The sequence below is a fragment of the Anastrepha ludens genome, chromosome 5, assembly GCF_028408465.1.
Source record: "Anastrepha ludens isolate Willacy chromosome 5, idAnaLude1.1, whole genome shotgun sequence".
Lineage (NCBI taxonomy): Eukaryota > Metazoa > Arthropoda > Insecta > Diptera > Tephritidae > Anastrepha > Anastrepha ludens.
The window spans coordinates 90,790,385-90,862,473 of record NC_071501.1 but is presented as its reverse complement, the minus strand read 5'-3'; the positions used below and the strand labels follow the sequence as shown (position 1 = coordinate 90,862,473).

At 35.8% G+C, this 72,089-nt stretch overlaps 2 protein-coding genes across 2 annotated transcripts; both read left to right on the top strand.

Annotated features, from left to right (window-relative positions):
- Positions 1-18,366: 18,366 nt before the first annotated feature.
- Positions 18,367-25,559, top strand: LOC128863410 (UDP-glycosyltransferase UGT5-like). Its single transcript, XM_054102544.1, has 4 exons — positions 18,367-18,616; positions 19,958-20,404; positions 24,457-24,614; positions 24,676-25,559. The coding sequence occupies exons 1-4, from the start codon at positions 18,367-18,369 to the stop codon at positions 25,402-25,404; spliced, it is 1,584 nt and encodes a 527-aa protein (XP_053958519.1). The 3' UTR covers positions 25,405-25,559.
- Positions 25,560-32,777: 7,218 nt separating this feature from the next.
- On the top strand, positions 32,778-45,123 carry LOC128863169 (UDP-glucosyltransferase 2-like). Its single transcript, XM_054102169.1, has 4 exons — positions 32,778-32,920; positions 42,949-43,195; positions 43,370-43,816; positions 43,892-45,123. Exons 2-4 carry the CDS (start codon positions 42,949-42,951, stop codon positions 44,833-44,835), a joined length of 1,638 nt encoding a protein of 545 aa, XP_053958144.1. The 5' UTR covers positions 32,778-32,920; the 3' UTR covers positions 44,836-45,123.
- The last annotated feature ends 26,966 nt before the right edge of the window (positions 45,124-72,089 follow it).

Below are 72,089 nucleotides of genomic sequence, written 5' to 3'. Positions count from 1 at the left end.
TTCGGAGGCTGCATAATACTGCAGGCCCCTCTTTTTGTTGAAACACTTCAAGACGCATTACACAAACACAATGAGGAGCTCCTGTCAAATACCTAATAAAGGGTTATCTATATTTAATTCGTTAAATATAAAATACGGAATGATATATAATATTATAAGTAATTACGTTCATCCAAATTCGCATTCCGGTATGGTTGGAAATGAAATCAAAGTAAAAATGTTAAGAAATATTTTTCGCCCAATAGAAATGGATGATGGTACCTATAGAATTCAACGATGATCACTCAGAACGAGACAGCTGTGCGTTTTGTTAAAGCGCAGCACATAAGATGGCTTGGTGAAGTTACCTGTATGTCTGCGGACGTGAGGGAAGCCAGGACAGGAAAGCCAATGCGCGTAAAGGCCAAAGGCAGACCGAGGAACAAATGGATAGACGCAGCTGAAAACGATCTCAAGGATTTGGGAATACGGAATTACGAAGCAAAAGCTCAATATCGACTGCTTTGGAGGGGCGTTGTGAATGAAGTTTTGAGCCACCCCGTGTTGTAATGCAGTGAGGGAAGAAAAAAAGTATGGTTGGAATTATTCCGGTGTCATTCGCATTCTCTACTAACTGTTTTTCTTTCATTCAGTGATATCCTAACAATTTTTGAATGAAATATTTTTAATACCTACGGAAAGTGGCTTTTATATTTACAATCAAAAAATTACATTTTTATAACGAATTATTATGAGCTCATTCTTCCTTGATTGTATATTTCTATAGCGATGGTAAATGTTTTTTTTGGTGTTATTTTTTGTTGTTTTTTATTTCTATTTTTTGATTTTTAATTATTATTTTTTAATTTTATTTTTTTATACGAGTCCTAAAGCTGCAGAAATAACCCTCATTAGGGACCAGCACCGTTTTACTACCACTGTCTCGTGTGATGATGTCTCTTATTTTTTTTTTGTTTGTTTCCAAGTCAGATCTATTTAGTGAGGTCCAAGTATAATAGCAAATCCTTTATCTCGATGTCTGAGATCTCCTTAATTTGCTGTAAGAAAGGCTTACCGAAGGAGCGAAGTCGTGCCCTATCTAGAAAAAGACTTTCCTTCGCCCTTTCCGCTTGACTGCTTCTGCAGATGAGATTGAAGGGGAGGTTGAGTCTGGCTGCATGCTCACCTACTTTCCAATGACCTGTAAGAGTTGCAGTGATGCGTCGTCCTTTGGATTTTGTATGACGTGTTTGTGTGTTTTTGTTGTAATACATGTAGTTAGTTGATTTCATCTTCTTTCGGCTAAAGCATGATAGTGTGAAGCAATGGATGCTTTTATTGTTTTCAGTGGGGTGGAGACTATCACCGCCGCTGCGACGTCTAGTGTCGAAACTTTTCTTGCTAGCTCATACGCTCTCTCATTACCCCGTATGTTCCTATGACCGGGAATCCCATATCAGAGTAATTTCAAGCCCATGACTAAGTAATTCTAGTTCCTCTCCACACTATAAGACCAGTTTGGATGAAATGGAGTTGGAGTCTAAGGCGTTTATAGCAACTTTCTTCTAGAGTTTTAGTGATTTGCATGCTTCTCTGATCGCTAAAAGTTCTGCCTGGAACACCCTGGCATAGTCTGGAAGACGAATTTACTGAAATGGGTTGAGTGGCACCGAATGGAGGCCAGCTTCCACACCACAGTTCATCTTAAAACCATCGGTATAGATTTCGATGTCGTATCTTCCAATCACCTTTCCTTTGCTCCATTCGGCTCTCGGTGGGAAACGTACCGTAAAGTCTTTCTTGAAGTTAAGATCGGGGACTGTGCAGTCTGATCTGGTTTTGATGTAGTCTGATCTAATGGTAGCAGGTGAGTTAGTACATTGAGCGCTTCAGTAGGCCTTGTGCTAAGCGCTCCTCTAGTTAAGATACACGCTGCTCTTTGTCTCTTGTTCAGCTTAGTTTTGTTGTATTTCTTTTCTGGTGCAGGCCACCAGACTATTGCCGCATAACTTAGTATTGGCCTTACAATGGACACCTTATATGGGTGACAGGCCACAGGAATATAGCAGGAAACTGCAAGGCGGATGAACTTGCTCGAACCGGTACAACGCTCGATCTCAAACCGGATAAGGCGCTGATTCCCATGCCTATAGCCACGTGTAAATTACTTATAGACAGGCAAACCATCAAAAAGGAAAATACAAGCTGGCAAAACCTCACAACATGCAAACTAAGCAGACAGACATGGCCGAAATGGAACAGCGGTCGATCGAAGAGCTTGTTAAAATTCAACAGAGAAGCTATAAGAAAAATGATAGTGGTATGAACTGGTTATTGCTTAATAGGCAGCCACGCTAGAAGGTTAGGACTCCCGTACTTCGATTTTTGTAGAAGCTGTCTTAATACAGAAGAAGAGGAAACAGTCAGACACCTTTTATATGAGTGTGAAAGCTTAGCTATAAGAAGGCTGCACACTCTTGATACAGCATTTTTAATCGATGTAGCGGACATAGCCCATCTAAAACTAACGAAGCTCTGCTCGTTTATTAAAGTTACCAGATGGTTTGAAAAGGCACATGTAGGGTAAGGATAAGCTCCAGTGGTATCACAATGGACCTGCGAAAGGCCAAAGTGTGTCTTTACGGCAACCACCCAACCACCTACCTACCTACCTACAATGGCTGTGTAGGACCAATTGGATAGTTTTGGTTGGATACCCCATTTTTTACCCAATATTCTCTTACACGTGTAAACTGCTATAGCTGTAGTAACTACCCACTAATTTTCAACTTGCGAATTACTAATTACCTAAGTCAACTAACATAGTTCCGTTCCCTATCTGTTTTCAATGTAAAGAAACGGACATTTCAATTTAACGTCGATGCTCTACGAAACCTCAACTGCCAACATTTGCAGCAGAGTATTACTAATTTCGGATAACAACGGAGCAAAAATTGTCAATTTCGATTGAGAGAAAAAAAACTTGAATTACGAAAATTGAAATCTTTGAAATCTTTTGCCTCAATTGACCATTTGGAACTAGCGCAGCTCTATTCTATGGCATACCAACAAAAATCTAATCTACGAATTTAGTGCCAATTTCCACTTAAAGTATTAAATATTTTATTGGCTAAATATTCTATTCCCAATCACTACTCAGCAACAGCGGATTATGAATTACGTCAATCCGCGATTTTTGGTTTTTGTGCGCTATTGGGCTGTCCATTTGGTTGGCCATTACTAATGTACTTTATTGTTAGAGGTCAAGCAGGCGACAAACCGGTATTTAATACAGTTTCAGTGATTAAAAATTACCAACTCTAAGCGGAAATGCTGATAGAAAAAATTGAATCGGGTGAGCAAAAAATTCGCAAATTTACTATTACTCCGCCGCTTATCATTTCGCAAATTATAAAGCATATGCAAAGGCGGAACATAAAATATTCCCTGTGCACGTTTTAGAATTATCAACTTTTATTGAACTATTTAAAATTTCTTGTGTAATTGTTGCTTAGTTTTGTTGGTGTTTAGCTTAAAAAGAGTGGCGAAATCGAGGATGGAGGGAGTGTTACTTGAGCTTAATTGGTTTATCTATTTGACTTATTTTGCCCATTTATTTATTCATTTTAGTAAGTCAAAAAATACAAAGTTTCTTACGACTACATAGAACTAAGAGTATCTATATAGAAGTAATTAACAAAATTAAAGCTTAGGAAACTAAATTAACAAATATATACTAGGTAATTATTTAGATTTCTTACAAAGAGAGAAAATTTTGAGGCGAGATAGTTAATGTCAGACAGCGTTCTAACGAGAGGCGCATTGGCACTATATAATGTCCTCCTAAAGCCAACATGAAAAATTTTGCAACGGCGAAAATTCCTGCAAGGAACATTAAAATGTATTCTTTCTAGAAGAAATGGGCAGTCAATTTGTCCATTAACGAGATCAAAGATAAAAGAAGCTGCCTGCAACGTACCTCTGTCGCTTAATGCACAGAGACTAATCAAACGACAGCGTGAGTCGTATGATGGTTTTGGGTCTGAGAAATTGAGTGAATGTAGCGCGAAACGCACAAAATTTTTTGAACCCTCTCCACTCGATTTATATGGATTGCATGATAAGGTTTCCAAATAAAAGAGGCATAATCTAATTGCATCAGTGAAGTGACGTCTAACAAAAGCGAGCATAGCAAGTGAATTGGAAATGGCATAATTTAGGTGCGCGATAAAATTAAGCTTAGAATCAAAGAATACCCCTAAATCTTTTATCACATCAGACGAAGCAAGATATGTATAATTGATATGATAAGAGGTATAGAAGGGGTTTTGAAGCTTAGAAAATGAGATTTTATGACATTTTTCAATATTAAGAAATAGACGATTCATAGGGTACCAGGAAAATAAATTATTCAGCTCGGACTGTAGGCCGGCTGAATCACTAGAATTTCTTATTTCAACGTACACTTTTAGATCATCAGCATAGAGAAGAAAATTAGCGAAGGAAAAGCACGAATAAATATCATTAAGAAACAAAACAAATAACAAAGGTCCTAAAATACTACCCTGAGGTACACCAGAGGTGGCAGTGTACTGTTTCAAAGAAACTCCATCGATAACTACAGTACAGCATTCAAAAAGTTTAGATACAGCAGATATTTTGGAAATTCGTCTATAATTTGCAATATCGCAAATTTTTATTACCGCTTTTGAAAATAGGCTTCCAATCATCGATAAATATTCCTTCAGCCAAAGGTTTGTTAAAAATTAGCTTTAGAGGTTGCACCAAAGAGCGACAAGTTTTTAATATTTAACAATCCCTCAATGACATCATCATCTGATACAACAAGTGTACCGAAGTCAACTGAAGAAGACACTTCCCCCAAGAAATTATGGCGAATGGCTGCCAAATGTTCTTCCTGAATATCTTCATCACACACAAAGATTGATGAAAAGAAATCGGCAAATAAATTCGCTGCCTCACTGACAGAGCAGGCAGTTACGTCCCTATAAAAAAGAGAATTAGGAATAGAAGAGGCCTTTTTAATCGATTTAATATATCGCCAAAAATTCTTCGGATTACTTTTTATATTAAGCTCAAATTTTTGAATGTATTCCTTATACAAAGATTTATTTAAAGTACGAAATTTATTCCTGTGAAGGATAAAAACTCATAATAGCGGGTTTCGTTAGTTAACTTGAACTGCTTCAAAAACTTATTTCTCAAATTGTTATGATGTTAAAGTTCTTTCGTGCACCACGGAAACTTATAATTTACAAGTTTAAAAATTTAATGGCTAGCTACGACTATTTCAAATGGAGGGTAGCGAATATATGTATGTAAGTAGGTATAGGTTTTAATTTGCAAGAAGATTGAAAATATAAATTTCTACAGGTTATGTCACCCTATTGAATCAGCATTACTGAATTTTCATAGTCTGAATCCCAATATAAAGCACTGATTCTGACATTTTGTGGTCTTTCAAATGACGCGCCTAGATGTTGTTTAAAATAAGAAAAGTAAAAATTTATATTTTTTTCAAGTTTCACTTTTTTTTATTTGAAATATGGCGCTTAACAATTGTATGTGAAAAAATGTATCAATTAAATGCTCACCGTGAGATTGTCTATAGGTGAAATCCGCCAAAGAGTTGATGCATGAATAACTGAATGATTCATTCAAGATTATCAAGTAGTAGTATTTTCGAGTTTATTTATTTTTATTATAAAAATGGCTTCAAACGAAACAAAAACATGATGTTTTAGCAAAGAGCTTACTTTTTAATTACCCTTACAAAAAAACGACTCGATTTAATGCGAACAAAACCTACAGCTACTGTGAGCGTCAAAATAAAGTGTGCAAAGCATTTTGTTATAATATAGATTTTATTTCAGTCTTTTATAACAAAACAATAAACAATATATTTTAATTTCATGTTTTTTAAATTAGTATTTGATTCTCTACTAATTACTAGAAAACAACAAAAAACTAAATTACAACAAGTTGCAAGACAAAAACAAGATTTAGTGCATATTTTACGCGTCAAAATAAAGTGTACAGGGATATATTTTACAAAAATAATACCGATTTAGTATTTTGTTGATTTCCCTTTTGCTTTGATAACGGAAGACAGTCTTCGGGGCATCGACTCAACTAGTTTTTTTGGTACGTCAGTTGAAATTTTATCCTACTCTTCCTTTATATATCCATATTGGTGATTGTCCTTTTCCGGATTTGGTGGTTTAAATTCTCCCACAAATGTTCAATAGGGTTTAAGTCCGGTGACTGTGAAGGATGATCCAATGTCTTAGGAGTACGATAAAGCAGCCATTCTTATTTTTGCTGTGTACTTGGGATCATTATCTTGTTGAAAGTTCCAAGATCCCTGCAAGTCTAATTTCTGCACACTGGTTAGTAAAATATTTTGTAAAATATTCAGATAATCTGTTCTGTTCATGGTACTTTCAATAAAAACCAAATTGCCAACTCCGCTTGCCGCCATACATCCCCACACCATCACCGAACCCCCTCCGTGGTTAACTGTGGTTATCAAATTTTGGTCGGCATACTCTTTATTTTTGGTTCTCCAGACTTTAACCGGTTTTTTCTGTCCAAATACTCGTACCTTGAACTTACTTTCATCGCTAAACAGGACATTATTCCAGAAAGAAACATCCCGATTTTCGTATTTTTTTGAATAATCAAGACGTTTTGTTTTTGATTAACTGTCGATATTAACGGCTTTTTTCGTGGGAGATTACCATGTAACCCATTTGCGTGCCACGCGCGACGTATTGTACTGGCACTTACGCTAGTATCTGATGCAGTTGAAACTTTTTGTGATATTTTGACCGCACTTTTAAAGGGATTTTTCTTCACATCACGCACTATAGACCTTACTTCAGTCTCATTTTAAAATTTTGGACGGCCTGCACGTGGGCGATTTTCTACTTTGCCGAACTTTTTGTATTTGTCAACTATTTTGTTCACAGTATTATGGCTTCTGTTGACAATAGAGCTAATTTCACGAAAGGTTTTACCTTCATTGCGAAGCTTTAATACCAGTTCTCTAACATCAGTCGAAGTTTGTTTACCCATTATTAAAAAAAATAAATAATAGAATTTAATTTACTCTAGACAAAAACTTTTCACTCTACCGATCGCAACCAATTAAAATACAATATGAAAAAAGTTTCAATGCATCGAAAAAGGAAGTAAACAAGCAAATATAACGGTATTTTTTACCGTATAACATCGCTAAAATGCTACTGATTTAGGCTGTACACTTTATTTTGACGCTCACAGTAACTATTTATTAACAGAAGCGGGAGAAAGAGAAGGCATCACGCTTAAAAATCTGGCGGTCGTTGACTTTAGGCGCATACGTACTTCTTCTTCAACAATTCATCCCCTTTATTTCACAGCTCCACCTCGTTAAGCTTAAACAGAGCAGTAAGATTTGGTTTGATGGTAACCAAATATTCATGCTTGAATTTTGTGCAACTACTTTGCGCTACAGTAGCAATATTTTTAACAGAACGTCCAGTTTTTAGTCTGCCCATCATTTTTCTATCCTCCACAGAACCAGTTTCTTGACATTGCTTCACCAATCTTTGAATTGTCGATTCATTTAGACGATTATTTCTGCACAAAAAATTTCAAAATTTCGCAATATGCTGCTCTTAGGTTTAAACGGTTGTCCACTGTGGGACACACTCAGGTTCATGACCCATTGAGATGCTGCTCTTAAAGACCGTTTATTTTCATAATAAATTTTAATAATTTGAACGATGATTCTATCGGGCATCTGTCTACTTGATAATAGTCCATCTAGGAATTGTTCACTACTAATAACTAGGCGTCACTTTTGAAAGACCCCTTACAAGCGCAATGTTTTAGCTGTTAAATGTGCGGTGAGACAAGGCTGCATTTTATAACTATTACTTTTCAATACTGTGTTGTTTAGGGCAAATAAGGCCATGAGCCTAACTGAAAGACTCGAAGATTTAGACTACGCTGATGAAATTTGACTTTCAAACAGCGACGCGGCAGACATGAAAAGGAAAATCGAGTTGGTGGTTAATTTTGCAATGAAAGTAGGACTGCGGATAAACAAAACTAAATCTCTCCGAGTTAACACCGAATGTAACGAGTACTTTTTCATCTTCCATCATTCATTAGAAATCGTTGACCGTTTTTGTTACTTTTGGCAAATATGGCAGCTCCTCGGCAATTGTCGTTAATCGGCTTGCAAAAGCTAGCAAAAGCCTTCGGCACTCTAGACCCAATGTGGAACTCACGCGTCATTTCACGCCGTACAAAATTAAAAATCTTCGAATCGAATATGAAATCAACACTTTTGTACGGATGCGAAACGTGAAATGCAGCATCAAATGACATACAGAAAGTACAACTTTTTGTCAATAAGTGCCTTAGCTAAATCATCAGAATCTTCGGGCCCAATACAATAACAAATGTCAAACTGTGGCACTTGACACTACAGCAACCGATCAATGCAGAAAGTGTAAAACGTGGAATTGGATTGGCCATAAGCTAGGCCAGCCACCCGACGAAATCGCTAGACGAGCCATTACAAGTAACTCACAAGGCAGCATACGTAGGAGAAGACCAACTCATGCCAGGAGAAGACAGCTGGAAATCGAAATGGGGAATATCCAGCTAAGTTGGAACGAATTCTTCAAACTCACGGAAACGACAGAACAGCTTGGAAAGAATTTTTTACGGTCCTTTGCTCCTTAACGGAAAGATAGGAACTTATATGTGATAGTAGGAGCTCTTCAACAATTCATTCGATTTTTCTTAATTTGGTTCGAAATCCCAAGGACCTTGTAATATTGAAAATTTAAAAGACAAGGTTATGCAGGATTCTAACGAAATAGAACCGAATTAGATAAGTAAAAACCCTAAATGAAACACTCATCTTTTAGGCGTCCGCAGTATCACAACAGGAAAGCAGTTGAAAGTCGGAAAAGTCCCTCTAAATATTTATAATGCTTGCCCAGCAGCAATACAGGCAATCAGCATCTTTTTCGGTCGCATCCGACAGCTTCGCATTGCAAGAAAGTGCATGCCTTTGAAATATTTTAGCAATGCACAACGTCGGTAGGAGCTCATCTGCCTACCTGTGGTTTGGCTTAAACAGGTGGGCCTCGAGTTAAATCAGAGAGAACTAAGCGAAAATTTTGACATTCCCACGGCAGTCGGTTCTACGTAACCGGAACGACCCGGATTTATATCCGGCCAAGGACTGTCACTTCAGCAGCATTCCCAGTATATGTATGGGGATTGTTTATGCTGCTACAACAACAACAACCTTCAAACTGCAGGTTGATTGGGAGCCAGACATCTTCTAGCGTTAACACATACAGTTCCTACTTTCTCACTTCTCCCATAGGTAATTATCTACTTTGAGGTATGCATACGGAAAAATTTAGCAAAAACAACAGCGAAAAGGGGAAACGATCGATGGTATTGGGACCAATATTAATAATCTGCTGGAGCGAATTGGTTTTTTTGTTTCATCGCTCAAAAGTTATTAACAGGAAATACTTCTATAATGTCATTAAACACACATGTGTAATCACATTTATTTTCCTATGTTCGTTATTTTGTACGTTTGCTACCAACTTTTGCTGAGCCTGGAAGTATGCTATACAAATGTATTATATTCTCTGGTGTCAATGTAAACGCAGCCATAACATTTTCTGTTAGGTGTAAAGTTAGAATTGCGGTATGTAATTGTATTTTATACAAAAACAATAAAAAATGAAAACATGATCTAACTCTTAACTTCTCACAGCACGTCAGAAAAAGTTAACGTACACTGCATGCATTCATTAAAAAAGTATAAAAAATGTATTTATATTTGGATTGAATAAAAAAAATTTGTACTTTATTTACAGGTTAGAGTTCAGTCATTTAGCACAAGATGATTTAAAAAGCATAAATTTAAATTCAGTTTCAAAGTAATAATAAAAACAAAAATCATATGAAAAATACTTCAGAAAAAGTTAACGTACACTGTACATAACTTTAAAATAAAAATTAGTAAATAAAATAATAAAACTTATTAATAGCTTGTAGGGTATCCCCTACGTCTTATAACTTCTGCTAAACGTTTTGGCATAGATTTGACCAACTTTGACGTTTCCTCTGACGTAATTTTGCCCCATTCTTCAGTAATTACGTCCTTCAGCATTGTTTTTGAGGTTATGTTATGCTGCCGAATCTTTCGTTCTAATAAATCCCAAAGATGCTCAATAGGATTGAGATCTGGTGATTGTGGAGGTGTATGCAATTGTTTGGGTACATTATACAGGAGCCAGAGCTTAACTATTTCTGCAGTGTGCTTAGGGTCGTTATCTTGTTGGAACACAAATCCGTTCTCTAAGCCTATTTTGGTAGCACTCTGCCTCAAGTTCGATTTCAGAATATCCAAATATCTGTACTTATCCATAGTTGATTCTATAAATTCAATATTACCCACTCCGTTATATGCCATACACCCCCATACCATTACGCCTCCGCCGCCGTGCTTAACAGTTGGAGCAAGATTCTGTCTGTCGAGAGCTGTTCCTTGTTTTCGCCATACCAGTTTTCGTCCCGTAATTCCAAATATGCAGAATTTGCTTTCGTCGGAAAATAATACGTTTTCCCAGAAATCTAGGGGCTTGCTGATGTGTTCTTTGGCGAAAGCAATACGTTTCTGTCTGTTTATTAATGACACAAACGGTTTCTTGCGTGCAACTCGGGCATGATAGCCACTTTTCTTTAGAATTTTACACACAGTATCACTGCAAATGGTTTTTTGAAACCTTTCCTCAACGTCTTTTGCAATTTTTGAAGCCGTAAGTTTTGGATTTTTTTGAACTTCATTAATAATATGGCGTTTTTCTCTATCATTAAGCGTACTAGGGCGTCCTGAACGCGGCTTGGAAGTTGTGGAGCCTGTCGATTTATAGTTTTTGATAACTCCTTGGACTGTAGAATGAGTCCTTCCTACAGTTTTTCCAATTTCGCGTAAAGATTTCCCTTCATTCCATAGTTTTATGATGATATCCCTTTCATCGGAGCTTGTTGCTTTTCTTTTTGGAGCCATTTTACAAAACTGCTGAATATTACACGCACTAGCTAGAAAATAGTTTAGATATACACCTTAAATGCTTTTTATTCAATTTTGTTTAAAACGTAATAGGGGAAGCCCCGTGCTTTGTGCTGTACGTTAACTTTTTCTGCGGTGGTAATGCCACATTTTTTAAATATTAATCGCTAAATCAAGAGTTGCCACAGTTTTTCTATTAAAATTACATTTGAATGATTACTCAATATTATGTGATGGTATTGAAATTAAAAAAAGTTTTGTTTATAAAGAATCTTATCATTCAGAGCCAAGAAAAGTCCGTACCGGGCCGTGTACGTTAACTTTCTCTGACGAGTGTATGTACATACAAGGCGAAGCCCAAAATAAACAAGACTGGCGTAATGAACATGTTTTTGATGGCGCCCTCTTTTTAATGAGTCGGTGTGTTGGAAGTTACACCCCTAGCTGATTTCCAGTGAAAGCTTGGTCATATTCGGTTCAGTGGGAGCGAAGTTATTGCGGCTAAAATGTCAATATGTTTGTGTCATCGGTGCAAAAATGAGTTTCGAACAAAGAGCTAATATGAAATTTTGTTTTAAAATCGGTAAAACGTTTACAGGTACCTGAACAATTTAATTAATGAAAAAAGTTTATGGCGATGATTGTCTGTCTCGTATCAGAGTTCATGAGTGGTTTACACGTTTCAGAGATGATTGTGAAGGGTCGCCCAAAATCAGTAATCACCGAAATATCCATCGAAATTGTTCGTGTATTTTTCAAAAATTAATCATCGTTGAAATTCATGGAATCGGAACTAAATATTTGCAAAACATCGATTTTTCGCATTTTAACTGATCATTTGGGCTTACGAAAGGTCTGCCCACGTTTCATTCCGCACAAGTTAACTGAGGACCAAAAATTGCTCAGACTTCAACATTCGAAAGACCTCATTAAAGAGGCGAGAACTTTCTGTACAACAGTGTAACAGATGATGAAAGTGGTGTTTCTAACATGAACCTGAAACTTAGCGTCAAAGTGCGAATGGAAGATCACAGACGAGGCACCACCCAAAACAATTTGGAGATAAAGATATCAAGTGGATGCTCATTTGTTTTTACGATTCCAAGGGAGTTGTCCACAAGGAGTTCGAGCCAACGGGCCAAACCGTCAATACAATTTTCTATCTTGTCGTTTTGAAGCGTTTGTTGCATCCCTTTCGTCGAATTCCGCTGGCGCTTATTGCATGATAATGCACCATCTAATCGACCTAATTTTTTTACTGGAAATCGCATTCTAACCATCAATTACTCACCGTATTCGCCTGATACGGCTTCCTGTGAATTCTACCTATTCGGAAAATTGCATTTCGCCATGAAAGAAAAACGTTTTGCGTCCGTAGAGGCCATCCAAAAGGGTTGTACCGCCATCCGGAAGAACGTTCCGCTCAATGTCCTGAAACACTCTTTCGAAAAGCTTTTAGATCACGGAAAACAGTATATCGAGACCAAAGGGACTATTTTGAAAAAATAAACTCGAAGTTATCAGAACAAAGCTCCAGTCGTTTCTATTTTAGCTCAGTCCATGGGTACCTTCCATCGGGCCAGACAGTCGACAAACAATATTATTTATCCGTTTTGAAGAGCGAGTTATGTTTCTATCTTTTAAAGGACAGAAAAAAAAAACAGTAAACTACTTTCTTTCACCACTGAATTACAACTGATTCTTTTATTAAAAGTGTTTAAAAATGAAACTTATAATTTAATTACAAAATTGCTTATTCTGCATTTAATACTAACTAAATCAATTTCTCAATAATGTTAATATTGCTTAATTAGCATTTTACAAGTTTTTGTTAATTCGGCAATCGGTAATATGATGCTTATAAATTTATTGTAAAATTGCTTATTCTGTATTTTAACATTTCTTATGAACTCAATTTAATTGCAATTTGCTTATTCTATATTTTAATAGTAATTCTTATGAACTCAAATTACAAATTGCTTATTCTATATTTTAACAATAATTCTTATGATTTTAATTTAGTTCATTGACTTAGTTATTATATTGTATATGTAACCTTGGCGCCAATTGGACACACCAAGTGAAGCCAAGTCCTTCTCCACCTGATCTTTCCAACGCAGAGGAGGCCTTCCTCTTCCTCTGCTACCACCAGCTGGTACCGCATCGAATACTTTCAAAGCCGGAGCGTTTGTATCCATTCGGACGACATGACCCAGCCAACGAAGCCGCTGGATCTTTATTCGCTGCGCTATGTCTATGTCGCCGTAAAGCTCATACAGCTCATCGTTCCATCGCCTGCGATATTCGCCGTTGCCAACGTGCAAAGGTCCAAAAATCTTACGCAGAATCTTTCTCTCAAACACTCCAAGCGTCGCTTCATCGGATGTTGTCACCGTCCATGCTTCTGCGCCATACGTTAGGACGGGCATGATGAGAGCCTTGTCGAGTGTTAGATTTGTTCGTCGATTCGTTTAAAATGTGCTTATTACTTGAGTCTGAAGTGGTAAAATCCAGTAGGGAGTGGTACAGTGCAGTTATAAGAGTTAATTTTGCTGGTGTAAATTAAGTTATCTCGCACGAGTTAAATAAATTAAAACAGCTGGTAGTTCAATGCAACTCAAGTCTTCATTCCATTGTATCAACTTAAGAACTAAATTCTCAACATTGTGCATTTTTTCTGTCTGAGAATATCACGTCACCTAACCGCGCAGTTTCATTGGCGTTACGCTAACCAACAATACTTTAAGGATAATACTATTTAATGAACTGTTAGTGGAAGAACTGTCATGGAAGTTTTCCACATACTCCTGTTCTTTATAGAGTTGATACAACTTATTCTCTTTAGGAACTTTCAATATCTCATTAATGAAGTTACGACCTGGAAAAACAATTCTATCTCTTTCAAACCTGGCTTTCAGATATTGTTTACTAATGGGTCGAAATTAGAAGATGGCGGGAATCAATGAGTCAAATATCCAAAAATTGATTCCAATAGGTCTCTGCCCAAAACTTTTCCAGGCAGAAAATAAGAAGAACCCACATTTATATGCTTTAAATAGTCAGGCGACTTTGAAACTTTAATCACCTGAAAAATGGTATATGACTGCCTGAACCTTTTTAACATGTTGAGGAACTTCATCGCGGTATTATTAAGTTGAGACCTTGGACATGAGGAAAATGAAATGGCTGATCACTCAGCTAAAAAAAGGGGATAAAATGCCATAAATTGGTCCTGAGCTCTTCTGTGGATTTACAAAAGGCCACATTAACGAATTCCTCAGAAAGTGAAAGGAGAAGAAATTCGTTGAACACTAGCGGAACTTCATCAGTCAGCGACAAGCGAAACAATTCCTAACGCCGGACAGAGGATTTTCTGATAAGCTACTTTCAGGAGACTAGACTTAAGGGGTTATACGCAGTTATGAAGCAAATAAAAGACGGGTTGTCAAGGATTTATCCTGAAGAAACTTCGGAATATTTTAATTTGAAAATTTCTGGCGGTTATAAAAGCATCCTTCAAGAACGTAACAAAATTATTTATTTATGAAAATGTTGATTATAGAGCGCGCTGCAGGCGATTTCTGGAACCTCCTTTAAAAAAAGACGATTTACGGTGTACATCGTAACTCAGGATTGGATTATCTGAAATCAAAAAACCAAACAAATTTTGTTAATATATTAGATTATCTAGTAATTAATCGTTCGGCTAATCAAAATAGTGAATTTTCACAAAATGGCAGCTTTTAAAAGAAATGATTTCGATTTTTACGTTAAAATTTGGCCGTAAATTGATTATAAAATGGAAAATAAATATCAGATTTACAAAAGGAACGATTAATTACTAGAAAATGTATCTTTAAAGATTGAGTTAAAACGATTGACCGATCAAACAAGCCGTTTTCGAGATATCGTGTACACCGACTTGAAAAATGCCGTTTTGAAAAAAAACACGTTTAAAGTTTCAATACCTACCTTAAAACGTGCCGAGGCATCTCTACATATTTAGGTATAACTCCGAAAGTATTGCTTAGATCTACTTCAAATTTCGTGCGTATACTTTTGAATATATGTACATTACAAAAATGCAATAAAAAAAAATCGATTTTTTTGAAAGTCATAACTGCGTATAACCCCTTAAGACTTTTAACTGGTTACTTTACAGGCCACTTGAGCTTGAGATTTCACTCAAACAATCATCTGCCGATTCTGTGAAATGGACAGTGAAATTTTCAGAGCACATTCTTTGTGAATGTTCTGCACTAGGCGGAAAATGACTTCCTCATCTTGGTGGTATTGCCGTGCATTCATATAAATTGTGGAATAATAAACCCCAGGATGTGTTAAAATTTTTAAAAGGCCTTAAAAACTACATGGGGTACCACAGCTGGCTTTGCGGAATAAATCTCTTAGTCGCAGTAGCTTTAATAATAAAATTCCTTTTGTCGCCCTAAGATTTAAAATTTCAGTGAACAACTAACAGCTGGTTGTAGTAAAGCCACTGTCATAAAAATCAGCATGTTTCACACACGAAAAAAAATACTTATGAATGAAACTGCCGAGTAACAAGCAATAAAGCGAAGAGGCCTGTGTAAATACCGCTGATATAAATTTATGAGTAGTGTTTGATACTCGTATCAAAAAGTTATGAAATAATATTATCTTAAATTTATCAAGTGGAGAGCGACATTTGAGCACAAATTGAGAATCAGCTTTATCTCAAATAAAGAAAAATAATTATTGCTATAAAAAACGCCTTCTTTTTTAGTCCACAGTAATTCTCCTAAGAATAACTACTCAGAGATAAGCGCTCGACATCCAATCTAATAATTTAATTAAACGCACTATTGGTATTTTATGCCTATAGTCAAATACACATACACACATACACTCATATACAAGTGCGTAATTATCAAAAAATTGTATTTCACTAAAACTTCTAGGCGCGTTTCAAGTGCGTGAGTCCATTGAACCGTCACTTTTAGACCTTTAGGCGCGTAATCAGCTGAAATTTCTGCTACTTTACAACTAAAAAAAAGAGGTTGTCTGTAAAGTCGGTTTACTGACGATAGTTTAACGTGATAACGTCATAAGGAAATACTGATTGAATGGTTGCATTTTTCAAAAGAAAATTTTAATTTTATTTGTTTGATAGATATTTTGTATGGATATAGAGAATGAGTTAACATTAACATAACATAATATACTTTAACATAACATAACATAACATAACATAACATAACATAACATAACATAACATAACATAACATAACATAACGTAACATAACATAACATAACATAACATAACATAACATAACATAACATAGCATAACATAACATAACATAACATAACATAACATAACATAACATAACATAACATAACATAACATAACATAACATAACATAACATAACATAACATAACATAACATAACATAACATAACATAACATGCTGTTCAAGCAAGGTAACGACGCATGAGCAAGATAACGATGCATTTTTTGGTGCGTGCAGCCGGCTACATAGAATTATAAGACGTTATCACGTCAAAAAATATTAATAACATTAAAACAACAGGTATTATTAACAAACTTGGTTTTGTTTTAAATTCTTCAAGTACATCAAATTAATAATAATCAATAAGAAGACATATGCAAATACAAATACGCGAATTTATATTATATATGTACATATGCGCATATAGATACCTACATATATACGCTCACTTAAGTAGGAGAGAGCAAGATGTCGAACGTTGCCGTTCGTTTGCTTTGTTTGCTTTGTCGTTCGTTCCGCGCTTTCGCTTGCAGTTCATTCAGGGTAACGGCAATGAGCAAGGTAACGACACATGAGCAAGGTAACGGCAATGAGCAAGGTAACACTAATGAACAAGGTAACGACACATTTTTTCGTGCGTGCAGCCTGTTAAATCGAATTATAAAACGTTATCACGTCAATAAATATGAAAAAGGAGGCGCATTGATGTTTATATTTTTAAATAGCCACTTCAGAATATCGGTGGCCGAACATTTTGATTGATAAAAATAGGCTCATTAAATACTAATTTCTATTTTGTAGTCTTTCTGACGTGATGACGTCTTATAATTCGATTTAACAGGCTGCATGCACGAAAAAATGTGTCGTTACCTTGCTCATTAGTGTTACCTTGCTCATTGCCGTTACCTTGAATGAACTGCAAGCGAAAGCGCGGAACGAACAAAGCAAACGAACGGCAACGTTCGACATCTTGCTCTCTCCTACTTAAGTGAGCGTATATATGTATGTATATGCGTATATGTACATATATAAATTCACGTATTTGTATTTGCATATGCCTTCTTATTGATTATTATTAATTTGATTTACTTGAAGAATTTAAAATAAAACCAAGTTTGATAATAATACCTGTTGTTTTAATGTTATTATTATTAATTTTTTATTATATATGAAGGAAAAAATGTATGGTAATATTTACCATATACCTTATAAGATATGTTGTATACTAATATATGTATATAAACATGCATATACATTTACAATTACGCGCAATTTTCAAAAAGAACAAATCTATAATCTATATGTAAAGATGCATACAAGTCATATGGACATATCAAATATACGAGTCTATTCCGTACGCAAGCAAATGTAAGCTAATGTGCTTGAACTGCAAGCGAGAGCGCGGAACGAACGACAAAGAGCACAATCGGCCCCCGCGTTCGGCAACGTTCGACATCTGGCTCTGTCCTACTTGAGTGAGCATATATATGTATGTATATGTATGTATATGCGCATATGTAGGTATATAAATTCACATACTTGTATTTGCATATGCCTTCTTCCTGTGTGCATGGTAATGAACCATTTCTCTGTTGAGAATAAACGATGATAGGAAAAATAGGAAATGAAAGGGAGTGTTTCAAGTGTAATGTGTCTTGAAAAAGTCAAATCGATGATGGTGCCTCTTAGTGTTGTTGACTTATTAACGTCTGATGCACAATCGAAATTGAAGATATCTTTCATGAATTTGATAAATGTTTCGTAAGTTTTCACGTTTGTGTAAATGTAACTTGACCTATTCCATTGCAATTCCATTTGCCTCCTCCTCTATATCCATACAAAATATCTATCAAACAAATAAAATTAAAATTTTGTTTTGAAAATTGCAACCATTCCATCAATATTTTCTTATGACGTTGTCACGTTAAACTATCGTCAGTAAACCGACTTTACAGACAACCTCTTTTTTTTGAAAATCGGTTTATCTCTTTCAGATGCAACTCCACGCGTTACTGCTGCTTCTGCACTCATTACTTTCACTGCCATCCGCATGCGTGTCTTACAACATCTTGTTCATGTGCCCCTTTCCAGCGCCGAGCCATTGGATGTGGATGGAGCACTTTTTGCAAGAATTACTGCGTCGTGGGCATCAGGTTACCGCACTGACCAATCACTCAGTCAAGCAGCAGCATTCAAACTTAACGCAGATTATTATTGAGCCACACTTCAATTTAACGCATTATTGTAAGTAAATGGGGGATTTATAGTTCATGCACTAATGCACAAGGCGGCGTAAAATTATTGAAATATATTTCTATTAAAAAGAAAATTATTGAAATATTTTTATATTAAACTATTTTTTTATTATAAAAAAAATATTGAAATACTTGTTTATTAAAGAAAATTATTAAAATATTTTTTTTTTTTAACAAAAAATTATTGAAATATTTTTTTATTAAATAATTAATGTTTTTAGTAAAAATTTCCTGTTTACTCCTGTTTGAATTCTGCAGCGGTTTATTTTACAAGTGTCAAATATGATTGGCCACCAATCATAAATCTACCCAAAAAGGATGATTAATTTTGCGCCACCTTTTATGTACACTTACGCCACTTTTATATGCTACTAAATATAAACTGCATAAAATAAGTATAGCACAGAGACTTATTGACAACTTGTTTGCTTCTCATTTAATTTGAATAATTTTTTTTATGAAAATGTAATTGAGAAAAATTTAAGTCCAAATTTCAAACTTTTTACAAAATTAAAAAAAAAGTTTAATAAAATTATTTTTAATGGAAATATAATATAATTGATTCTCTTAACAAAATATTATATGCAAGCCAAAATTTCGAATTTTTTGCAATATTAAAAAAGGTCAACATTTGATTAATTTGTTTACGAAAATATAGTCAATTCTACTAAAAAAAATCATACAAATGCAAGTTTGAAACATTTCGCAAAATTTAAAAAAAATCAAAAGTCGAATAATTTTTTTATGAAAATAGAGTCGATTTTCCTAAAACAACATACAAAACTAAATTGCATCCTTTCTGCAAAATTAAAAAAAAAATTGCACGTGAATAATTTTTTTATGAAAAATTAGTTGATTTTATAAACAAAAAAACATAAAAATTATAATTTCAAACTTTTTGCGAAATGTGAAAAAAACAAATTAAGAAAAAACCGCAAAAATAGTCACACTTTTTAATAAACAATTTTAGGGTGTTGGGTGCTTTCTTCCATATAAAAAAAATGTTCGAGCATCAATCAGAGAAAATGCAATTGGAGCGATTTTTCAATCTCTTGGAACTCGCACAAAATTCAATGGGCTATAAAATTGTGTACACAAAATTTTTCTAAAAATTTTGATAAAAAATTTAAAATTTGAATGAATATTTTTTTTCTTAAATTTGCGCAAATTTCGAAACTTGGCATTAAATGCTACTTATATGAGAATTAACTATAACTTTAACAGAAAAAATATTAAAATTAAATAAAAAATTAACAAATTGTCAATAACTCCCGGTGTTATACTTATTTAACGCAGTGCATATCGTTCAATAATTCTTTCTATTTCCCAGATCCTAGAGCAGATATTTTTAAAATGCAATTCTCAAGTGAGTTTGAAAATTTAAAATTGTATTGGCACATCGGCTTATTAACCTCCGAACACGCGCTCGCCCAACCAAATGTTAAGGCATTGATCGCTAGCGAGCATATCACATTCGATCTTATCGTTTTGGAGCAGTTCTTCCATGAAAGTTTTCTGATGTTTGCGCATAAATTCAAATGTCCGGTGGTGACGCTCGGCACAATGGGCTATGCTGATAATATGGATCATGCCATGGGGCTGCTAACGCCTTGGTCGTTCGTGCCACACTTATTTCTCTCGCATACAGATCGCATGGACTTTCTCGCAAGAGCTTATAATACCTACCTCTCAGTTTATGATGCTGTGCTCAGGCGTTGGTATTACATGCCGAGAATGCAGAAAATGGCAGAGCAGCATTTCGAGGGATTCATTGAAGGTGAGAAGTGTTGGAGATGAATTATATAAAAACAAAACATAATAAGAGGGTAATTTTCTATGAATCTGTATTCGTTATACTATCGCCAAAAATGTGAGTGCATTTCTGTTGCGTGTAGATTACCACTCAAAACCGTCACCAAAATATTGACTACTTGTGCATACTGTTGTGCGTGAATACCAGTAACGATTTACTAGTCAATTTATTATTAAATGCCGCGAATCAAATTTACTACTAAATGCGCTTGTGCTAGTGAGATAACACACCGGGCGAAGTACTGAAAATATTGCAGTCGTTCACGTTTGAGTTCTAATAAGGCAAATCCGTGGACTGCACGCTGTTCACAGTAGTTGGAAGTCTCTCAGTCAGTGATGGTAAATGTAGGGAAAATTCCCTACATGTAGGGATTTTTGTCGAAAAATGTGGGTGTAGGGAAAAAGGACAGATTTTTTTAAATTCTGTAAATGTAGGGAATTTTCATGAAGGACAGAAAAAATTTTAAAACAGCGGGGTAAAATTAAAAAAGTTCATTTAAAATAAAAATCCGCAGTAAGATTTCATGCCAGACTTCTTTTCCTTATGGCAGCATACTTTTAAAAGCGTGAATACGGGAACATTGTCCTTTTTTTTCTTCGTTAACGCCAGCACGATTTTTTCTTTCCGCGAAAATTGTTAGTTGTCCCACGTTTTCTGGTGCTTTTCGCTTTGGAGTAAGGTTATTTTACAGAAATTAGCTCCTCCTCTTCGATTGACTCTTCGGAGGAACACCAAGAAAAACAATGTAAGTATCGGAAACAAAAGTTCAATAACAAGTGGATTGACGACCACAATTTTAGTGACTAGTTTGAAGTGGCGGCTAACGATCCATTCAAATGCAAATGCACTGCGTTCGACAAAGTTTTGAGCTGTGGCAAGTCTGATTTACAGAAGCACGCCGAAACAAAAATGCACCAAAAAATATGAAGGCAATTAAAAAGACATCTAAAATAAAAAGCTTTTTTTAGAAAAAGCGAGTAAACCAAATGGTTCCAGAAATTTCGAAATAAGACTTAGCATGTTCTTCGCTGAGCATAATGTTGCGCTGCAAGTGGTGGACCATTTAATCTCACTCTTAAAAGTAATCGTGCCCGATTCTGAAATAATAAAAAACTCTGAGCTCGGAAGAAAGAAGTGCACCAGCATAATAAAAAATGAATTGGCAAAAGAGGAAAAAGATAATATAATATAGTTAAAAAATTAAAAGTAAGCAAATTTTCCATAATGATCGATGAGAGCACAGACATCGGACTCAATAAGCATATGTGTCTCATGGTGAGATTTTTCGACGAGGAAAGCGAGCGGCTTGTGGTTAAACTGCTGGATCTAATTCCAATAAGAACTGATTGCACTGCAGGAGCTCTGTACCGAAAATCTTAAGCAAACAATTCAATTTTGACGTTGCAATTGCCTCATTATAGTGTAAACACAGGAGAAAAAAATGTAGGGAATTTGGTAGGGAAAATTTGGTGTCAGCGTAGGGAAAAGTAGGGAATTTTTTTGGGCTGTGTAGGGATTTTTCAAAAAACCATTTACCATAACTGCTCTCAGTCTACTTTGTAAGAAATTTCAATTTTTTTTTGCAAAATTTATTAGACCAAATTAAAACTCCATTGGACAACTTTTTTAAAACCTTCATTTGGGCACCCGGGTTTGGTCTTTTGTCGTCTTGTTCGAGGATCCTTTTTAAAAGGTTATATCCATAAATCCATAGCAAATAAAATTTTAGGGATCTTCCTGGAAGCTGAAATCGTTAACTATATTAGAAATATGTTAAATTCGCGTCCAAAGTCGAAAAAGTCTTGCCAGAAAAGTCTGTCGAGTGCCCAACAGAGGGTTAACTGCAGAAGTGAGTCCACTTGATCATTTCAACAGCCAAAGCCCCTTCGCATGGACTCTATTGATGTTCTTGCCAATTGTGATAACTTTGGTCTAAAAATTTAGCGCAACTCGATTTACTTAGACGTTTGAGAAGTTTTTTTTCACGGCATATCCATTTTTCCTGAGCATTTTCACTAATATCTTCAATTCGTGCACTCTGAGCAACTTCACCCATCTTTTGAGTGAACCAGCTCTGATGGGTAATTTTTCGGTTTAAGGAGCAACTAATTGTTGAGGGTGTGGAAATTATGATGGTTAACTGGCGACTGTATAGGGAAAGAAGCCTGATATGCTAATACTAATATACTAATCAATCCTTATGTGTATATAGTATTTATGTTTATATTATATTTCAGGTAATCCAAAAAAAATTTTATATTTTACAATTTTTTAAAATACAAACAAATTTTTTTTTGTCAAATTTTTAAAATAAAGTAAAATTAAATTTTTTTTTTTTTAATTTTTAACATAAAAAAAATTTTTGTTTGGAATATTTGTAAAATACAAATGAACAAAATTGCAAGATTTTTTAAATAAAAAAACAATTTTTCGAAAATTTTTAAAATTAAAATTTTTTTTGTGGAAAATTAAAAAAAAAATTTTGTGGAAAATTTAAAATTAAAAAAAAATGTTTTTTTGGAAGACTTTTTTGGAAATTTATTTTTTTTTTTTTTAATTTTTTTTGCAAATTGTGTTTTGTTATTTGTAAAAAAACCTCCTTTACGAATAAAATAAACTTGAGGAATTGGTTTTTAAATGCATTTGTATCCTCTTTAAAAATTTTTTTTGCAAACATTTTTTTTAAGTTATAAAAAACCGTCTTCAAAATGAACTTTTATAACAAAATTTTTTTCGGAAAAATTTTTATATATTTTTTCACAATTTGTTTGTGATTTGTGGACAACAAATTTTTAATTTATTTTTTGTGTGTGATTTATGAAAGAATTTTATGTATTTGTTCACAATTTTTTCTTTGTTTTTGTATGTGATTTGTGAAGAATATTTTATGTGTTTGTTACCACTTTTCTTGTTTTGGTTTTGTGATTTGTAAAAACAACCTACAGCTTTTTTGTTTTTGATTGGGATTTGCGAAATTTTTTTTTTATGTATTTGTTTAAAATTTGTTTTTTGACTAATTTTTATGTATTTTATCATAAAAATTTTTTTTAGTGTGTTTTTTTAGGTTTATTTATTAATTCTGTTTTTGTGATTTGTCAAAATGTTAAAAAGAACCAAAGATATTCTTCCATAAACAGTCATAAAAAAAGCTTCTATGTTTTTTTAGGTATTTTATCATACACGATTTTTTTCTAAAAATTTAATTTTTTTAAATTTTCTATTGAGATTGCAGTTGATATATTTGATAAAGTTTATTTAGAAATTTACAAGTCGATATTAATGCGGTCACAGTAACAAGAAGAAAAAGAATTAGAAACAGATGGTGAATAAGAAACAGATGATGAGCAATAACAGATGACACGCATAGTGTTGCCAGAAATAACTTGAACATTTTCTTTTTGTGATGTGTCAAAATATTCTAAAAAACTCCATACCAAAATTTTAACCTTAACAACATTTTTAGTTTTTTTTATTACCTTTTCAGTCTAATTCTTATTATACTCAAGCCTAGAAATAAACCCCATTTTTAGAAAAATTCAAAACCATATCAAAAATACATGCATCACTTGACATAAAATAGCTTGGATGGTAAAATCAGGACAGGTTAAAAAAGGATAAGGTTAGCCCTTCGACCTCAAGGTCTTTTGAGCCCATGACTTAGAAATTTATTTCCATAGGATATTTTATGTACGTAGGTCTTGGTTGAGAGTCCTATAATAGCTAAGGCTCATTTTGAAGTGTGCGCCCACTGCGTGATATTTCCACTAAAATTGTTAAATGATTTCTATCCTCATCTCACCAGCTTTTACAAAAATCGTTATTTGGGTCTGAACTGTTGGCCAGATCACTAATACTTCAGAATCCAGTTTGTAGTTCTGTTTAAAGCTGAATCTTCGATTTAGAGATTCTCAGTAAGCTCAGTGTATTTGCAACTAAATGACCTTTTATGAGCATAAAAGTTACCCCCAACGCATTAGCTGTCCTTCGTTAGAAATCAAATCACTTTCTCTTTGCAGGTGCTTTTCCACAAGTAAGCGAACTTGTACAAAATATTTCACTGATGCTGATCAACAGCCATCGTGGGGTGGACGCGCCTCGGCCCAGCATGCCCGGTCTAGTAAATGTTGGCGGCATACATATTAAGCCAGCTAAACCACTGCCTTCAGATTTACAGGTTAGACTTGCAAGAACATCGTAAATATTTCACTTAGCATATTATTCTGCTATCTTTCCAGGCTTATCTCGATAACTCACCGCATGGCGTCATCTACTTCTGCCTTGGCACGTACCTACAAAGCACCGATATACCAGCGGCGAAAATCGAGCTTCTCTTAAACGCTTTTGCCCAACTAAAACAGAATGTCTTGTGGAAATTCGAAAACTCCAGCATCGCACAGTTGCCACCAAATGTTAAAATTTATAAGTGGCTACCCCAAAATGATATTCTGGCACATCATAATTTGAAATTATTTATAACGCATGGCGGCATCTTCAGCACACAAGAGGGCATCTACTGGGGTGTGCCAATGCTGTGCATACCATTTTTTGGCGATCAACACCGTAATGCTATGAAAGTGGCTGGCGCGGGATATGCAGACGTTTTGAATTTCAATAAAATGACTAGTGAAGATTTGGTGCAGCAAATACAGTTGCTAATCAGTGATCCGAATTACAAACGCAGAGCATTGGAGGCATCGCGCCTGTTTAGAGATAATCCAATGGATCCCTTGCAAGAGGCTGGCTTTTGGTTGGAATATGTGATAAGACATGGGGGCGCATGGCACTTGAAGTCTCGTGGCGCTTACATGCCGCTTTATCAGTACTTGTTGTTGGATGTGTTGGCCTGCGCACTGGTGCTGTTATTTTTGGTCATTGCGTTAATTGCTGGCGTAGTAAAAGCTTGTCAGCGGCTGGCGTTGTCAAGGCGGAAGTCGTTGGAGATGATGAGGCGTAAAAAGCAGTAATGAAGTGAATGAAGTTTGGTGCGAAAATCGCTATCAAGCTGAATTTGGGTTCATGTGATTGATATGAAATTATTGTTAATATATTTGAAAAGGTTATGCGTGTGAATATTAAAAAGAACTGTATTTTAAATGTGTTTTATACACTTCATATTCCACTTGCTAGTTTTTTTTTATTTCTTCTACTTGCTGATTTTGGGAAAGTTCAAGTAGTAGCCAGCTTATCTTTATGCGCTTAAAATCATGCCGCGTTTGCGATAAGCTTCACGCAAACCACATTTTACATACAAATATTGAGTAAATAATGATGGATGATTGGTAGTATCAACTTAAGAATTTACGAGTTTATATCCGTCCAGCTAAAATTGCGAAGTCCTATCCTTTTATTGATTGCCGCTTATCAGCAACAATTACCGCCCACTCAGTTGTTTACTTATTAGAAAGTAAACAAAGAAATATGCAATTGTACGTAGAATATAATCACGAATATTCTTGCAGGTTTTTCGAACCTTTTATTGTGTCTGCGGCATCGTATTTGATATTATTAATTAATGAGAATTAAGTGGCTCCCAAGTGCAGCTCGACTAAACCGGAATTATCTGCAACGATAAGCCAAAACAGCAAATTTTTATAAGATTCTTTTTTTCACGCAAAGAAAGAACGTTTATTCAAAATATAAACAGGACATATATGTAGGTATATTGTGCGTATGTGTGTGCATGTGTATGTACAGGGTGAACGATATCAAAACACCATAACTTTTGCCTTGACTAAAGTTTCAAACGGTCAAAAAATGAGTTGCATGCTACACGAATGTGATCTTGAGGTATTTTGGCCCATTCTCATATAAATGCTTTTTTCAGCGCATCCGTACTGGCATAATTTTTAGTCCTCACCTTCCTCTCCAAAATGGACCAGATGGAATAGTCCATCGGATTTGCGTCTGGCGAATTCGAAAGCCATTATGTGGACGAAATGAAGTGTGGAACATGATTTTTTAACCATTCTTAGTTCACACGAGCTTTATGAAACGGTGCCGGGTTCTGTTGGAACGTCCATGCTCTACAAACGAAATGTTTGCGTGTCCACGGCTCTAAAGCAGCTTCTAAAACATTTTCACGATAATAAGTCGCATTCACTTGGACACCAGGCTCGATAAAAACGATTGGAGAGCGTCCATCAGCGGTCACTGCGGCCCAAACCATTACTTGCGATGTGAAATTGCTTCGAGTGGCCATACGTAGAGTCAAATTCTCACATGAGCGTTCGGCCAAGTAAACACGATCGTTTTGAGTGTTTATGAACTGCTCAATTGGGAAATTTTTTCACCAGAAAACACAATGTTAGGAAATTCGCCACGTTCGGGCAAGCGCAACAACTCCTTTGCTCTTTCGCGTCGAACTTTTTTTGCTGGGGCGAAAGATCGTGTGCTTTTTGGAAGTTGTAAGCCTTGACCTTGAGCTCATTTTTCAATATGCGTCGAATGCTGTCTTGCGATATTTTCAGTTCTTTGGCCCTTTTTTTTCCACTTCGACGTGGATTTCGTTCAAGTCGAGCCTTCACTTTCCGAACCATTCCTGGCCTTGTTGCGGTTTTTTTGGTCCACCCCCATAGCGTTTTGCAATGCTACTACTACCATTGTAACGTTTTATAGTGCGATACACAAACATTTTGTTCACTTTGAGGTGACTGAGCTCACGAACAATGGCTGGTTGTGATTTTCCAGCCAAATATAACGCCATCACACTATTACGTTTGAATTCCATCACAGAAAAAAAAAATTCAACAAAACTGAGAGGCAAATGCTTTTGATGGCTTATTAACAATATATTGAACTGTCATTAGAACAACTTTGACGTTGATGTCATGAGCTGTTTTACAGATACAAGCAGTGTGAAGTTCACCCTGTATATGTGTACATACATACTTATATACAGCGCCAAAAAGACAACACTACCTCAATATTTTGATCAGCGTTGACTACTTTTCTGCTACAACAACAACAACTTTTCTGTTTTTGCTTTCTCTTTTTTAGCTTTGCAACAAATACCATGTAAGTTAAAGTTTAAAATGTCCTACAAAATTTATAGAAATTCGGTAAAATTGCATTAAAATTTCAAACTTTTGATTCTGAGTATTAAAAAAAAAAAATCTAGGTCCACAGCTTTATGGCGCATTAAACTTTAATACAGGGATTTCCAACCAGAGGTATTATTTTGATATTCCAGGAAAAATGCTATTTTTTAATACAAATGATCGGATGTTTATTTCATTATAAAGGTATGCCATTAATAGTGGAAAATAACATCAGACAAATAACCACCACGACCACGCTTTTAGGACAATATCCTTTTCATGAAGTTTTCCATTTCCATAACCGAATTGCAAAGTGGCTGCCCCATGTCCTCGATAGCCTCACGAATTCCATCTTTGAGGTCTGTAATTGACCCTGGGCTGTTGGCGTAGACCTTCTCTTTCACGTGGCTACAAAGAAAAAAGTCACAAGGTGTTAACTCACAAGATCTCGGTGGCCTATTGTGATCACCGCTTCGAGAGATAACACGGTCTCGAAACTTTTCCAATAAAAGATCAATGGTTTCGTTGCTTGTGTGGCACGTAGCGCCGTCTTGTTGAAAATAAACGTTGACCAGATCAATACCATCCAATTTCGGCCATAAAAAATCGTTAATCATCTCTCGATAGCGAAATCCATTTACCTGTAACATCTGTTATTGGAAAACCCTTTATAATAAAGTCCAAGTTTCAAGTGTGCCAAAGTCACATAGATTTTTAAGAATTTTTTTGACTGAGTATGTTGTGCATCTTCTCCATATATTTTTGTGAATTTTTATAGATTTTATATAAAATCTAAAATTTGGTTTTAATGGGTTTTGTGAGACAATGAGGCAAGAATGACAATAAAAAGAAGAAAGAAAATCAAAAAAAGGAAAATAAAAAACGAAAAAAAATAAAAAATAAAAAACTGGTCGCAATATTGAGGTGATATAGTTTTTTCGCGTGCTGTACTTTATATATAAAAAAAAAATAAATAATTGGCGCGTACACTTCTGTTAGGTGTTTGGCCGAGCTCCTCCTCCTATTTGTGGTGTGCGTCTCGATGTTGTTCCACAAATGGAGGGACCTTCAGTTTCAAGCCGTCTCCGAACGGCAGATATTTTTATGAGGAGCTTTTTCATGGCAGAAATACACTCGGAGGTTTGCCATTGCCTGCCGAGGGGCGACCGCTATTAGAAAAATGTTTTTATTAATTTTGCTTTCACCGAGATTCGAACCAACGACCTCTCTGTGAATTCCGAATGGTAATCACGCACCAACCCATTCGGCTACGGCGGCCGCCGCAGAAATACACTCGGAGGTTTGCCATTGCCTGCCGAGGGGCGACCGCTGTACTTTATATACAAACATAAAATCGTATACTTGATGTACTGATAATCTATTTATTAATGTTTCTCAGTAGCATAAAATAAAACAAAGAAAATTTGAAAGACTTTGCAACTAAATAAATAAATTCAACTAAACCAATTTAATTATGCAAACAATTTTTATATTTTTAATTAGTTTGTAGAGGTTCCCAAACATACATATGCACATATATACACGCATTATACAAATGACATAAATATATTTTGGCGCTAGGTAAATGAAATTTATAATCTTTTTCCTATGAATGTACTTATGCACATCTTTTTTTAATGATTACGCAATCTTCAAGTGAAATAAAAACAATAAAAAAATTGAAAGAAAAAAGTTTAAACAATGGTAAATTGTAAAAAAAGTTAAAAAATAAGTAGTCGAGTCGTGCTCAGTGTCTCAATCATCGGTCAACTTCCTTGCTTGAACTGTCGAAAAGTTTCAAGAATAATATTTATTAAAAGTTCATGACTTTCTTAATGAATGAAAATAGAGGTTATCAGTTCGACTTTAAGGAATCTTTGTGTCCTCTACTCTTCTCGATACTACACTATGAAAGCGTGGAGATATGTATTTGGTCAAGACAACCGAACGATGAGGAATTTACGGTGGTGTTAAATGCTTCATACTACTGATGAAATTTATCAGCAAGATGTTTCCGCAGGGCAGTTAGGGAGAAGGTGCTAAGATGATGAAAGTACTTATCCTCCATGAAACTGACGCAAAAAGTATTCGAAGTAATGCCAAAGTCTCACAGCATGTATACCTCGCGAGCAATGTCCTGTAAGGGTACCCACGAAAATCAAGAGCTGAGATTTGGTTAACCTCAGTAGATCCGTCGAGCGCCTCGATCCACTCGTGGCTAGAAAAATTTCGCGACTTTACAAGTTTGGGTACTTGCCCAGCGTTCGCTGAATTGACGCGAAGTTCACCTCCCAAGAGCAGACCGCAGGTAGTCAACTTATGCATGCACTTTTTTGGCTTAATGGCTGAGCCTTTTCCGATAGATGGTCAATAGCCGTCCTACATATTTCTTGCAGCACTACACTGCCTTTCAAGCGTGTATCCTGCATAATTTTTCAAAACCGAAAAATCGGAAAAAGTACTGCTTTTTCAAGTACTCTGCTTTTGTCTCACATATTATTCTACAATTTAACATACAAAAAAAAATATATTTAAAATTGCTAAAAAATCACGCTCATATTTGAAAATGTTTTGCTTTTCAATGTATTTTTATTTTGCTGACTGTGTTGGACACTTCCTCCAGAAATACCAATTAATACGATACAAAATATGTTTCTAGAAAATTTAATTAAAAACTTAAAATTTTCCTTAAACTTTGTTTTAGAAACTTGATTTTTTTTTTATTTTTGTACAAAATTTTAAATTTGGATTCTTGTGGCTTTTAATTTATAGTAAAATTTCTTATTTTTCAGTTTTCACTGAGGATTGCTATTCATTGTTTCGTAGACGTTTTCAAATTGACTCTATTTATGCAGATTTTTCCAAACCCTTCAAAAAGATTTTCCATTGACCCTCAATTAAAAAATTTCCTTTTTGCTTTAACATTCAAGCCTTCTCAAGATATTCCTGCCATATTTGTAAAAGAGGAGCATAATGTTTGCTACGGTTGCTGTTTGCTGGAAATCATTTGTTTCTAGTTCTGGAGTTCCTCTCAAGGTCTCTGTGGATTTACAGATTCTTCGTACAAAGATTTTGTCTGAGCGGACCGCTAGTGAAATTGTATGGCATTTAATTTCCTAGAACATTTGAACCCTTTAGCGACCTTTAAAGTGCGTTTTTATTAGGAATTTTTGAAGAAGGTACCATAATTACCCTTTCCTGAGAAAGATAATGGCTTAAGATGTTCTACAAAATTAGTCTTCGTCAAATTTTACTACATGAACTCTAACAACATATTCCTCTCCGATATGTATTTAACTCTTTTTTTTATTTACTCTAAAAACACTTGGGCAAAATATTGCAAATTTAAAATGGCAAAGAAATTTGACCGAAGAATTCAAAACGATTTTTAGGTTTTACTATAAGGGGCTAGGTCTTTCAGCCAGTGTTAGAATTATTTCGCGGCCAGACAATGACTCTCATATTGTTGACTCTCATCGATCTTTAACCGAGCATTTTTAAATATCGAAAAGTGTCACAAAGTAACTTACCGTAAGATTTTGAAACCTCTAGGGCATCTCATTTTATAGCAAACTCATATCTTACTGAGGTTAAGGAAAATAAAAACTTGGAAGTGTATTTCGATAATAGATTAAGTTTGCATAACTACGCATTTAAATTACATTATTAGTAGTTCATTCGCAATGCTTGTGAGCCAATCTTCTCGTTTTTCTAAACCATCTACCTATAAAATGCAATCCACATAAAGCAATCGGAAATTGCCCAGGGGAAAGCCCCATTTTACTCTGAGTCCCCTTAACTTTTCGGGCCCCATTCCGTCGTACGCATTGCGGTGCCCTTTGATTAGTTTATTATCATTAACAGATAAGAGTTCCGTCTTGTCAAGTACGTTAATTTTTGATTTTCACATTTTGATATTCGACATACTGATTGCCCTTTTCTCCTTACCGAATAAATTTTAATGCTTCTTTCAGAAATTTCTGTGATTAAGAAGTTTTTAGTGTTGTTCTCAACTGGTTAGTCAATGGTGTTGATGCTCCGATAAATGTAACTCTGTCCGAATTTAACTTTTTTCCAAATTTTTTGGAATCACATTTTCCTTAAGCTGGTCACAAACAAGGCACAATTCCCAGCGATTTGTTGCAGTTCGAAGAAAGTCCCTCGTGTATGGCGAAGTGCGGGCATAAATCCCAAGTAATTGAAAATTTTCATTTACCTGGGATTCATTGTAGTTTTCGGCGCAGTTTATGAATTTTCTCATTTTTTTTTACTGACCGTCGTCGAAATAAGAGGAAGTAGAAAAATGACAAGTGTTAATAAAAAAATTGTATACTCCTCATTTCCATAATTCCTGAGAACGATTGCTCCTATTCTGCAACCATTCCTTCATCGAGACTGTTTTTTTTTTCATTTTTTCGTTTTTTCTAAATGCACAGGTAAATAACTGCAAGACAATCGCGTCATCCGCCTTTTAGTTTCACATGCCGATGATCGCAACGAAATGATAGTTTATGGATTTGTGTACAGTGTGTGTGCTGTGGACTAGGTACAAATCGCTGGGAATTGAGCCCTGTTTGTGGCCAGCTTTACACAAAATCTGTTCGGCAATTAGCTACCTACGACCAGCGTGAAAAGTCGGAGCAGGTAGCCAAAATAAATGTGTGCCGTTTATGGGTCGAGTATATTGAATGCAATAGCGAAGTAAGAGGTGTTTTCAGCAGAGGATCGATTTGTGAGTCAGGATGCTTACCTAAGCTCCCGGAAAGACACGAAACTCTTTCAAAATACAGGTTAGGAGAGGACTAATAGACACTCAATCGTGTAAGACAGCAACAGAACTGTACCCAAAACTAAACATTATCATACTTGTATATATAACTATAAAGATGCGTAGTCTGGCTACCTTTGCGAACTCTTGTTCTTATTAAGTTCAACTTTTGCATAGATCATCTAACCGTCGAAATCTTTTCACATTTTATTTTTTATATTTCTTAATACTCGATTTTCGACTAATTCAAACGCTACTTCTTATCAGCTCATAGTAGCTATTCGAGAATTCTGCAAAATGTGTACAGTTTGCATTGCGACCAGCATTTCTTGCCTAGCGTAAAAAAATGAATGAAAAGTTTGAGTGAAAAAAATAAAAACAAAAACAACAAACGAAGCCTAATCATCACAAAGTCATAAAAAGAAATTATTTACCATCAAAAATGTGCTTCTGTTCAAACCTAGAAAGATGTGTGAGAGCAAACTTTCTTCGCCGATGCGTTTCAATGTCTTGGCCAGTCGTTGCTGCTAGTTGAAGTCCGACGGGCGCTAAGCGCAAAATTCGTTGTGTCCTTCTGAGCTGATTTGTTGAAGCAGGCAGGCAAAATTCGCCGAGTAGAAGTTACTCGCAAATAAAAAGAAAATTAATTTGGGCGTGTAATAATTCCGATTCAAGGTAAATCAAAAGAAGTCATATAAATTAATTAAGTGAATATTTGTGACGAAAAAATACATACATTTGCGTATGGTGCAAGAATATACTCGTATTGGTACCTGGATATAAAAACTCATTCACCTGAATTGATTAGTGAACATTTATGCAGGAAAAAGTGATTTTTAAGTAATTTCTTAAACGGATGTTACAGAAAATAACAAATAAGTGAAAATTGCAAAAAACAAAAAAAAATTAGATATACAAATCTTATATATAAAATAATTTTATAATATATATGGAGCAAAATATAACGAAAAATTCGGAATAGAATTGGACAAAAATATTTAGAACCAAGTTTATAGGTTTAGATTTAAATTGTAGTAAACAATTTGGATCTAAAGTCAATTAAGAACTCAAGTAAAAAATTTATAACTAAATTAGAACTAATTTTTTTATATGTATAAATTTAGAAACTTTTGTTTAGAACTGAAGGAAAATATTCAGAGCTAAATCAGAACTATGTAATTCTTTTAGATGCGGAACTCAAATAAAGACAATTAGAAAAAAATTTAGAATTGAAGTAAAAAATTTAGAACTAAATTAGAACTAATTTCTTTTATAAGTAGGATTAGAATAAGGTAAACATTTTCGAAATGTTTTTAGAACAGAGTAAAAACTTAGAACTAAATAAGAATTTTTTTGTATATATAGAACGAGAATAAAGAGGAAAATTAAAAAAACAAAATTTAGAACTGAAGTAAAAAATTTAGAACTAAATTGGAACCAGTTTTTTAGATGGTGAACTATTTAGAATAAAATGAAAAATTTAGAATATTTTTCTAGAACTGAAGTAAAAAATTTAGAACTAAATTAGAACAAATATTTTTTTCTTTAGATGTAGAACTAGAATAAAGTGAAAAATTAGAAATTTGTTTTAGAACTGATGTAAAAGATTTAGAACTAAATTGGAACCAATTTTTTAGATGGTGAACTATTTAGAATAAAATGAAAAATTTAGAATATTTTTTTAGAACTAAAGTAAAAAATTCAAAACTAAATTGGAACCAATATTTTTAGATGGTGAACAAGAATAAAATGAAAAATATAAAATATTTTTTAGAACTGCAGTTTTTAGAACTTAATTAGAACAAAATGTGTTTCTTTGTTTCTTTTCTGTGGGAAAACTTTAGAAAATATTTTTTTAGAACTGAAGGAGAAAATTTAGAAATAAATAAGAACACATTGTTTTTTCAAATGTTAAACAAAACAAAGAAAAAAATTCAGAATTTTTGTTTTAGAACTGAAGTATAAAATTTAGAACTTAAGTAGAAGAATAATTTTTAAATGAGGAACTAAAACAAAGTCAAAAATTTAGAAAATTTGTTTTAAAGTTGAAGTCAAATATTTAGAACTAAATTAGAACTATCTTTTTTAAATTGTAGAACTAAAATGAGTAAAAAATTTAAAACAATTTTTGTTTTAGATCAAGAACTAAATTTTTAAAACACAATTTTTTAAACTTCAAATTTATCTCATTTCTGTATTGACTAGCCTAAAATATGCTTCTATGAATCCGAAAATCTGCTAGGGCTCAGTTGTATTAAAACTCTTAATACACTCTCAGAAGTACTCTTAATACACTCTCAGCATCTAATTCACTTATGAAAGCTAGAGTAAAATATACTCGTGTAGAAAGAACAGAAGCAGCCATAAATATTTTGTGCCACTAGAATGGACTCACAAGAGCCTGCCTCTACTGCATAGCGAAATCATGACTTCTAGCTGATTATACTCGTATAGATTCAGTAATGTTGACAGAATCCGTTGAATGCAACTCTTATTCCATGGCTTCATGATTATGTAGCTTCAGCAAAGTTCACAGATTCTACTGGTCAGAACACTTATTCCATGGCCGGGTTCAGTCATCGGCGATCGCTGACCAAAATGCCTTTCAAGGTTTCTTGTTCGTAGATGGAATATTTCAGATGCCTGCCGATTATTTTATTTACTATTATTTATTTATTAATTATTTTTTGGGCAACAATCGATTAACACAGAACATGAAATTTATTGAGGCTTCCAAAAGGGATATACGACTGATTAAGAGAATATCAACGGATGAGTGTACTCTTGGCTTTTTGGCAGCCACATTCGCATATTGCAAGAGTTGTAGAGACGAGCAAAAGGCACCATTAAATAAACACTTCTAGCGTTTAAGGTTCTGGGGAATCACTTTTCGAGCATCTGAATAGTTAAATACAATCTGTTATGAGGAGCTGATTGAATTCCCCAACAGATCAGGATAATTTAAGGACATGTGGAAACGCGACTTGAGAAATATTTCCCAGGTCACTGCAATGAATCTTTGTGGGCGCCGAGTTAACGCTGCTTAAGAGTAGCTCTTCTAATACGGGTGTCTGACACATCCCCAATGACTGCTGAAATGTCATTATCGAATGCAAATCCTCTATCAAGTGTTCGGGCGGAAAAATGCGCATTGAATTTGTGAAAAGTAAGAACAAATAAATCAAATTTTATTTATCAAAAAGTAGTGACACTTGTCTGCCCCAAGCTGCCTATCGCTATTAACATAAAAACAATTTCTCTTCACTATATAACTACATAAATCAGGATTTCCAAAAAATGCAAAAAACAAAAAAATAGAAAGTAAAGATAGTCCAATCAGTAAGGCACGTTTGTTAGTTAATGTACAATAGAACACTTGAAATTTCTTTGTCAGTGTTTTGTTGCTTGCTAAAGTTTGTGACCTGATAACAAAACCTTGAATACATGCAACTCTCACCAAGAGTGTTTTTTTTTTTTTTTTTTGGGACTCTCATATTTAGTCACTCCAATCACTTTTCAATACGTTTGTGTTTGTATGCATGGGCAAACGTATTTAAATGACTTTATGATGACGAAAATATGCTGTACTGTAACCATGTGAACTTTTCTAGCATTTGCCTACTTTATGGTCGCTGCTCTGCGATTATTCCAGAGACATTCGCTCGGAGCGTGCAGTCAAAATATAGGCGATATGGAATGCCGATTTCTGGGGAAGCAATTGAATGCCTCACAAAACAAAAGCAAAAATCATATTCTTTTTAGTATGTATGTATGTTTTTATGTAGCCATTCTTGTTTCGATAACAGCTGTTTTTATTGAATACGCAAGCGCAAGCCAACAGTTGGGGTCGTTTGGTGGCCGTTGCTGGCTGAAGTTTTCAAGTGCGCTCACGTGCGATAAATTCTTGAAATGCTCGTATGTACTTACTGCAGCTGCTTCATTATTTGTTAATGGATGAGTTTATCATTTCAGATTGTTAAATTGACTGCTTGAATTAAGTGCCAAACTTGAAGATATTAACTGATGCTAATAGCAAATTAAGTGGTTGGCATTGCTTGGTAGATATCGTAAAATGGCAACCAATCCATTAGTGAAACTAAGCGACTTTTAACTGCGATTTTTTCGAGTTTTGGGCGGTGTTTTGTTTTGACAGCTGGCATAGTTCGACTAGTGATCGCATTTTGGCAGGCCCTAAACGTTTGCTGTTAAAATTCGGAATCTGCGCTTGCATTGATTGCGAATTCGTACGAAATGTGGGAAATGGAAGTGATGCGAGTAGGTGTGAGATGCATGTGAATGCGTGTGGGTATAAGTATTCAAATACGCCAAACTAAAATAAATATTTAATCGCTTTTCTGAATGTAAAGTTCGCTCGATGTCAATGGAAAATGCAACGAAATTAATAACTTCTTTCAGTGCAGAAATTTTAACCCCGATATATATGCGGCGTGGCATCTGGCATGTAGGCCAAAATGTGAAAACCTATACATTTCTAAAAGTCTTTAAGATAGGGTAAAAAGTACTTATGGTGAAAATTGGTAGGTATATGAAAAAGCGGTATAGCACCTCCCCATGCGAAGTGCTTTTCTCGCTTACGTTGGGAAACTGAAATTTCATACAAGGCCTCTTCTATGTATTTGCCAAGCGTTAGCGAGTGGCAACTAGATGAAGCAACTAGTTTAAATAAGCATATGTTGGTAGAGCTGGAAAATAGGTGTCAAAAATTACATTTATTTGCAGGCTTTCAATAAGTACATATTAGTAAGACCGAGTTCATGCAGGGAAACATTTATTGCTTCAACTCGTTACTTGTGATGCTGGTGCTCTGTCGAAACCCTTTGTATTCTCGTTTTGCTCAATGTTGTTGTTGACTTTAGACTAAAAACAACACCAAAAGAGAACTCGCAATGTTGAAGCAACAAAAATCTCCCTGTATGAACGGTCGAATGAGACTCTCTGGAAATGGAGTTGGTAGCAGTAAAATTAATGGAGTTTACCAGTTTTATGAGGTATAACTAAACTTGGCGCCTTTTGAAAACAGTTAAACAAACTAATGAAAACGAAGTGCCAGGTGTTAAATTTTGAAAGCACAAAATAATATAAAGCTTCCAAATTCAGTTTTTTGCAAATTTATGCGGATGAGGCCGTGGTAAGAAAGTGTGTTTGTGTGCGTAAAATTTCTTGTGCTTGGAAGTTTCTATTGCTTTTGCCTACTCTCCCTCTTCACAAACAAATAATTCCTCTTCCTTGCGTTTGTTTGCCTCGAGGCCTGAAGACACAGCGAATTCGGAAGGCGCAATCTGTTATACCATCTGGCCATACTTAAGACGAAAATCATTAGGCATTTTAAAAGGGGGGCGTGGCACCAACTTATTTTTTTTTATGGATCGCAACCAAAGTTTGAAATATTTTTTTTCCTATTTTATCAGATTGTATAGTGAATCAAATTGTTCATGTTTTATATATTCCCTATAAACAATAACAACTGGCGGCCGCCGTAGCCGAAGGGGTTGGTGCGCGACGACCATTCGGAATTCAGAGAGAGAACGTAGGTTCGAATCTCGGTGAAACACCAAAATTAAGAAAAACATTTTTCTAATAGGGGTCGCCCCTCGGCAAGCAATGGCAAACTTCCGATTGTAAAGGGTGGTTAAGTTTCAAGGGCCGATGTTGAATGTGAACCACACCTAAACGTCAACGACACCGTTGGACTTCTTTCTTTGGGGTTATTTGAAAGAAAAGGTGTACGTTGATAAGCCAGTAACAATTCAAGAGCTAAAGGATGAGATAATTCGGCACATTAACGGCATAGAACCTCAATTATGCCTCAGCGTCATCGAAAGTTTATACCATCGGATGGAGGTGCGTCGCCGAGGCCGCGACCGTTATTTGGCCGATATTTTGTTCCATACGTGATTGAGTCATACCAGTATTATCATAATAAAGAGAAATGATTATAATTTACTAAAAAAAATGGATTTTATTCGAAATCAACAGCGGCCCTTAAAACTTAACCAACCTTTATTTCTGTCATGAAAAAGCGACCTCTAATGAGGTTCATATAATATGTATATTGTCTTTGACCGCGAGCCTACAAAATTTAACAATTTTTCCACATATCAGGCAATCGATATACTCCTGAATCTAAAGCTCAATTATAATACATTTGCGTTTTTTTTTTTTGTTTTTAATGCGTGATCTTTTTTTTTTAAAGTAGATGATGTTGGTTTCAAAAACTCCTATACGTAAAACTAAAATTATGCAAGGTATAGAAATATAAGTATCAAATGAATGGGGACAGTGCATACAATCGTAAAACACTTTTTAATAGTTTTTAATAATATAACTTTTTTATTTATGTTCTGGTAAAACACGTAAAAACGTGTTTTAAAATTTGTGTCCTTGAATATCATTCACGAATGTCAAATTCTTTAATAAAAATACATTTTGTGAGTGGTAAATGCACTATCACAAACCTAAATTTCATTACTTTACCTTCATTACTTTCGGAGTCTTACCTTCAAGAGTCTTCTTCAAGAGTCTTCTTCAAGAGTCCCTTACAAGTCTCCCTACAAGTGTCAGCGTGCCTTTTAATTTAATTTTTGTGTCACATATGAGAAAATCGATGAATGCACGAAACTGCAAGTCATATACTCGTATAGGGCGAAACTAGAGCTCAAATATAAAAATGTTGCGTTTTTCGGTTTTCCTCAGAACGTCTGAATTATTTTGTAAACAACCTTAAAGATTGAATGGGGATGGTGATTTCATAAACAAAGTTGATAATGTACAGAAGAATGAATATAATTACATAACTTTTTTTCGTAATCATTCTGTGGAAAAACACCTTAAAAATCTTCTTCAAAGTTCTTGTCCTTGAATATCCTCGACAATTTTCAATCAAATGAAGTAACGAAATTATTTTATGTGCAATATGAGGTGTTCTTCTTCTTCTTAATTGGCGCGAAAACCGCTTACGCGATTTTGGCCGAGATTAACAAAGCGCGCCAGTCGTTTCTTTGTCGTGCTAACCGGCGCCAATTGGACACACCAAGTGAAGCCAAGTCCTTCTCCACCTGATCTTTCCCACGCAGAGGAGGCCTTCCTCTTCCTCTGCTACCACCAGCTGGTACCGCATCGAATACTTTCAAAGCCGGAGCGTTTGTATCCATTCGGACGACATAACCCAGCCAACGAAGCCGCTGGATCTTTATTCGCTGCGCTATGTCTATGTCGTCGTAAAGCTCATACAGCTCATCGTTCCATCGTCTACGATATTCGCCGTTGCCAACGTGCAAAGGTCCAAAAATCTTACGCAGAATCTTTCTCTCGAACACTCCAAGCGTCGCTTCATCGGATGTTGTCATCGTCCAAGCTTCTGCGCCATACGTTAGGACGGGCATGATGAGAGTCTTGTAGAGTGTTAGTTTTGTTCGTCGAGAGAGGACTTTACTACTCAATTGCCTACTTAGTCCAAAGTAGCACTTGTTGGCAAGAGAGATTCTACGTTGGATTTCAAGGCTGACATTGTTATCGGTGTTAATGCTGGTTCCTAAATAGACGAAGTCTTTTACAACCTCAAAATTATAACTGTCAACAGTGACGTGGGTGCCGATACGCGAGTGCGCCGACTGTTTGTTTGAAGACAGGAGGTACTTCGTTTTGTCCTCGTTCACCACCAATCCCATTCGCTTTGCCTCTTTATCCAGTCAATATCATCGGCATACGCCAGCAATTGTACGCTCTTATAAAAAATTGTGCCTGAGCGATTAAGTTCTGCGGATCGTACGATGCTCTCCAACATCAGGTTAAAGAAGTCACACGACAGCGAGTCACCCTGTCTGAAACCTCGTTTGGTATCAAACGGCTCGGAGAGGTCCTTCCCAATTCTGACGGCGCTGCTGGTGTTGAGCAACGTCATCTTACATAACCGTATTAGTTTTGCGGGGATACCAAATTCAGACATAGCGGCATACAGGTAACTCCTTTCCGTACTGTCGAATGCAGCTGTGTCGATTCTCCTTTCATGGGTCTTTTCCAAGATTTGGCGTATTGTGAATATTTGGTCGATGGTAGACTTTCCAGGTCTGAAGCCACACTGATAAGGTCCAATCAGTTGGTTGACGGTAGGCTTCAGCCTTTCACGCAATCCGCTCGCTAGAACCTTATAGGCGATATTTAGAAGACTAATCCCGCGGTAATTGGCACAAATTGCAGGATCGCCCTTCTTATGGATTGGGCAGAGCACGCTTAAATTCCAATCGGCAGGCATGCTTACATCCGACCATATTCTGCATAGGAGCTGATGCATGCACCTTACCAGCTCCTCGCCGCCATGTTTGAATAGCTCAGCCGGCAGTCCGTCGGCGCCCGCGGCTTTGTTGTTCTTTAGCCGTGATATTGCTATTCTCACCTCGTCATGGTCGGGTAACGGAACGCCAATTCCGTCGTCAACGATTGGGGTATCGGGATCTTCACATTCTCTATGACATGCGCAGCTGTCACCGTTTAACAGGTTCGAGAAGTGTTCCCTCCATAATTTAAGATTGCTCTGTACGTCAGTCACCAGATCGCCGTCTTTGTTCTTACAGGACAACGCCCCGGTCTTAAAACCTTCCGTAAGCCGCCGAACTTTCTGGTAAAATTTTCGGCGTTGTTCCTATTGGCCAGCATCTCAAGCTCCTCGCACTCACGTATTTCGGCCTCTCGTTTCTTCTGTCGGATAATACGTCTCTCTTCCTTTTTCAGCTCTCTGTAGCGATCCCACATGGCTCGCGTTGCGACTCTCAAATCATATTCCTTATTTCGTTTGCAGGGGTCGTCATCAGTAAAGGCAGTTCTCATCCGAGGCTTTGCAATTCTTTTCATTGGGGGGGGATTTTTAAGTGGCGGGTCCCAAACCCAGCGCACAACCAGCTATCCTGGAATGTTTCGCCTTCTCACTTTAGCTCACTCCCGAACTGGTGTTCGGAAGCTACCCAGAGGATACGTGGGCTAATCCCGGCCGTTGTGAGCTGCTTGAACCATATGTAGAAGAGTCGTCCTGGCCACTCCCAAGTGAATGGCGATCAGTAACTTTCCCCACTTGCGTGGACTTCTACACATGGAACCATCCTCCATATGAGGTGTTACCACAAATAATAATTCAGCTAAAATAAGCTTAAACTTTAATCTTCTCCGTTATCTCAACAGCTTTGGCTGGCTGTAGATATCTGCCTGTTGGAGGTCTCATAATGGTGCTTCAGTGCTACTTGAGGAGTGTCAGACTGGCACTTCAACCATTTCACCTACCTACCTAAGCTTAAACTTATTTGTTTGTTCCACTTTTATAACACAAAATTGGAGTACACATACTTTTTCACCGCAATTGGCCACTTCTGGTTTTCTTCTCATAGTCCTTAAGTAGCATTCCCAGGTTGGAAAATGTACAAAACTCATCATTTCACAATAAATCTAGTTAATTAATCTCTGAGTGCTATCCTTTCCCATAACAGCTTTCCATACCAAGCCGGAGATAGAGATGCCTGTTTAAGGGGGCAGCTACTCCAGACAACGAGTTTTTCAATAATTTTTTGCGGGAAACTGAGAGTATTTATTTTCTTAAAATAAATTACATGTTATTATTCATGCTTAAATGAATATACAAAAAATTTTTTGAAAACAAAAATAAAAAAATGGTGGCGCTACAGCTACTCAAACGAGGCTTCTTTAATTTGCGCCTCTTTTAATCAACTGAAATCAATCAGACCAAAATTTTCCATCAAAATAAGTTGTTCCGATTTGCACTTACCTATTTGGAAAACCAAATCAAAATTTGAAGTAAAAAGGAAAAAAATTTGAATTAAAAAGGAAAAAAATGTGAAGTAAAAAAGAAAAAAATCACACTTTTTACAAATTGATCAAAACAATATTTTTAGTACTAATTAATGTAAAATTTTGACATATATGCAAAGGTCAATATGTCAAAGAATATTCCTGTAAAATTTTAAGTTGATATCTTTATTACTTTTTGAGGTATATTCGGCAGCGCGAAAAAACTTATTTCGAGAAAAACGCGATTAAAGTTTTCGTTCTTACTCATCTTTCGTTTGACGCTCATCACTTTTTCACTGACTTTATAAGGACTTTTTAGACTTTCTATTAAGCTTAAAACAATGAAAAGATATTTTTTAGATTGTAAATGAATTTTGAAAAAAAAATACTGGAGGAGCTGCCTCCCTTAAATCCTCATTTATTCCGCTTTTACAATAATGATTTTTCAACTTCTGTCACCTTGTAAAACCAGTTATGCTCTCTGTCTACTAAATAACTACCATATCTCTATTCGCTCAAAAAGCTAAAGCTTATGAAGTTCCTCCATGAAGTTGGAGATCGATTGCGTTTCTTAACCAGTTCGCTGTGATCGATCTAAAGAAATTAAGTTAAGAATACTTCCAGTTTCAGCAGCCCAGAAACCCCCAAGTTATTGGATGCTTTTCGTTCTGCACGTGTGCTGTTGATCTTGGCACTAAACCCAAGCCAATTTAAAGCTCCAGTTTTCGAATTAGTAAAACAAACCTGCCCTTCCTGTGAGGCTTCATTTTTGCCATCCACGCACCTCTTCGTGAACTAACTTATCTGTCTGTTGCTAGTTTTTACAATTCTACTTCCTGTTTCCCTTTTATTTCCCGTCTAAAACAGTTTTTGTTTTCTAATTTTTTCAGATGCAACTTTCATGGTTAACCCTCCTCGTCATGGCAGCCCTGATGCCGCTAACGTGTACTGGTTACAGAATCTTGTTTATGGGACCCTTCCCGGCACCCAGCCATTGGATGTGGATGGAGCACTTTCTGAAAGACTTGTTGCGACGTGGACACCAAGTCACTACATTGACTAACCATCCCGCCAAGCAGCCACATCCAAACTTAACGGAGATCATTATCGATCCAAAGCTGGATATTGCCGCTCATCGTAAGTGCAAGTAGATTTTTTGTGAATCAAATAGTTTATTTGAGTTTAACAAATATTTTCGTAAAAAAAAATATAAAAAAGAATAAAAATCAGAAAGATTAGTTTTAAAATTCTTGATTTTCTTTTACGCCACCTTTTTAGTAAATATAGCCTTCTCTGTCTTCTCAATTCCAGGACCGCGTGAGAACATTTTTAAAATGCATTTCACAAGTGATTTCGAGAACTTGCAAATGTATTGGCATGTCGGCTTACTTAGCTCGGAGCACGCATTCAACGACCCAAAGGTGAAATCTCTGATCGCCAGCAAGGATTTGGAATTTGATCTTATCGTGTTGGAGCAATTCTATCACGAGAGTTTCCTCATGTTCGCGCACAAATTCAAATGTCCCGTCGTTACGCTGGGCACAATGGGCTATGCGGACAATATGGATCATGCGATGGGCCTGTTGACGCCATGGGCTACCGTGCCGCATTTGCTGGTCGCTTACACAGATCAAATGACCTTCCTGCAACGGGCCTATAACACATACTTGTCACTGTATGATGCGGTGCTGAGGCGCTGGTATTACATGCCCAAGATGCAGAAGATGGCTGAGCGCCACTTCGGTGGTTACATCGATGGTAAGTTGAGACGAGAGAGATTTGAGATTTTATTTAAGGGTATTAATATAATTATTTTTTCATCAATCATCTCAGGCCCTCTACCGCATGTGAGCGCTCTGGAGAAGAATATTTCCATGATGTTGATCAACAGTCACCGCAGTACGGATGTGCCGCGTCCCAGTATGCCTGGTCTGGTGGATGTAGCTGGCGTGCATATCAAGAAACGCAAGCCACTGCCAGAAGATTTACAGAACTTTTTGGACAATTCCACACAAGGCGTCATCTATTTCAGTTTGGGGTCGTACATGAAGAGTACTGAAATGCCTCAAGAAAAAATTAATCTCATACTAAAAGCCTTCAGCCAGCTTAAGCAAAATGTGCTTTGGAAGTTCGAGAACTCATCAATTGGTCATCTGCCATCCAATGTGAAAATCCAAAGTTGGTTGCCACAAAACGACATACTCGCCCATCCGAATGTGAAGGTGTTCATTACGCACGGTGGCATCTTCGGCACACAAGAGGGCATCCACTGGGGTGTGCCGATGCTGTGCATTCCATTCTTTGGCGATCAACACCGCAATTCAATGCGTTCGGTGCAGGGTGGCTATGCGCGTTGGTTGCATTTCGGCCAAATGACCAGTGAAGATCTGGTACAGAATCTCCGACTACTTGTCAACGATCCTATCTACAAGAAGAAGGCGTTAGAAATGTCACAGAAATTCCGCGATAACCTCGTCGATCCACTGGAGGAGGCCTCCTTTTGGATGGAATATGTGGCCCGACACAAAGGCGCATCACATTTGAAGTCACACAGTGCTTATTTGCCGCTCTATCAGTATTTGTTGTTGGATGTTTTTGGTTGTGCGCTTGTGCTGTTGCTTTTGGCATTGTGGATACCTCTGCGCCTAAGCGAACTGAAGACTCCAGCTTTCGAATTTGTAAAACAAATCCTTTGCTTTAGTAAGGCGAAAACGCAAGGCACGAAAGCGATACAAATAGACCTGAAAGCAAGCAATAAATACCGTTACGCGGGCTAACACAAGGCGTTGCAATCCCATACATAAGGCTATGTTGAGTTAACTTATAAAATGGAGTGCTATTAGGCGTTTAAGCATTCTTATCGTATTTAAGAATTTGAACACTATCTATTACCAATCTGTAGTAATCGATTAAGAGTCAAATCCAAATGCGCAATTTTCTTAGTGTAAGAAATTGTTGTTATGTTTGTGGCGCTATCAGTGAGTTGTTGGTACAATTTTGTTTTTGTCAGCAGACTTCTAGGATAGTTGAATAAAAAACTAAGCAATCATGCACGACTAGATTAACTCTGTTGCGTTTTGAATGAAAGGAGGGAGAAAAAGGAATGGGGACTTTAAGAATAAGAAAAACAGCGAAGCGGGTTTGGGGAAAACAAGAAATCCTTTATTTTCTTGATCCAACATTTTAAAGTTTATGCTCGTTGTCAAGGCGATATTTCGCTCTAAAAAATCTTTTGCTGTTGTTTACTTATTCCATTCAGCTGTGAGTTACAGGGTGTTAATAATAAAGAAAATTCGGTACATTTTGCAGTTTTTCTTTCATAAATGCCAAAATGCAAGCCAGACCTGGTCAGGCTGAAATTGTGAATGTTGTTTATGGTGCCGATATTGTAACAGCTAATTACGTGCAATTTTGGTTTCGTTGATTCCGTTCAGCGTTGATTTTTTTAGCGTTAAAAGAAAATGTCGATAATGTAAGAAATTTCGAAAAAGTCGAACGAATCACACAAATAAGCGAAGTTGACCGCCATGCAAGAAGTCGTAGCATCGCCCAGGAGCTGTAGAGCGTCCATAAAACAGCTTTAAACCATTTTCGTAACATTTAACATAAAACTTGGGTACATTTCATCCAAGGTTTTTTAATTTTTTTTGACACCTCTCAAATAATAAAAATTCTTTAAAGTTCACAAAGTAGGCATTTGGTGCATCGATGAACTCTTTCTGCAACTCTCATAGTTTATCGCCTTAGCTCCTTGGAAGCTATTTGTAACTTAATTCATTATTTTCGCCACTGCGACTGTCGGCTATGATGCACTGCTGCACTATTTTAGTGAATATAAATTTTTTTTCCTCGATAAATGCCTTCGTTTTTGTCTCAAATCGATGTCGAATCGAACCCAAAGATCTGCTTAAAATGCGTTAGTGCTGGTTTTCACCTTTTCAAGGTGTAGTAATGTGAATAGTAACAGACTCAGCAGCGAAAAAATTGTATCCATGCTTTTATTACCTGATAGACCAACCTTGTTCGGTTCACTAAGAGTAGCTCGCTGTTCCGACTCACTTCCTTCATGGTGGGAGTATTGCGGTGAATCCATGTTTCGTCTGCGACTACAAAATGGTCCAAAAATGTTTTCAGATTGCTCGTCTCTCTATCGTGTTCGACCGCAATCCTATAATTGAAGGATTGGAATGAATTCGAATTCCTCCAAGATTTTTGCCGCGTATCGCTGATGGATTTTGAGTCGTACTACCTAAGGGTATAAAACTGAACTTACTTAATTTTTGGATGCGCAAAATTTATATTCTGTTAAGATGTTAAGTCTATTATAACCGGATTGCACTGTACCCTCGAATATTTTTGTAGCCATCGCTGTGGTATACAGGGTGACACATGCTAAGTTTGGCATATAAGCGATAAAATTACAAAATCGTTGCATATTTGCAGGCTGCCTATGAAAAGTTAAACGAACAATCAACTATGGACTCTTATACCCACTATAACACAAAAGCGCGAGCGTGGAAAATTTTAGAAATAAAACTATTTATTTTTGTAGTGAAAAGAATTATAAAATAATAATATATTAAAAATAAAAACAATTTATTAAGAAAACTAATATTAAAAAAAAAATAAAAGAATTTAAAATTTTAAATTAAAATTAAAAATTATATAAAAAATTAATTAATTAATCAAAAAAAATTAAATAAAAAAATTGAAACAAAAATGAATGAATTAATTAAAAAAAAATATTAAAAAAAATTGATTAATTCAAAAAAATTAAATTTAAAATTAAAAGTTAAATAAAAAAATAATTAATAAAAAAAAAATCATGCCTTACCTTGAGCTGCAGCGAGAACTAGAAATCTATTTTATGCTATACAGAAAATTAGGAATATTTGAAGGATGTAAATAAAACGACATTAGTCATAAAAAAATAATCTGTATAATTCTGATTTTGTGTTTTTTAGTTTTATAATAATAATAAATAAATAATAAATTTATAAATAATAAATAAAAAGAAATAAGAAAGCAAATGGAAATTAGTTTCATAATAAAAAATATATAAATAATAAAAAAAAGGCAATAAAAAATAGTTAAAAACATAAATTTTTTCTTATAAAATTTTTTTTATTTATATTAATATAAATTATATTATAACTAATATATGTATATCTATAATTAAATATATATATAAATACAGTAGATACTCGATTCTTGCACGTAATGAGGATGTCGCAAGTACTGAGGATTTTTTTCCATATTCAAAAGATTCGTATTTATTCTGTTTTTTACTGATATCAGCACAAGATTATTTGCTTTTATTATATTAATTAAATACACTTCAAAGCTATAAGTTTCGTTTGAAATGAAAGAAATTTTCGATTTTGGTGTGTTGTTCGCACACTCGCTTGTTTCTGAGCCTCTGCTGCGTCCTAACTTCGTTTAAGTAAGCCTTGTTTTGCTCTGCCCAGTCCAAGCATATATTACATGCTGTCATTGCCTCCTCCCATGTAATTTTATTCTTATATAGCATCACGTGGAAGTGATTAAAAGAAATATATTCAGGCAAATAGAAAATACAAGAAACTATGTGAAGAGAGCAAGAAGAATTACTATGACAATCTTGAACTCAGAATAAATAAGTAAGGATTGGTGGAAGATGGTCAACGTCCTTCGGTGTTCAGTTACAGAATCTTGTCTAGAGGTATCGCCAGCAATATTCATGCACTATTTTCAAACATTATTAAATCCAACTCGCTGTGCACCATGTATACAATATGTGATTGTCTAGACAGACCAATTTCAATAGATGAAATCAGATTGATGTTACAAAAAACGAAATGTGGAAAAGCTCCAGGCTCAGACAAGGTTCCATATGAGTTTTTTAAAAATGCCGATGACCGGTTTCTTGTTGAGTTGGCAAACGTTTTTAATAGGCTATATAATATGGGCCAAGTATCTGAATGTTTCGAAACAAGTCTGATATATCCGCTCTTTAAAAAAGGCGATAGGAAACCTTCCTCCAACTATAGAGGTATCTCATTCATGAATTGTGTTGCAAAGATAATGATCTGCATTTTAAATGAGCGACTCACAAGCTGGGTAGAAAATAAAAATATTATAACAGAATTTCAAGCAGGTTTCAGAAAGCGTCATTCAACTGTAGATAACATATATAACCTAGCAGCAATAGTCCATATTAAGTTTACGGAGAAGAAAAAAGTGTACGCGTTTTTTGTGGACTTTAAAGCCGCTTTTGATACTGTCCCTAGACAACTATTGCTATACAAGCTTCATGAAATAGGAATCCCCACCAAAATGGCAAACTTTATTGAAAGTTATTACCGAAATACATGTTCGATAGTAAAATTAGGAGATGAAATGAGGGAAAAATTCAAAATATCGTCAGGAGTAAAGCAAAGGTGCCTGCTTTCACCTTTGCTCTTTGCTCTTTACTTGAATGACCTGCACGACTGCTTGGAGGGAGGACTCTTTATAGATGAGTTAAATATCCGTTTGCTATTATATGCTGACGATATCGTCATATTGGCAGATGAGGTTAGTGCTCTTCAAAAAATGATAAGCAACTTAGAAAAATACTGCGATAAGTGGAATATGCAAGTAAATTTGTCTAAGTCAGCTATAATGATTTTTCGGAGAGGCGGTAGAATAGCAGAAAAAGAAAAGTGTTTTTTTCACGGCGAAGTTATACCAATAACGAAAGAATATAATTACTTGGGTGTAAAGCTAACATCAAAACTCAGTTTCAAGCAACATATAGAAAATAGAAATGTTCTAGCGAAAAATAGCATAAATGCAACTTGGCGCACATTTCTTAGTAAAAATAAAATTAAGTTGTCGGCAAAATGGAAACTGTTTTCAGCGGTGACTAGAGCAATCCAGAGTTATGCTGCTCAGGTATGGGGAAACTCATTGTTTGAAGAAGTAGACAAAATTCAACTTTATTTTTTAAAAAGGGAACTTCATCTCCCGAGTAATACGCCATCTTATTGCATTCTCTTGGAGACAAATGTTCCAAGTTTTCATTTGTATACACTGCAGCTTCATTTAAAATATATACTTATTAAAAACGTTATTTGAATATGATGATAATAGATTGCCTCATATACTATCAAAAAAGATTTTAGAAAAACAGATATTTTGGGTTGAAGAAATTAGTAATCTGGCACAAAAGTTAAATATAACATGTAACTGGGCACTTCAAATAAAAGCGAGTGGAATAGAAATATAATTTCAATACTAGAAAATCTTCATCATTCGAATATTCGAACTTTATGGGAAAGGGCACACCAAAGCACCCGATTATATAAGGAATTAGACCATAACAACGCCAGAAGCTATTTAAACGATAATACTGGAATCTATAAAATTATGTGGATTATGAAAGCCAGATGTGATTTAATATACTTGGGAAGCCAAAAGGATTTAAATTGCACTTTATGTAACTTAAATGAATTAGAAGACATCACACATTTATTAGGAAAATGCCCGATACTTAAAAGAATTCGTCAAAGATTTTTTGGAAAATATAGTTTAAACCGAGTCGAAATCATAGACATTTTAAATGGAATTGGCCCTTCTGGATATAATAACTTTTTTAAGTTCATCACTGGTGCTATAGAATATAGGTATGTAACTTAAATGAATTAGAAGACATCACACATTTATTAGGAAAATGCCCGATACTTAAAAGAATTCGTCAAAGATTTTTTGGAAAATATAGTTTAAACCGAGTCGAAATCATAGACATTTTAAATGGAATTGGCCCTTCTGGATATAATAACTTTTTTAAGTTCATCACTGGTGCTATAGAATATAGAAAATTAATTTTAAACGAATTCAATACATAGTACCATAGTAACATATGTAAAATGTGAGATTTTGTTTTTTTCTTTTTTCTTCCGACAAACGACCTAGTGTCACTGTCGTACGTTCTAATGTTAACGATTAAAAATGAAATGTAATGTTTATTTTAAAAAAAGTCGAACAATAAATAATAATAAATAATAATAAAAATAATAGCATCACGTCCATAGTTTTTTTTTAACAATCCATTGCCCAATTTCAGACTGGGAGACTTGCTGCAATGGTACCACTTTCCGAAGCAAAGTTGACATGAACTGGATATTGGGTGCAGACACAGTTATTGGTAGTCGTTACTCTGAAAGAGGAATGATATCGTCATAGTTGCAGTCAGATGCTTTCTGAAACAGTTTTTGAAACGATGTCTGAATTGAAGTGGCGGTAAAGCATCCCATATTGCATTTTTCAGATCGATATTTCGCAATGACTCATCGATGTTTCACCACGAGCAACAAGGTGACTTAAGAGGGGTATTTTAGTTCAATGTAGTAAGCCTTGTGAGGTTTTGAGCCGTACAGATTGGAGTACAAAATACCGGTAGTTGACCGTCTTAGCTCTTTAACTCGCCTTCTTTGGGATGGCATGGAGCATCACCTATAAGGAGAAAGATTCTTTGTTTTGACAAAAAATAAACACATCTGTGAACCTATTCTTCAAATAAAGCTAAGGTCATCCAAACACTTTTACTTCCCCTGTAGGCAACAGGCATATCAGTAAAAAATTCAACAAATTTTCATCAAAATTGCAAACTTTTCAATCAGAATTAAAAAAAAAAATTTCTGAGTATGCAGTTTCATAGCTTCTTGAAATTTGGAATAATAAAGTGTACTTTTGAAGTGCATCAAAAGTGGCTTGGATTTTATTTGGATTGAATTTTTTTTTATATTACTCGTATATATAGGGTTTTTCAGGAAGAGCGCTTCAACTTTTGAACTTTTTTGAATAAAACACAAACGGTTTGACTTTTTTAACAAATTTTTTTTTTATTATCGAGTTTGAACATATATATTTAAGTACGAAATTCGATTTCTTTTGCATGACCACCGCGTGCACGTTTTACGAAGTCCAATCGTTGAACCCAATTTTCGGCCACTCTTTTGCATAAATCGGCCGAAATTCCAGCAATTTCGCGTTCAATATTGGCTCTGAGCTCACAAATCGTCGCCGGCTTGTTACTGTAGACCAATGACTTCACATAACCCCAAAACGGGACGGCTTGTTAAATGGACCGTAAAATGGCCGTAATGCTCTTAAAGTAGCAGCAACAGAACGATTATGTTCATAAAAAATTTGCTCGATTTGCAATCGTTGCTCAAGTGTGTAGCGTTCCATGATGAAATGTATACTAATGAAGTTTACAAATGAGAAGCGAAAAATAAAAAATATTGCGTCGTTCGCCCTCCCTATCGGAAAGAAGTTGAAGCGCACCTATTGAATAACCCTATACAAAAACCAACCAGAATTTTCTGGTTTAAACGGGCACTCTGATATGCCAAATTAAATGGACTATAAAACTAAATATGTGCTTGAAAAATTTTTAAAAATGCTGACTAAAAAGTTTGAAATATTTATGAAAATTGTTTCAATTTTATAAATTTTGCACAAAATTTGAAATTTTAAGTTATATGGTTTTTGTTATAATATAAATTATGATCTCTATAAAAAAAATAAAATAAAATAAAAAAAATTAATTAAATAAAAACTCAAGAAAATAAAATACTTGAAAATTTTCTAAAAATGCTGCTTACAATTTTGAAATTCGTAAACAATTTTGTTTTAATTTTTTTTTTAATTTTGTACAAAATTTAAAATTCTGAGTTATCTGGTTTTTGCTGTATTATAAATTATGATTAAAAAAAAAAATGAAAAAAAAAAAAAAAACATTAAATAAAATAAAATATATCGCGCTGCTATTATGACATTCGTCACTTCTGCGTAGCCTATTTCTCGTATATGGTATAGCATTTTAATTTACCGCTACTAATAATAGACGAAGTCGTAAACTACGATGTTGCTGTTGCTAACCGTATTTTTTTTTTTTTTTCAATTAAATAGTGCGTGGCGTATCGCAATCGAATTTGTCGTTTATGAGCCTTTCTCACACAGCTCAAATCGTTATCTCAGCTCATGCAACCAAATATACGAGAGGCATAATTTTCGTTTATTCTTTGTTGTTGTTTCTAATTATGATAAATTCAAATGTCACAAGTCTTTGTGGATAAGCATATTTTGATTTACATACACGACCATTCATATACGAGTATACCAACAACAGTGCTTTCCCTTACAGAAGCGACATCTTCAATTGAATTGACGGAACGAACGCACGCTAATGTTTTCATGATCTGTACTAAGGTAATCGATGCAAATTTTTCACTTAATTTTTATATTCCAGATTCTGTATCTTTTGATGTGTAAGTACTCAATGACGTTGGAAAGAAAAGATTTCGTGCTTAGAAAATTTCTAATACATTTTTTTGATTGTTGCGTCACATTTCTTAAAGAGGTGACTGAGTCATTTCACCCAAAGCTAACATGGGTTCCTGACCATCGCTTTGAGGGGAATCGCAGGATCGATTAAGTAGCAAGGCTTGGCCAGATGTTGACTGCTTAGTACAGAAAATTGTAAGAACAGCGAATAAAAGAGGGCATAGTGAGCGCATCTGCAGAATCGCCCAACAATTGCAGCCTACTCTCACTGCTAAATGCACCAGAATCTCCACTAAGCGAAAATAAGCATAGTCTTAGTATACTCATTTCCTTTATAATGGGGTACTGCTTAATTGGCAGATACGCCAAGAGGATGGGAGTGCAGATACATGGCTTCGGACGAAGCCGCCTAAATGAGGCAGAGGAGGAGACAATCTTGCACTTTCTACACCATTATCCTGTTCTAATTAGACAAAGATTCACTATTTCAGGTAGACAATTTTCTTAATGAATTGGAAGATCTCTGGGGGAAATCAGGGATCTTCTAAATTTTTTTTGTTTAATATAATTTCACAATCGCTTTAGGAAGGATAAGGACAAGTTCCCTAAGCGGCATCAAAATGGACTGAGAGCCTGAGTGTGCCCCTTAGTGGGCAACCGCTACAACCTAACCTAGCCTTGACTCAATATTGTTTGAGCGCTCATTGAAGGTGGGCACCAGAGGGGAGAAAATATGTTTTAAATTAAGCTGGAAATGCAAGTCAGGCGGCGAAAAATATGAATAGTGTTTGGTCCTGATAATATTACAAGGAATTTTGCATAATTTTGGTTTCATCGACTACGTTTCGGTAATTTGTACCACCCTCTGAAGGGTCAACTGTCAAAAATGTCGACAAAATTATGGAAAGTAAGCACTTGTTGCATAGCTTGTAACTTGGATGGTTGGTTGAAGTGGTGATTCATCCAGAATCCAACTAGCGCTTTCGCACCACTTTGATGCTACATCCTCGCTATCAACTTGTTTAACGGTTATTTACAGCCTGGCTATATCGAGTCTGTGCGGTTTTAGAACCTTATTAGGTTGCTGACGTCTAAGCCTGCTAGTTGTTGGAGACTCTCGAACAGTGGTTTGCCAAGGGTTGACATTCTCTCCATCCCTACGGCAGGGCATTCACAGAGAAAATGGAAAATCGATTATTCCAACAGTGACAGTGTGTGTTGTGAGGGATGCCCATTTTGGCTGCTTGTTCCCGGCAGACAAAAGGCCAGTTATGATCGCCGTGAGACTCCAAGCGTCCCGTCGTTTTATGTTTATCAATATGGACGTTTGTTTGGGGCTGTAGGTTGACCATAATGTTCTGCTAATTTTATTTGCCGTGTGACCTCTCCGTCTACAATCCAGAATTCGAAGGAACGTATTTTGAGGATATGGTATTCTTGATTGCACCCAGCACAAGAACGTTATTCTTGACAGATACCTCTCTTGCCAGTTCATCTGCTTTTTTGTTACCTTCTATTATCCTATGTCCCAGAGACCCAGATTAACGTAACGTTACAGTTTAGAACTACCTAAGGTTGAGTTCACTAAGAAGCCCGATGTTAGGCAGAAAGTCTCATGAACCGAGTTTTTATCTGCGAATTGCAATCTGAAACGCAACAAATCGGCCTCGTTCTGAAACCAATGGTGGCTGCTGATGCGATAACTGCAAGCGAAAGCGGTCGTAGACTTATAGCGGTGAGCCCAAGCAACTTTGGCAGTTGTGTGTTTGATGAGATCGGCAGTGAATCACCTACTATGAGCTGCTCCACAACAACCAAACTCTTAAATTGTGTATCTACTGTTAACAATTGGACTGTCCGAAGGAAGAAGTCGCTCTAAGAGGGCCAGCTTTGACCAATAGGAGGAGCATCTATCACATAATCTATATAAACCTCTTTTCTTTCGCCGTTTTGATCTGAGTTCTCTTAACTTTGCTGGCCCGATTACATCCTACGATTCATGGCGCCGATTAATTAGTTTATTATCATTAAATGATAGAAATACTCTGTTGTCAGTTTTATACATTTTCAAACTGGTTTCCGACAAGATTATTTGAATTTTCCTTCTTCATCGAATAAATTTTATTGATCCTTGCAGAAATTTCTGTGAGTATTAAGTTTTTCGTGTTGATCTTAATCGGTTAGTCTACGGTGCTAATGATCCGATATGAATGATATGATAAATATAGAAGGCAAAGCAGATGAGCTTGCAAGGGAAGGTGCAACACAAAATATTCACTCAGGTAATGCCCGTTGGATTCAATCATTTTTTGGTTATTTCACCAAAAGCCAGGCAAACTTGGCCAGAATGGAACCATGGCCGCACAAAATCGCTACTGAATCTTAGGAAGCAGGATATGACAAATACGATAGGAGTAATAACAGGACTTAGTTTAATTGGAAGGCTTGCAATTAGACTGGGGGTACCACATAATGACTTATGTCGCAGCTGTCAAGATTCTGAAGAAGAGCAGATCGTTAAATATCTCCTGTGTGCATGCATTTCTCTATAAAGAAAAGGCTTTCCACACTCAAATTCGCCTTTCTTGACTGCATTGAAGCGGGTTGCCGAAATTAAAGCTATGGATTGAAGGACGTAGTCAGGTCAAATACTCATTTTTTTATTTATTTTTTTAGGAATTTTTTTTTAAGTAAATAAAATGCGATCGTTTTGATTTTGTAGTATGTTATTATTGACATCAAATAGTATACAAAAACTTTTTTTTTTTTTAAATTTTTTTTTTAGTAGGCTGGCACCAAAGTAAGCGTCTTAAAAAAAGGTGGCTTGTCAACAGGATTTTGGCTCTTCAGGACATCTGAAACGAAAAAGTTAAACTGATTATCATTCTGTAGGCTTGTAATTCTGGCAGGTGTAACAATGGACTTTTTTTTCGAAAAATAACAAAATGGCGGACTTTTGAAAAAAGGTATTGTATGTTGTCAAAAAATAATGTCAAAAAAAAAAATTGTTTTTGTATACCTACTATTTGATGTCAACAATAACATACTATAAAATCAAAACGATCGCATTTTATTTAAAAAAAAAATCCTAAAAAATATCTGTAAAAAATTAGTATTTCGAAAGTCATCTCACCCAATTTCTTTCTCAGTAGCGATGAGGGGTTTTTGGAGAGAGACAAAATTGAATTATTTTCGAAAGAGTAATAAGTGGTTCAGCAAAACCGCGCGTAGTTGATCTAAATCGAAGCATTCTTCTTCTTCTTGATTGGCGTGATAATCTCAAATACTCCAAGGGACGCCTCATCGGATGCTGGCATCGTCCAAGCTTCTGCGCTGTTCGATAGGACGGGCAGTATGATAGCCTTACAAAGTGTTAGTTTTATTCATCGAGAGAAGAAAACCTTGAATGTCGTGCAAAAATACAATTTTTTCTTTCATCACCTTATACCCATCCTTACATACATACAAACACATATCAAAGGCGAGAATTCCTCGAGGTGTAAACAGGTTTCATTTTATTAATTTTTAAATTTTCTACCTTTAAATTCAATAAAACCTAAGATTTTTGGTTTAAATAAAATACATTTTCACTTTTCTTCATTCACAAGCGGGAAACTCCATATAATGGCGGACGAGCAGGCATTCAAAAACAAAAAATTGGAAAAATTGCATAACTTTGTGCAAATTCTGTGACTTTCAATGAAGCAATCACAGTGCGGTAAAGTGGAGCAGCTGAAAAAAGAGGGACGCACTTTCTAGCAAACCGGTCACAAAAGACTTTCACTGAATTCAGGCGAGACAGAAATAATGAAAGAAACAATTAAACAGATAAAGATGTAAAAAAATATAAGACAAAAACAAAAACAAAACACAGCAATGTAAAGATGCTGTGACCAGCTGGAGGGCGAGCTGTCCAATGCCGCTCCTCACTGTGGCCCAGAAACACTGCACGCTGAGAATGCGTCGGCGATGCATCCCGCTGACTGGAATTTATTTAAATATTATAAAATAAAGAAATAAAAGCGGATAAATGAAACAAGAAAAATTGTGGGGAATGTAATTTGTGTTTTGCTTTCGGAAACACCTCAAACCGGTTATGATTTCAGTTTTGACATTCAATTTTTCGGTTTTAGTTTTTTTTTTTCTTCACATTAACCAGCCTTTTTATATTAATTAACTGTGAATTTATTTTCGCCTTTTTCTTGTAAATTTCTGTAGCACATTATTGTTGTTGTAGCGCATTGCCTCACTTACTCACTTTTCTGCATGCGCACAGCCCGCGACAAGCGATGGCACAACAATATTTTGAACAGTTTTGAATGTTTCACTTTTCTTGTTTCGAATGTTCAGCATTTTATAAAAATAAAAATTTGTTAAATTGAAAAAAATACAGCTTATTGCTTAATGAAATCCGTGTAAATCCCATTTTAAATTTTTATATAAAAATTAGACAAATTGCACGAAATTTTCATCACACTTTCGCTGCTTTTGAACAGGTTTTGGAATAGAATTTTTAGAAATATTTTTGGTAAACATGTCTCTGATTTTTATTAGAATTTCTAGAAATATTTTCGGTGCGCATTTCACTGATTTTGATTAGAATTTCTAGAAATATTTTCGATGAGCATTTTACTAATTTTGATTAGAATTTCTAGAAATATTTTCGGTGAGCATTTTATTGATTTTGATTAGAATTTCAAGAAATATTTTCGGTATGCATTTCACAGCTTTTGGCTAGAATTTCTAGAAATATTTTTAGTATGCAGTTTTATAGACCATTAAATTTTATATAATAAAGCGCAAGTTTTAAGTTGTTAAAAAAATCTGTAGATTTTTTATAACTATTTGTACTCGCGGCATCGGGCATTTTCTCCATACAAAATCCATATAAAATCATCTGCGCATTTGTTATGTAGAGAAAGCCATGGAAAAATAAGGGAAGTTTGTGAATTTTTTTTCAATTTTGCTATGAAGTCTGAAAATTGGAATTAAATAGTTTCTGCCAGACATAAAAAAATATAGCATTAATAAAAAAGTTAAAAAAGTTGTCCCAATTACTCGAAATGTTGATGCGCTATCGTTTTGTCGCTTGGTGTACGTATAAACTTTTTGCAGCTTATTGTGGCTTTGCTCTTTTGTTTTAAATTTTTTAGTTCATTTTTTGTGATTTTGTAACCGAATTGGTTCGATTTCATCACATCTAAGTAGTCCAGGTCTGTGCCATCTCTTTCCCACTTTGTATGTGTGTATGCATTTTAATTTTTTTTCTGCTGCAAAGTTTTTTTATTCGGTATTGGTGTTGTTGTTTCTTTTATTTTTTTATATTATATATTTAATTTTTAACGATTTTTTCTGAAACTGTGCTACCAGAGTTGCAGGAAAGGGGAGCTGCTGCTATAGAAACTACTTTTTCTCTCTCAGTGGCATTAAATAAAAAATGGCATTACAAAACTTAAACTAAAAATTGTGATGCACGTGCGTACGTGATCAATTGTAAATTTTGGAGAATCAATTGAATGTCTACATTTTTCAAAAATATTAAGTCCTTCAAATTTTAATATCCGCCATTCGGCAGCCACCTCTTACTCTCACTGCTCCAATAGCCCCATATGTGCGCCTGTATGCGTGTACGCGTTTTAATTTGCACCGTTTAAGTTTTTGCATCTAATCGAAGTCAAGGTCTTTGCAACTTCTTTCACAAATGAGTTGTTTATTGAGTTTTTAATTGGATTAAGATTACCTTTTACCGAAAACAAATTTTAATTTTTCTGCGGCTGCTTCAGATGTTTTAATTCGTATGCGGTGGTAATAAAAAAATATATGCAAAAGAAATATGAAAACTCGAGCCTCTTTCGTAGTGAACATTTAAAACGCATAAATTGTTTTAAAACTTGGCTAAAATTTATTAAACAAAAATAGTTTAAAAATTTTTCAAATTAAACAAAAAAAAAAATTAACTTCACTTAAGTTTGCGTGAAGGAAGGCAAACGAAAGAAAAGAACAAAAAAAAAATCTTCTAATAAAAAAAAATAATAGTGATTAACTTCAGTGGCATTGCGTGAAGGCTTCTTGAGGTTGGCTCTTCCTTCAACTCAGCTGATTCTTATACCGCGCTTGCTGATGCACCAGTAACAATCGGATCACTGAGTCCACTTGCACCTACACATATTTGGCTTAGAATGAATTAAAACACATCTAAGTCCCTCATCTATCCTAGTTGATACCATCACTGAGCATTAACCTGTGGGAACACATGGAACTCTAAGGCGTTGCCTTCTAATAACTTCTGTCGCAGCTGCAGGAAGAAGAAGTGAAGAGGAAATGATGAGTGCTGAGCACTTACTTTGCTACAGTCTTCGTCTTGCCAAAACGTCTAAGCTCTTACTTCTTTGGATGCCTGGCAGTCTTAGAATCCGTAGCCATTCACAATATTTTACATTTTATTAGAGTGACGTAGTTGCTTCACCACATTGGGAATAAGAGGGGGAAACTTTAGTCCAAGCAAGTGGTATCGCAGGGAGTATCCAGGTCTAGATGGGCTCTCTAAACTTTTATCGAGAGTGACAGCCACCGTAACCTAACCCAATCTAACTGATACAGCAGTGTAGTCAATAAGCTCCTGAAAATTAAAATAAAAAGCATTCTACTCCACAAAAGGTTCGAAAACCTAATATCCGTTTAGTAAAATACTGGATTATTCCTATTTTTTGTCGCTTTCCGAATTATACGATTTTTCTAGACCATCAAAATATTATAGGGTCACCGCCAAGTCAGAAAATAACCGACTTTAGTGAGGAGAGCTAGTCTGGTGATAGAAGTTATGCGCAACCTAAATCATATTTACCTATACCGAGGAAGGCGCTCACTGTGAAAACTTTATATAAAGGGTTTTCCAATGAGAGGTGTTATTCCCGTAAAATATCAATGATTTCGATGCTTGTGTGGCACGTAGCGCCGTCTTGTTGAAAATAAACGTTGTCCAGATCAATACCATCCAATTCCGGTCATAAAAAAGCGTAACTGTTGCTTCAGCTTCATGTGCGAAAAAGTAAGATCCAATGACTCCGCCGGACTATAAACCTCACCAAACAGTCACACGTTGAGGATAGAGAGGCTTTTCGACAATAACTCTTGGGTTTTCTGAGCCCCAGATCTGACAATTTTGCTTGTTGACGAAGCCACCGAGGTGGAAATGGGCCTAATCACTCAAGATGATTTTTCGATGGAATTCCGGATTATTTTCATGCATTTAATGCGTTGTTGATGACGTTTGTGGAATTCCTAATTCTAAAGAACGACGGGGAATGGATAAACCTGGGTTTTCTACAATACTTTCGGCTATAACAGCAATATTTTCGGCTGCTCTTCAGTGACGTGCACGGGTTTAATTCTTCACATCACTAACTTGTCCCAACAGCTCGAATTTCTTCACCAATTTCTGTATTGCGGTCCGACAAGGTGCTTCACGATGACCCAAAAATGTTTGAGTTTTACGAAACATATCTGCCAAATTTTCACCATTTTTATAACGAATGGCGAACGCGCCTTGATAAACGACTTTTTGCTGCAGGAAATTAAAGCCCGTGATCACCACGATATTTGGTTCCAACAAGACGGCTCTACTTCCCATACAGCCCGTGAAGCAATGGACTTACTGTGTCGTCGCTTCGGTGAGCAATTTATCTCTCGCCTCGGAGTAGTGATATCGCAGCTTTGGGCTTTTCTTTGTTGGGGTATATAAAGTCTAAATGCTTTGCGGAAAAACCACCATGAGGCATCGGAAGTCAAGTTTACTAAGTTATTCACGAGATACTGATCGAAGTCCTGCAGTGAACCATTCAAAAGTGGTGTTTACGGATGGCCGAATTACGACATAGTTGCGGCTAATACTCGTAGCCTACATTTCAAAGGGATCATCTTTAAAAAATAAATGTAACAAATGGTTTTACCCAAAAATAGTAAAGATCGCCCAATCAATTCTAACTTTTGTTGTTTCATGACATATGGCGATCAGTATTGATCGGAAAATGGGCGTCGGGTTAAATCCTCCCTGCTACTCGTCACCCATTACCGCCTAAAGTAATCAAAATGTGTAGGATTTCTCCGAGGCATGCAATGAGGACTCGTGGAAACATTCCGTGGAAACTTGGCGCTTACAACCTTTCCACAAATGGAGGGACCTACAGTTTTAAGTCGACTCTGAACGGCAGATATTTTTATGAGGAGATTTGTTATGGTAGAAAAATACTCGGAGATGTGCCATTGCCTGCCGAGGGGCGACCGCTATTAGAAAAAACTTGTTCCATAATTTTGGTGTTTCATGCACGGAGATTGGAGCCTATACACTCCCAAATGGTAGTCACACACCAACCCATTCACTGTGGCGGCCGCTCCTCAGAGGAGATACTCACGTAAAATACACCAGATGTGGCCTTTAATATAGCCTGACTGCTAACGAAGAATTGACTGGCCTGAGATGATTGGCTGGCCTGTCTCTGTAGGAAATATCTCAGTGGCTTGGTCCTCGCTATGATTCTTAGGGATTTTTTGCTACAGGTAATTCATGAGTCGTGTGGACTCATAGTAAACCTCTTCTTTATTATGTCTGAATAAAATAATGTTGGAGTCCTTATAATATTAATAATAAAAGCAATATTTTTCTATCAAAAGAGCTTTAGTTCCTTCTCCTCAACACTTTTATTTCTATTTGAGCGATGATTTCGTTCAAACTGTTCATTATTTTCTGCCCAATTTTTAACACTTGTCAATTTGCGTTGTTATTGCAGTTGTTTGTCTTTTAACCTGTATGCTTAAATGGCTTGTGCGGCTGTGTGGATGTATGGAGGTGTGTACATATCGACGATATATACGTATGTATGTATTTCTCAATGATAATCACGTGCTCTTACTTACTCACTCATTGCCGATCGATGTCAGCAATACCAGCAGGCACACAGCTCCTCTATAATATAACTCAGCAGCAACACAAAAACACAGCAACGATAGCAAAAACAGTAACTCGACTAACACCTTCAACAAAAAAGCCAACCACAACGTCTCATTACCATCCGAAATTCCAATGTGGATCCATTACCTCTGTTTGGCCTGACTTCAGTTGGCGAACTTTAGCATCTCTTTGCTTGACTCTTCGCCGAATTGCTTGATTTTTATTCGGTTTTGTTGAGATGGTTTCTTCGTAATTTTGTGCAAAACATAAACTCGTATTTGACTGGTACTTGTTGTTGTTATGAGATTTTCGGTAGCTGGTGATTGGTGGTAACAGGAACTTGAATTCATATTTTTTGCGGTATGTTTTGGGTAAACTATTTTGCTGATTTAAATTTATATTGTTTTGCTGACGTTTGTATTTCAGCCATCGACATGGTTAATGGCGTTTTTCATGCAAACTCGACTGATGTGACTGGAACGAGCTTACTCGGATTGAGTCTGGTCTTTCCACATGCATACCGAGAGGCAACAACAGCACCCTGTTGGAAATTTCACTTGTTTACGAATGCTGCCCTTTAAGTCAACAATTTTACCAGAAATGGCTTGCTGACGATGGGAACACTGTCACCATTGTGCTGAATATTATTCAGGAAGTTTAGCTCTGATGAATACCTTGAATTTGTAAAGGTGGGACAGTAGATCTTTCAAGACGCAGTGCTAATTCTACTCATAATAATAATAGTAGTACTCAAAAACTTTCCACTTACAAAAAGTTTAAAATTATAAAGATATAAAGAACGAACCGACCGTCTTTCCCTCCTCCATTTTCACCACCAGGTCATTCACAATAGGGATCCAGATTAAACGTTCGAGAACACCCCCTTGTGGCGTGTACCTACTCACCTGCCGCTGGGAGAGGCACAACCGCATTCTAACAAGACTGTTTTACCACCAAGTAAAGATAAACCTATTGGGATCTGTTTCGACCCCGTTTTAATCTGAAATTTATGGATTGTCTCTGGTAGAACGTTATTGGTAGCCACACTGACATCGAAGAAGATGCCCACTGGGAGTTTTTTTGCGAGAAAAATTTCTCATTACCATTAAGAATGGGACAATTGTATGCAAGTGGCATTTCACCTATTTATTTTTACGGTAAACAGATTGAACAGGCGACAAATACTCCTGAGGAATACCATTTACACTTCTTATATGCAGGTCAAATAACCCTAACAGGGCTTCCCAAAGTACACACTTTATAGTGCCTTTGACCGCGCTCCTATTTGTGGTGCGTGTCTTGATGTTTTTCCATAAATAGAAAGACTTACAGTTTTAAGCCGAGTCCGAACGGCAAATGATTTTTTATGAGGAGCTTTTTCATAGCTTAAATGCACTCGGAGATTTGCCATTACCTGCCGAGGAAAGAGCGCTAGGAGAAAAAATTTGTTCCACCATTTGGTGTTGCATGTACGGAAACTCCTACCCGTGCACTTGAGAAAGGTAGTCGGCCGCCTAAGACGATGGAATACTGATTAACCTAAAATCCTTAGGGGATACATGCGACCTCTTACTCACTATGGATATGCAAGGCAACTGTTGGTCTGGAGAATCGTAAATATACACAGAAAGGGCCGATTCTATGTATTATCGCTGAAAATCTAGCAGCATTGAAAGTGAGCATTGAAATGACTTTTTTGGCTATATTATTTTTCTTCTTGCGATGCACAAACTATTCGAAAATTTCTTGGTGAAGTAATTCTTCTTTTTAATTTTGTTTCTGTTTATGTTTACTTTTTATTCTTATTTATTATTATTTATTCTGTATTTTTATTTTCCCATATTTTTTTAATTTAAATTATTTTGATTTATTTTTTTTTTTTTAATTTAATTCATTTTTGTTTTTTATATTTTAAAATTTTTTTAATTTATTTTTTGCTATTGTACATTTTTTAATTTTTATATATTGGTGAAATAATTCTTATTAGCACTTTGTTTTTTTTTATTTATTTTTGTTTATTTTTATTTTTTTTATATATTATATTTTTAATTTTTATTTATTTTGTTTTTTCGTATTTTTTTATTTTTGGTATTTTTTATATATACAATATTTTTAATTTATATTAGTTTGTTTTATTTATTTTTTTACAATATATATATGTTTATTTTTATTTTAATTTAATTTTATTGATTTTTGCTTCTACATATATTTTTTTAATTTTTTATTTAATAAAAAGTGGACGATGAGAATATCCGATGAAGCGTCGCTTTGTACGTTGGCGACGGCGAAAATCGTAGGCGATGGAACGATGAGCTCTATGAGCTTTACGACGACGTAGACATATATATATATATAATTGGTGCGTACACCCGTTTTGGACGTTTGGCCGAGCTCCTCCTCCTATTTGTGGTGTGCATCTTGATGTTGTTCCACAAATGGATGGCATAGCGCTGCGAATAAAGATCCAGCGGCTACGTTGGCTGGCTCATGTCGTCCGAATGGATACACACGCTCCGGATCTGAAAGTATTCGATACGGTACCAGCTGGTGATAGCAGAGGAAGAGGAAGGCCTCCTCGAAAGAACTGGAGGAGGAGAACTTGTCTTCACTTGGTGCACCCAACAGGCGCCAGTTATCATGAGAAAGAAAGAAACGATTGGCGCACATTGTTAAACTCGGCCAAAATCGCGTAAGCGGTTATCGCGCCAATTAAGAAAAAGAAGATTTGTAAAGATTTTTATTTTGTGGTAAATTAATTGTTTTTTCCATTTTGTTTTTATTTTTGTTTATTTTATATTTTTATTTATTTTTGTATATTTTTTATTTTTAATTGTTTTTATTTTCATTGATATTTTTTCAACTTTTTTTTATTTCTACTTATTTTTTATTTAAAATTTGTTTTATTATTTTTGTTTTTTATTTTAAATTTTTTCATTGTTTTTGCTTTTTATTTCTTATATCTATTTTTATTGTTTATTTAAAACATTTTTATTTATTTATTTATTTTTCTTTATTTACAGGAAAGTATAATTCACTTGCTCAGGCCTTTCCAATGGCGAGCTAAAATCTGTTAAAGAGATAAGTGATCGTTACATTGTTTTTTATTTCCATTTTTTGCTTTAAAGTCACAGAAGCATTACTTTTTGTAATACTTTGTTATACGAAACAGAATAAACGAGTAGAAAGCCGTTTTTGAATTTGCTATTCATTTGGTATAGATTTTCTAATTATTCCCACGCTTACAATTTCTTCATAATAAAATTAAACTTTGTTTTCATTTTGAAGTTTGAACATTGTCATTTATGAATAAAAAATAATATCGTTCAAATGACTGCCACGACTGGCTTTACAGTAGGCCATTCGATCAACCCAATTTTTAAGCACATTTTCGATTGTTTGGGCTCCAATTTCATGAATGGCAACTTCGATTTCGTGTTTTAAAGCATCAATCGTCTCTGGATGGTTCGCATAGCATTTGTCCTTAACGGCTCTCCACAAAAAAATAGTCCAACGGGCTCAAATCACAGCCCCAAGGCGGCCAATTGATATCGGATTTTCGGCTGATTATTCGGTTTTTAAAAACGGTAGCCAAAAGTTCGAGTGTAACTTTGGCAGTGTGACAAGTTGCACCGTCCTTTGAAACCAAATGTCGTCCAAGTCATCCTCTTCAATTTTTGGAAACAACTCGTTGAGCATGTCACGATAACGCTCGCCATTTACTGTAACCGCGGCTCCCCGCTCATTTTCGAAAAAAATGGCCCGATGATGTCACCAAACCAAAAACCGCACCAAACAGTGACTCGTTGTGAATGCATTTGCTTCTCTACAGTAACGTGTGGATTTTCTGAGCCCCAAATCCGACAATTTTGCTTATTGACGTAGCCACCGATCTGAAAATGAGCTTCATCAGAAAAGAAGAAGAAGACTCACCACTTTGGAAATAGGTTTTCAATATTTCCCAATTTTGTTTAAGCGTATAGCGTCCCATTTCGTAAATGTCAAACCTTTAAGTAAATTATGAACACATTTGACATGTCATTTATGTTACCATTCTCAAAAAAATAGGTGGTTCAAAAAGCAAACGCTATATGGCCCACCCTGTATAAGCAGACAAGCAATGGAGTGCGCCAAGGTGAAAATTAAGATTTTCGTCAGACAAAATAATATAAGTTTTGTTTTTAGTAAAAAATTTTCAAAAAGCAAAATTGGGTGATTAATTTTGCGCCACCAGTATTTACTTTGTTATTTTCAGATAAAAAATCTACCAATTTTAGACCCAGAATCCCTTACGATCAATACGCTTAAGAATTCTATTCACTTCACGAGTTTGATGCGATGTTATAACGGGTCACTGCGCTTATTGCTCGCTAGTCAGTGGAATGGGTGTACCTCACAGTGACTTCTGCAGGAGTTGTGAAGATGAAGAAGAAACTGAGTCAGTGCAATACCTCTTCTGAGAATGTTCTGGACTTCAAAGAAGCCGTGCAAAATATCTTCACGTTTATTTTTTTGATAACCTGGAAATATTGCCAAATATCTCGCTGGAGCTTAAAAATAACTAAGTGGTTTAAGCAACTTAGTTAGGTAATGGAAATCAAATGCAGGTATCACAAGGTGCCTTAGGACCACCGAGTGTTTTGTCCTAGACACGTAACCTGGGTAACCTAGCCCTCAAAATGCCAGAACTTCTTTTTTTGATAAAAGTCATTAAGAAAAAGTTAAGTAGAGAGGCAGTGCGACCGAGTATTCATACCTAGGGAAAACGATATTCCTATGAAATCCTGATACATTGAAAAAAGTATTTCATTAAAGTACAAAATTTTAGTTAAAAAAATAAAAACACTTTTTACGAAAAAAGGGAATAAATTTATTTTAAGTGTGTAGAACTGACCATTTGCCTCATTACTTCAGTTTATCCCTGCCGGGTAATAAAAGCTATTGACACAGCAACAAAAGTGCGTCGTAAAGTCGTCATCCGCAAGTGTTTAAAAAATTGATTTTAATTATTGTTAGTGTACACAAAATGTGGTCTGGGGGATTAAAATAAAAAAAACAATAATGTAATTAAAAAATATTTGTCAGTGGCATCTAAAAAATGTTATTAAATATTTACTCATTAATTTAAGTCACTAATCCTATTTTGTGGAAAAGTATAATTGTGAGTAATAAATAGCGAGGCTTTTCAAGTGTGTTTTTATTTTTAATTTTTGAGTGCTCATAAAAAAAAAACTCGTGTTTATCCAAAAACTTGTTATTGGGCGAGAAAGTTTATCTGGATTTTTGGATGTTTTTGACATTAGCACAAGGTGTCGTCTACATGCAAGTTCAATTTTTTGTCGCCGGAACAAAATATGGGAAGGTACACCAAAAATGATTAGTAAGCTGCCAAATTATTCGAGATGAGAAATTGATATCACCAAGATTGATGACGGATCACGATTGCTGTATTTACTTTACAGATAATTTTGTCCAGAACTTAGCGTAATATTATCATCACAGCAACTATGTCTTTAGATGCATGAGGAACCGTTTCCACTAGCATCTTTTGTGTCGGTACCCTGCACTACCTAGACTCTCCTATCTAGGTAGATAAATCATCGATATTTCAAACAACCGCCGATTCTTATAAATCAGTACACTTCCAAAAAATAAAAAGTTGCTAGACTCAATAACCGTACCTAGCCTGCAGACTTTGGCTTATTGTATGTGCTTCATATCTGGGGTTTTTTGAAGGCTTGAGAACTTAAAATGATAAACAAACAAAAATATTGTGTGAACAAAATTTTTTATTATAATAGATAAGCTGATAGATAATTTCATCGCATTTATTTTTTGAATATGATATCCGACATTTGTCTGTTGCGGCTATGAGTTACAAGTCCATTCGACTAATCCAATTTTTGACTACTTTTTCCAATAAGTCTGGCCGTATGGTGTCAATGGTGGCTTCAATATTGCAATAAATCGATTGTTAATGGAACAATAATTAAGTAAGAATAGCTCGTTAGCGCTTGCCATTCTCCATAACTGCAGCTCATCCCGAAATAAATATTGACTGATTATGCCGCTCTATGAATGTGGCCCATGAACTTGATGACTTCCCAAACCTTACAGCACAGAAATGTCGACACAGTTTGCCATTCTAAGCTGTGCCATAGTTATCGATATTGATAGTTCTGATGTAGCTAAAAAAAACCCTATATATAAAAATGAATCACTGTTTTGTGTTTGAGCGCATCACCCACTAACGCCTTAACAGATTTGCTTCATGGTTTTTCTATTTAGCTTTTTTCAGACTGTGGAAGATTTGCGAAGAAAATATTATGTTGCTTGATTTTCGAAATATGAAAATGAATGTATTAAATTATTCAATGTTAAAAATATAAAAAATGGGTAGGATCGCCACCTATCGAAAAAAATGGCATAAAAAGTATTTAAATATACCAACGAATATAACGACACTACCATCAAGTGAGACGTGTTTCAAAAAAAAAATATACCGTACTTAACCAAATAAACAACAACTAAATAAATCGCCTTGTGTCATTGAACTTTCAAATTAAGAACTGTTGTCTACATATACGAGGGGTGCCTTTTATATGTCGGGATTTGGCAACCCTGGTGTTGCAATCTGGCAACTGACAGCTGTATCGCAAAGTTTGACATTTTTTGGCTTTTACGTACTCAGAACGTTTTGAAATACCAGCGCTATTTGTGTTGTTTACAGTAACTTAAAAGATTCATCTCGGTCCAAAAATGGAATTAAATCGTGAACATTTTCGTGCGATTATTTTTTACAACTTTCGACGTGGATTAACTCAGCAACATTGCATGGATGAACTTAATTCATTTTTTAGCGATGAAGCTCCATCAAGGACCAGTGTTTATCGATGTTATGGTGAATTCAATCGTGGTCGTAGTTCTCTCCAAGACGAATTTCGGGAAGGTCGTCCAAAATCAGTTGTTGTTCCGAAAACCATTGATGCTGTGCGCGAACTGATATTGCAAGATCGTCATGTGACCTATCGTGAGATTGAGACAATCTTAGGCATTAGTGGGACCATACATTCAATATTGCATAAACATTTGACTGTCAAAAAATTTGTTCGCGTTGAATGCCACACAATTTGTCAATCGCTCAAAAAAAGGCTCGTGTCGATTGGTCGAAGGAAATGCTAAAAAAATACGATCGCGGGGCTTCGAAACACGTCTATGACATCGTGACAGGTGATGAATCATGGATTTACGCGTACTCGTATGAGCCCGAAAGTAAACAGCAGTCGACTGTATGGGTGTTTCAAGATGAGCCAAATCCAACAAAAGTTGTTCGCGCACGAAGCACTTCCAAGCAAATGGTCGCCTGTTTTTTCGGAAAAACTGGACATGTCGCAACTGTACCACTAGAACAACGCACAACAGTAAATTCTGAGTGGTACACAACCATTTGTTTGCCAGTTGTCTTCCAAGAAATTAGGAAAACCAATCGCCAAAGACGGATCACTCTTCACCAGGACAATGCGAGCTCTCACACATCGGCTCAAACAACTGTATTTTCGAGCACCCAAAACATCGAATTAATGGGTCATCCGCCGTATAGTCCTGACTTGGCACCGAATGACTTCTTTTTATTCCCGTACGTAAAAAACAAACTGAGAGGTCAACGTTTTTCGACACCTGAAGAAGGTACCTCATTCAGAGTGGCAAAAGTGCTTCGACAATTGGTTCAAACGCATGCAAAAGTGTGTAGATCTTCATGGAGAATATTTTGAAAAACAATAAAGTGATTTTCGATGATTAAAATTGGTTTTTGTTCTCTAATCCCGACATATAAAAAGCACCCCTCGTATATACGAAGGTTGTTTGAAAAGTCCGTGCAAAAATAAAAACTTTTTAATTGTTTAGGGTAAAACTATTTTATTTTTCAACATAGCCGCCTTTTGAGCTTATGCAATTCGTCCAACGCTATTCTAGTTTGCTCATTTCTTTCAAATAATAGAATTTGTCCAAGTCTAAAAAAATGGCCATTCGTTGCTGCAATCCCCTACTCGTTTGAATAAAATATTTTTCCGCCAATAATTTTTTCAAATTGGGGAGGGATGCGAGGGAGCCAAGTCTGGAGAATAGCAGGGATGTGAAATAAGTTGGAATCCTACATCCATTAATTTTGCGACCATAACTGCTGAGGCGCGAGCTGGTGTGTTGCCATGATGAAAAAGGGATATTCCAACGAGAGCAGAACAGCTGAGTAGAAAGAAGGCGCTGAGATGATTTCACCATATCCTCCAAACAGCTGTGTTAAGTCTTAGAAGTTCCTTTGAGCTTCCCCGTTATATCCATGGCCAGAAGGATCTCGCGACCTTATACGTTTGCGCTCTAACCCAGCGCTCGCCGAGTTGATGTGAGGCTTATCTTTCTAGGAGCAGAACATAAGTTCTCAAGGTAACCCCGATTTTATCATTTCACTGTAAAACCGTATCTAGTGTCTGCTGCCTAGCTAGCTCATCAGCCCAGCAGTTTCCCGCTATTCCACTGTGCTACTGGGAACCCAAATAAGCTTAAATTGAAGTATTCGAATACAGTTGACAGAGAAGTTAGGCATTCCCTGACTAATTTCGAACGCACTAACAACGAGTCTAGGGTCTTAATTGCCGCTGGGCTGTTCGCATAAATGTTTACCTCCCTTACAGTAGGTAACAAAAGTAAGTAGCCAATACATTGCTTCTTTGATTGTGGCTACCTCCGCTTGGAAAATAATACAGTGGTCCGGTAGCCTAATTTTGAGCTTCATGGGGAACTCCTCGCAGAATACTCCCCCACGAAGCTTTCCATCCAACTTTGAGCAATCTGTAAAATTGTTCGCCATGCCTTGTCTCCAAATGTTGCACGCCGCCCACTTCCAAATTTGGTTCGCTATAATTAATTTTTGAATCTAAAAATGAGGAGATGTCTGGTGATGAGAAATTTTGGTCGAATTAAGAAGCCACTGTTGAAACAAACCAATTTTTAATATGAAGCCATCAAAAAATTAAACTTCTGTTGAAGAGGCTTTGAATGAGGAATATCGTGCTAAATTTTTTTTTTGCCACGAGCGGTGTAACTCCACATATTTTTCAAATATATTAATGATATTCATATTAAATTAGGTATAAAATCGAGGCAATGTGGGTTGGAGTAGTACAAATTTTGCTTCAAAGATATGAAACGACGATTTCCGTTTGTGTTTGTCGAACTCCGTTAGAAATCTATGCATATATATTTTCATAACTTTATCACTATCAAAATTACAATTTGGCTGAATGGAAATTTTCTAAAAAGTTCTACAATTCCCAGAAATGCTCGTTAGCGACAATCAAGCGCTGCTAATGGGTTTGCACATTTGCGCTCGTTCAAAACAGATCAATTACGGTAAGTGAAGTGCTCGAGTAGTGAAGAACTGGGGAAATTTCCGAGTATTGATAACGATTTGTGTTTACCATTAATGTTTCTTGGCACGTGTTTGCTTTAGAAAATTTCGCCAGTCCAACAAAAGGCGCCACGTGATCGAACTTTCAAGAGTCGCACCCGGCAAGTGGTTTGAGAAAGCTTTTCAGATGTGCAACAGCTGCAAGTACCCACACTCCTGCAAAAATTACAAATATGCTTTATTTTGTTTTACGAAACGCCGAGCTTTGCTAAAGAGCAACTATCTTCACATATACACTCACACACATATATGGGCAGCTACATCATAACCATGCGCTTGTAGATTTACTCCTGCAAATGTTGCATGCGATTACCAAAGCAGCTTGAAACGCGTAAAACGGCACGAATCTCACTGCACTTATTTTGTCCATTTGGCAGTAACGCACTTGCATAGCATCGCGCACAAACTCTTAAACCCTTTTAGCAGGCAACATCCAGCCAAGCTGGCTAGTCAGGCGGGCATACAGGCATGCAGTCATGCAGTCATGCAACCATTTCAGGCCACTCCAACAACCAAAGCCGCTGCATTCAACAGCGGAACTAGTCAGCCAACCTCACAGTCAGCGGAGTTGGAATGCTAGGCCATTGTGCTGGGAGGGAGGGCAGCAGTAGCGCCAAACCACATCACATGACAGCGAGCGCGATGTAGTAACAACAAAAATGCCAAAACAAATGTATACATCTGCATCTAAAACAAAAACAAAAATAATGAAGTATTTAGAGATGGGACTGTGTGTGTGTTGGCTTATTAAACCCACACACTTGCGCGCGGAAGTCATGTGATGGCACTCGGATACAAACACACACACACACACATTTATCACTATTACGATGATACGAGTGCAATAATCATGGAAAGTGACTTATACTATTGCACTGTTTGCGGCGTTTCAGCGACAGGGAAATCAGCAGTCAAATACATTTATAAATTAATGCAAAAAGCTGCAAAGGCAACAAACACCTGAACAATACGAAATAATAAAAACATAAAAGCAACAACAACAATAACAACATTTGCAAAATTGGCAACAACAACAACTAAAAAAAAGTATTGTATCACATGACAGTCACAAGACAAAGTTGCTCTGAGTTTTGTGTAAAAAAAAAATAAAGAAAAAGAAGACAAGAAATATTAAAATGCCGAAAAGATTAGGCAAAAATATTAGCACACATACATATGCATGTAAGTAATATTAAATGAATGTCATATTACATTTAATCAAAACAACGGTTCGTCCCAATAAACATAATAATACCTCTGTTAGTATTGTAATATTTGCATATGTGTGCGTATGTTCTGTGCTGACTTGG

What these genes read in the sequence shown, in the direction of transcription:
- LOC128863169 (XM_054102169.1), top strand. Translation starts at nt 42,949, where the DNA reads ATGCAACTTTCATGGTTAACCCTCCTCGTCATGGCAGCCCTGATGCCG. An exon ending in GCTGGATATTGCCGCTCATC is followed by an intron (nt 43,196 to 43,369) that starts GTAAGTGCAAGT and finishes TCTCAATTCCAG; the next exon opens with GACCGCGTGAGAACATTTTT. An exon ending in CTTCGGTGGTTACATCGATG is followed by an intron (nt 43,817 to 43,891) that starts GTAAGTTGAGAC and finishes CAATCATCTCAG; the next exon opens with GCCCTCTACCGCATGTGAGC.
- LOC128863410 (XM_054102544.1), top strand. Translation starts at nt 18,367, where the DNA reads ATGCAACTCCACGCGTTACTGCTGCTTCTGCACTCATTACTTTCACTG. An exon ending in TTTCGAGGGATTCATTGAAG is followed by an intron (nt 20,405 to 24,456) that starts GTGAGAAGTGTT and finishes TTCTCTTTGCAG; the next exon opens with GTGCTTTTCCACAAGTAAGC. An exon ending in CACTGCCTTCAGATTTACAG is followed by an intron (nt 24,615 to 24,675) that starts GTTAGACTTGCA and finishes CTATCTTTCCAG; the next exon opens with GCTTATCTCGATAACTCACC.